This window comes from Ictalurus furcatus, chromosome 1 (assembly GCF_023375685.1).
Source record: "Ictalurus furcatus strain D&B chromosome 1, Billie_1.0, whole genome shotgun sequence".
Lineage (NCBI taxonomy): Eukaryota > Metazoa > Chordata > Actinopteri > Siluriformes > Ictaluridae > Ictalurus > Ictalurus furcatus.
This window is the reverse complement of record NC_071255.1, coordinates 20,574,099-20,646,187: the sequence shown is the minus strand read 5'-3', so window position 1 is coordinate 20,646,187 and position 72,089 is coordinate 20,574,099. Positions and strand designations below refer to the sequence as shown.

Here is a 72,089-nt window from a genome sequence, read left to right as displayed (position 1 = left end):
AATTTGGGATAACACTGCTTTTCCTTGCTCCCTTTTCAGCTCCAACCACTTTCACAAAATGTTTAAGGGTGTAGATTTTGCCTCATTAGTATCCACTGCCTATTATTTTCACAGTCCCTTTTAAAGGTATTCATCTTGAAAAGCTGCACAGATGATCACCTCAGATATGATCGTTTTAGAATCCACTGAGAGAAATATTAATAAATAAATCTCTAGAAGAATGTTGTAGCAATACCAAGATTAGTTAGTAGTTTTATATTTATATCAATGTCCTAAAGGTGAGCTCTTGCATAGGATGTAGTGTGCAGGACATTCATATTACAATAATTTCCAAATGAATGTGTTCAACACAGCACACTTTAAATGTAAACAAAAATGTTATATAATCCATACATAGCCTTGTCAAGAGTAGTTGGAGGGCATATTATAAGCATTTAGAGGTATGTTTAGATATCCGGTACAATGTAAAGTAATAAATTATAAAGTTTCTGTCTCTTAAATCACTAAACTGCCACTGTAGTACATTACTGAACAACAAGGATTTACCTCACAGAATGTGGCACCTTTTGTATTAGGAATTCTTTTTAAATGAATACCATGTGACACAGCACAGTCAGGAATCTTGAAATAATTGAGAGATTACAATTATTAGCAGAAAAGCAAACTGTTCATGAGCACGATGACCAAAATCTTAAATAATCCCTGACGTCTACAAAAATGTATGATATTGGAGTCATCATAATAGAGGATTAGGGGGTCGTTGATCACTCTTCTACAATACAAACAATCAAAACCTTGCTTGTTTTTTTTGAGTTCTTATGAGCATGTCACAATTTCTTTCTACTGTGCTGTTAAGAGTCAAAATTATGCTTTACAAGGCTTTCCCCAAACCCAAGGAGAAATAGCAGCAATTTAGCAGGGGGAAAAAGCACCTGCACACAAATGTGATATAACCATGGCAACGTGCACAGACTCACAGAGCAGCCTCTCTCGAAGAATGGAATCGAATGGAATATCCGTGATCACACCTCAAAATACAACACTGTAATGACAAGACCTTCTTCCAACACAACAGATATGAAAGATAGGCTATACCACTTATTTAAATATTTTAACTGACACAGGCTAGTCCTCATGATCCAATCCATATCAATCTATCTTTAGATAATTCCCTTCACCGTGGCTTCAGGAAGAATACTGTACTTTGCGGGAAGCGCTATGGAACACTGCTATTCACTCACTCACTCACCGGTCTCCCTTTGGCTTTCGTTTTTGCTGCATGCTTTTCCCTTTGGGTCTTTTTTCGCTGCCGACGCAGTACACTCCTCCAGGCCCAGTCACCTTCACACACTCCAGGCCCTTGGAGGACTTCTTGAAGGTGAACTCAACCTCCTCACCTTCCTTCAGACTCCGAAACCCCTCCATGTGCAGCTTACTCTGAGATAGCAGAAATGAACATCAAAACGTGTACACTTACAGAAAGACAACCAGAAAATTTCACACCATCTGATGAAATATAAATGTTTATAATGAATAAAATATTTTGTTGGTGGAAGATAATAAAAATAGTAAATAAAAACAAAATACTAAAATACATACATATATACATACAATTAGGCTCTCAAGAACATCATGCTGTGTATGGGTAGACATCCACGGATATATATACATAGCATATAGCCATGACAGCAAATACAGGAAACAGTACCAAATAATAAGAGACACATCTGGTATACCCTACTGAATATTTAATGTACTTATAATGTCAATTTACTGGCCTTCAGTAAAATTAGTTCTGAGAAGGAATAATTAATAAATGCAGCTAAACTGGAGCATAAACATTAACTTTATATTAACTAATTATATTAATGTTAAAAAAAACTACTTGTATGTTAAACATAATCACAGTATAACATTCATGGAGAGATTGTTTATGACATATGACTGATCAAGTGCGTGATTAAATTGATTAGGTTGATTTAAGTTAATTTCCATTATTTATATTACTTAAATCACCTTACTGCAATCAATTTAAACAGGTCTGTATTTTAACAATAAATTAAGAATTTAAAAAAATCTTAATGAAGATTTATAACTTAATTGGTTCTTCCTGACTGACAAATCTGTATTCATGAATTTATACAAAAATGTAAAATATAGTGATTCTATGTGGTTTAAGATGCAGAGTAATTTGTATTATGTGATGAATAATAATAATGTAATCACTATAACATACCCTATAATACACTTACTGAATAATAGTTCATGAACAAGTTACCAAATAATATATTTCTAAAATAATCTTCACATTTAGCTACATTAACAATTTATCTATACATTGTTTTAGTACTTTCAAATCCATTTCAAAGCAACTTTTGTTAGTGTCTATGTCTGAAGTTTATTTTATGGTATGTTTCCAGAAGAAAATACAGTCTGAATTTATTTTATTTAAATCATAATGAAACATGCAACATGCAATCTATATAGCATTATTATTTCAGCTTTAATACTATTATCAAATTAATATAAACATAATAATTGTGTAAATGTTTTATTATCAAATATTTTGCTAAAATGTTTTTTAAAAATCTAATTCTTATAATTACTTAATGTATTAATTATTACCTATGATAAACTAATAACTATAACATTTAATCATATTTTAGAATATATCATAATTATTTAAAAAATATTCTTTAGAAAATCATCATTTGTAATAAGATAAAAGTGTAAAGAAAAATATATTTGTATATTATTTTAGCTATTATTTGTATACTTTTATATTATATATTAATACAAAGAAAAATCATTAGTGCACAGCAAAAGAATTTCAAACAGAGTTAAAATTCTGCATGATAAAGAACATAAGAGAGCATAATCTATAAATACAGCCATCTTGGCTGTTTGAATTACAGGATGGTTAAGTAAAGAGAAGAGGGAGGTTTAAAAGAGGTACTAGCCATACCCAATATATGAATGAGATGAGTGCTAAAACCTTTAGAAGCGCATAACCACATTGCCTATTTAACTGAACAACTGAAAAAATTATGAAATACAACACTTAGCAATAAAATTCTAGGTGCCATATGAAAAAGGTGTCCCAAGTGTAAATATACATAAATAAGGAGAAATATGGCTTAAGAATAAATGCAAAAACATCCTGCTTGTTGTCTTTACAAACTGATTTTAAATGGAATTCTACAGCAATATTTCTGGAACAGAGGAAAATAATGACAACAAGAGATTACAAACTGTTTCTGGCAACCATGAGAGGCCACTCACTCAGAGGCATTTCTGCTCCTCCCAGTAAAGATCAAGCATGTATGGACGACTCACAAGAGGAAGTCACGTGAACAGAAGCTACCTTTTTTCATCCTTTCTTCTTTTTTTTTTTGAAGGAACAGAGAGAAAAAAAAAAAGCCCACGAGTAAGAGAAACAAAGCCTGGTATTAGCTGAGAAGGGTGGGGCCTACATGCCAAATGGGCTGTTGGTTAATCTTACCAGGGGCCCACACAGTCTTCTCAACACACTAATAAAATCTAACCATCTCTGTACAACACAAACATGTGAGCAATTTGTACCATCACCCAGCTAAATCCCTTACTGAACTGAAGAGAAAGTAATTCTGTTGAAACTGAAAATAATTTTTCAGGGTTTTTTTCTTACTTGTTTTCCCCTTCTGAGTTTCACCTCAGAGAAAACGCATTTAAAGAAACCCTTCCCCCACATTCATATACCAAGGTTGAGCACAATAAGCAGACATGTTTCAGTGGTGCCTAGTTATTGTTTTTCTGGTTAAAGACAATACAGTACAGTGAATGTTTCTACCATTAAACAACATGAAGATTAAATTTTCACCATCTTAAGTATGGGTGGAATTCCAAACACAGTAAAGAGATCAAGCAAAGCTACAGAACACACAAAACCCTCACAACAATATGGCTGCAAATGTGAAAACTGAAAAAACATTATTGATTTTCCTAAGCTGTTCGAATATCAGCTAATACCAAACTATCAGCTGAAATAAAGGTTACAGTCACATAAAGTAAGAGCAGAACAATGATGGAAGAATATGTCAAGATGTAAAATTAGATATTTGCAAATCAGGAGTCAAATGCTGTAGCTATCAAGGTGATAAGAGAAAAACCCTAGTGCTTAGTCACCACCACAGAACTAAAGTAGACAAGGATGTGTTTTTCATTTCAAAATTTGATTCTCCAGTGTTACCGGAAAAAAACAAACCAACCAATGCAACTAGGCCTTTCACAATATTTATTACAATACTATAGTATAACCTTTACACATTTAGTATGGAAGTGTAGCACAAGAATTAAAGATTTATTGTACTTTATTGTAAGGATGCCAATCTATACTAACCTAACAATCTATACTAATATAACTAATATTATAATATAATACTATACTAATATACTAACATAATAAATCTATAAAGATTATACTATAGTATCATACGCTATACTAGTACAGTAAGAATCTTTACAGATTTTACTATAGCATATTTGCACATTTATTATGCTATTATAACAATATTGACTGATTATGCTATATACTAGCCTAATAAAAACCTGTAATGTTTATACTATAGTATCTTATTGTATACTACTATAGCAATAACCTTTACAGATTTATTCTAGTATAGTATAACCTTCACTGATTTTATTATGCTAGTGTATCATAATCTTTATAAGCATATTATTATGTTGGTATAGTATAATCTTTACAGATTTTACTTGCCTAATATAGCATAATCTTCACAGATTTATGAATAGTGTAATCATTTCAGATTAATTATGCTATTATAGTATAGTCTTTACAGATTTACTATGGTACTATAGTATAATATTTACAAATTACTTTAAATGGTAGGATTGTTTGAATGTTTAACATGAAGGCTACAACTGTTCAACAGTGAAAAACTTTAAAGACAAAATCACCCCAGTACTGCCAGATAATACTCAATGCAGCAGTTTTTTTCTCCAACATGATGACCTGAAGAACAGCAAATGCCAAACATATCTAATGTAAAGCATAAATGGAAGACAAAAGACTCACTATCCAAATTCAAATGCAACTCAACATGCAGTAGTTAAATAGTTTTACTCCAATGTTTAACACAATTTAGTTTTTTTTTAGAGGTGTCTGTTGTGATTTGGAGTATAAATTAGAATGTCATACCTTGGCTGTATGTGTAAAGGCTGTAATCATGACCAAGTGTTGGGTGTGGAGGTAATATGGACATAAGTATGATACTTGTAAGATGGTGTTGGAACACTGTTCAAAGAAGCAGCTCAAACACTTAAGACAAAGCAATACGACAAATTGTTTCATCACATACTGTTTTAATAACAATCAGAAGGTAATAATTAAAAGTCTGTATTTAAGGACGGAGATGAGTAAATGTTATGATTATGAATTACGAGTGAAAGACAAATGTTTGCTATCTTTAATAATACGCCTATTGTTAAATGACTTTGAAAACCATTCAAATACGTTCAGCCTATACATCTCACCTATGGTGAATACTGTGAAATCTGAATGAAGTGAAAGTTGAATGAAAACCCATGAGGCATAACGCTGCCATTAAACGCCCTTTTCAGGTTAAGGTTCAGCTTTAGGTTGTCAGAAAGCATGGCGTTTTCTGGTTTAAACCGACGTGGTGTTTGGTACTTAAACGTTTGTAATCGTTGTGAAAAGATGGGCTAAATGGGCTTGTAAATACAAAAAAAACCAAAACATTAATCTGAAGTGTAAACAATGAGGCCTACGCTAACATGCGCCTGATCCTGTGACCCCGTAGTAATCTTTTGCTGGCAAAACGAAAGGCATGGAGGTGTGAGGCAATGTGAGTGTAAATGTGGCTTTCTCTGAAAGAAGGCCTTCTCCGTGGAGGAGTTAATAGGCCTAGGGCACAGAACCACGAGCATTATCTACTCCCTCAAGTTCACTTTTATATTATTCGGTGTAAGGTGGACTTACTTGGTGAACAAATACGTCCAATGGAGGATCAATAGGAGTTCCTCCGCGATTTGTCATCGATATGAATCCAAATCCCATTCGTACATTAAACCATTTACAGTGGCCTGTGCCGTACATGAGCGAGGAGCCAGTGCCTTCCAGCGACTCGGGACGAAGGCTCCCTCCACCATTCCCCACTCCTCCTGTCAGGGTAAACAAGACACAAGGTTAGCCTGGGCTACATCATCAGGAAGCCTAATATATCGTGATATATGAGGATTACGAGAATGTGTTTTGCTTGGTCGTTTTGTCACTATTTTGGCTGTTAATTTCAGTGTATGTACTTTGGTACTGGTTAGGATCGGTAAGCCCGAGGTGCATATGGAGTCTAAACCAACATTAGGCTTACTACTGTAATACACATTAATAAAACAGGTGTACTTCCGTTCTAAATGCCGATCTAAACTGCTGTACACAGACACACAGAGTCTGCATATTTATATCCCAAGGGAATAAACACAAGCTGTAAGTTTAAAAACGCATCACACTAGTGAACTAGCCACAGCACAAGTGAGTGAGTGAGAGAGAGAGAGAGAGAGAGCAGCGGCGCGGACGCGCTGTGCAGCACAGGCTACGTTGCTACAACCATAGGATACCTTCGGCCATGTTTCCTTTGGCTCCCTTGCTCCAAACTTCGGAGAGTGAAAATCCTTCTGCCAAAATATTTGGTCCTCGTCATAAATGTAACACAATGCTTTACACAAACCATAATGTAGCCTGCATGATCTAGCGTGCCCTACAACAGACAGACGTTTTTCTCTTTTGCCTTTGGTGCACTCCCACTTTTGCTCCTTCTCGTTAGCCCCGCCTACTTCAGTTCACAAGCTCCTGTACGCCAATTACAGACGCCTGATTCTCTTCGAATTCAGGTTTAGGGGCGGGGCCTAGCGAGACTCGGCAGCCAATCGTCGTTGAGTGCACACATTCCCGGAGAATCCATAGTGAAGAAAACATTTATGTTTCTGCGTTTTCGCTGCACGTGAAATGGTTTTCTCGGAACGAACTTGATTTCACAACAAAGCCTAGGTGATTGTTAGTGTTGTTAAAATATCTTGTAGGATTATTTACGGTTTAAAGAGCACAGAAAAGTAAGGACCATAACTTAGATTTATTTTTTTTATATCTAGGCTATATGCATTTCATTATTGTTCTAAAACCATACTTTACTGGAAACCTGCTTAGTTAAAAGGTGCATTATATTGGATTATAATTGTACATTGTCGCTGGTATTGGTTTGAATCTTAAGATATTTCCAAATCCTAACTGTGGACCGTTTCTTTAAATGTGTTGTTAAGACAGGCTATACCTAACTGACACTGAGTTAATGATAACAGACTAATGCACGTTACTTCAGTAGATAACAGTAACAGAGCGAACTAAACAAATACCTGCTACAATAGTCTCGGATCAGCAACACGTTTGCTGATCCCACATTAACACCACCACCAAAGTAACAAACACTCAACACACAGTCTAAGGAAGCATGAGCTACTGGTTATTTTATATGTCGTTAAATATAATATCAGTTTTCTAAGGGTGAATTATCATTTATGTTATGCTTGATTTATTACGCTTTAATTTACTGTATGGCTAAGGTGCAGTACAACAGTGTGTAAACATAGCCTATACTTACTTGAAGGATTGTTTAACTATATATATGCCTATGATATTTTTCGTATCAAAATGGAATCATTGCCAAATCTAAAATTTTATTTTTATTTAAAATAAATAAATATTCATATAAACAATTAGGTCTGTAGAATAAAGTGGCCCACATTATTCAGCACAAAGAAAGTGCCTAAATTAAGTACAGACAATGACCATCATTAGACTAATAAAAGAGGGGATGTCCTTTAACATATACAATGTTAAGCTTTCTGACTTAAGTAAAATGTATTGCATGGCTACTCCTTTAAGGCTAAAGCACGGTTTCCTTTGTTATCGGAAACGTACTGACTTGTAGTGTGTGTGTTCTCCGATGCGGATGCTAAAACACACGGTGGGGGTTGGAAAGCTCTGCATAGCGTAAATGTTTCTCTCTCTCTCTCTCTCTCTCTCTCTCTCTCTCTCTCGCTCCCTCTGTCTCTCTCTTTCTCTCTCGCTCTCTCTTTCAGTTTAAAAAATCTGAATTTTAACACATTTTGCCACAAAGTGTTTTCAAATACACTTTTATTAAGTGTCGTTTAAAAAAATAAAATAAAGCTTGTATATATTAATAGATAGATTACCCTCGTTTTATCTCGGGTAGCCAAAGTTTAATCTCGTTTAATCAAAGACTGATACATTCACACAGTTACATGTGAATAGGATTTACAGATCCAGTGGCTGTAATGGTATAATAATGGTATAATCTATTATATAAAATATGTATAAATGTATAAACCAATAGGCTTCAGATTTGTTGCCTTAAAAAGCAGAATCAGAGGCTTGTACTAAAAACGAGGACATATTTCGTTTTGCAAAATTTCTGCAATGCATTTTATCTTGAATAAAAGACCTGCATAAAGCACCTAAGGCAGATGGTCTAGGTTAATAGAAATAGGCTGTACAAGTACACACAAAAGATATGACCTATCTACACTGAAAATGTTAAATCTACAGCCCTTCAGTTTATGAAAACTCTTAAACCTTTAACCCTGAAACACTTTCCTTAATAAGACAAAGTTTCAAGTAGAACCGTTTTAGTAAGCTAAAGATCTCTTACATAACTCTTAAAGAGTTCTTTTCATAGGGTATACTCTCAGTACACAAAAAAATAGCTCAGGAAATGTATAGATCAGTTTTCATTCAAGAATTGCTTTTGACATGGCTGGCGATGTCATAGGTTTTTTTTTTATACGCCTTTGCAGATTTTTTACACCACTTTATTGTAATATGAATTAGGTTATTAATCATGTGGAGCGCCCCCTCCTTACTGGCTCTGGGAACTGCATACACTGGGGATTGGAAAGGGTTAAATTTCGCAAACAGCGAGCATTTTCAGACTTTTTTCTCAGTCATATTTTACAGGAAAACAGAGGCATTAAAATTAGTAAATGGGTCCGTGTGTGTCTCCATAAAGACACTATCTGCGGGGTTGGAATGTAAATGTAGTTTGAGTGTGAGCCGATGAATAAACCCGCAGTTTATTACGCTGGGTCACGGAAGAAGATGTGCCTATAGGCCTACACCTTGTCATTTATTTCCCAAATACCCATACTACTACTACTACTACTACTACTACTACTACTACTGCTGCTGCTGCTACTACTACTACTGCTACTACTACTACTACTACTGCTGCTACTACTACTACTACGGTGACTACTACTATTGCTACTGCTACGACTGCTGCTACTACTACGACTGCTACTACTACTACTACTACTGCTGCTACTACTACTACTACTACTACTGCTACTATTACTACTACTACTGCTGCTACTACTACTACTACTACGACTGCTACTACTACTACTGCTGCTACTACTACTACTACTACTACTGCTGCTACTACTACGACTACTACTACTACTAGTACTGCTGCTACTACTTCTGCTACTACTACTACTGCTACTGCTACTACTACTACTACTCCTGCTACTACTACTACTACTACTACTGCTACTACTACTACTACTACTGCTGCTATTACTACTACTACTACTACTGCTACTACTGCTGCTGCTACTACTACTACTACTACTGCTGCTGCTACTACTACTACTAATACTGCTGCTACTGCTACTACTACTGCTACTACTACTACTACTACTACATTTTACAGAAGCTGTAAGGAAATTGCAGGTTTGAAAATAAACACGCACATGCACAATTGTTTCAGTAATATCACAGGTTAGATATTGCGTGCAAGGTTCTTCTGGTGATTCTTGCCAGTAATTCAAGTAATCCCTGTATTTTATAGCACTGTAGTAGTGATGCTCACAAATTGACAAATTTGACAATTTTTCTGCCAGGTAAATGCTACTTTTGTGCATGACCAATGCTACTTAACTAATGTTACTTAACTCGTGCAGTGAAATTGCTCGATAGAAGTAACATAACTTAATATGGGGGTGTGGGCAGCATCGAACAGGAAGTTGACCCCAAAAATGTTGAGGTAGAAAAAATGACATAAGCGATGGCTTGCTTTTTAAAATGTATTTATTTATTTTTTATTGTTAATAAGGTTATAAAGTTGTCATGACTAATAGGCTATATGATACATATATTTATTATGCATATATGCAGACCTATCATAAAATAGGCATACAATTTTGTTCAAATAATGTACACATTGCTCATTTTCAGGATGTCCCAAATTGGGACTGCATGGTTCAGATTAATTGGGTCAGTCTTAAAATACAGTAAGTGGAGAGAGGAAAGTAAAGGGGTATAATGGATACAACAATAGATGCATGAAACACTCCACAGTTATGGCTAAATATTCATCATATGCATTTTATACACATTAAATTGTGTTTTTATGAAATATCTTAAGAAACAGGGGAATACTGGGAAATATTGAATGGTAGGTAGGCCTACTGCTTAGTACACAAAGATTCTTACTTAGTGTACTGTGTTCATATAATTTTAGTGATTGACATTGATCTTTATTTATTTTTTAAAAATATGTTATGTTGAAATAAATCAACATGCAACTTACCTTTTATGTATTATTATTATTGTGGTTTTCTACTGTGATATTTAGCTAATCTGTTCATAAGTATTTTAGAAAACACTTTTTTGGGAAAGGTCTTAAAAAATGTTAAATATTGAAGAATTTCTAAACCTTGTAACTGTTGTTATTACTATAAGAAATGAATTGCAGAATGCACTTAGTTCAACATTTTAATATGTATGTCATTTTACTTAGTGGTCTATGTTCATAAAATATTAAAATATGTTGATTGTGAATTTGGAGTTTTTCGATATATTTTTTTAAGTGGTGGAAGTTCAAAAACTGTCCCAATATGTCTGAATTCACCCTTTTTTTGTACCCATCTGGGTTATTTAGGTACTCACCCCAAAATGAAAGAAATAAGTAATTAAGATTGCAGTAAACAAATATAGCTGCTCTATCTAAAGATGGACATGTGAATGCAGTAAATATTTAATGTAGAAATGCTTGAAAAATATTTGATTATTTTCATTTCAAACTTAATTACTATGCTTATGAACACTTTTACTCTTACTTGATTACATTTGAAAGAACACCCCCCCCCCCCCCCATCTTTACATTTTTATTTAGATATTCAAAGTACTAAGTTCCAAATAGTCTCTTCTTCTCTCATCCAGCTAATGACTGTACACTGAATTTCACTTGAATTGACTTATGTGCATTTGATTCAATTTCAGTTTGGCATCCAGTCTAATTCACCAGTGTAAAGAGAATAATGTAAATAAATCATCTGCACGGTCCTTCTCATGCTACACAATGTAGTAAGCACTAGATCTATCTGTGTTAATCTAAAGATTGATAAGCCACCAGACTGCGGTTTTGACCTTGAGGAGGAGAAATCATTACCCTACATCATTAAAATGTTTAAATATGCTGGTATATGCATATAAGACTTGTATAAAATGAGGTATCTCCTTTGCCTCCCTTGAAGGCTTCTAATTTGAAAAAAAACATTGATTGCAGTAGCTAACATAATGACTGGGAAGCAAGTCAAATTCTGTTAATGGTAAATTTAGGTTATTTATAGGATTTTTACTTCTGATTAATAATTTAGTGTCACTCATGCATATTGTCCATGACCATTTCATAAATGACAGCAAGTTGAGTTAGTAACCAACAAACTTACAGAGATGGAATGTTTTCAGGCAAAATAGCACAATTGCTTTATAAAGTCATCTTCGACCAGTTTAAAGTTTGTTACAGTTGAAGTAATAAATTTTACTTTTCACATGATAACATGACTAACTAATTTTATTTGTTGAAGCATTTACTTTTAACTTTTCAATACATGAGTACACTTTAAACTAGCTTTTGAATTTTTTCAATTACAGTACATTTTTGCCTGGCTGCTTCCATGTTTAACTCAGTAATACTTTGACACATTATCTATACTTTTATTTCTAATTTCTCAGTACTTTTTCCACCCCTCATAGTGTTGCACGAGCACTTCAGCATCTCCATTGTGCTCAGGTGTTAATCAACATTACCTTTACTTTTCTTTTTCTTTCTTTCTTTCTTCCTTTCTTTATTTTATTTTAACCCAGTGACCTTCATACTATATCTGGAAGTCCAATACCACCCACACAAGATAAAAAAACAAACACCTGTTCTTGTGACTTAGGTCCCACAGGGTCCCAGACCTGATACACACCTCTAGACTAGCTGAAGGCATTTTCTGATAATAGGATGGACTATCAAAATATTAACATTTACCTTTATATTTCCAGCATTTTATCATTCACTTTGTTTTAAAATCACAAACATAGCCAGGGTCATAATAAAAAATCTGAAAGAGATGAATATTTGCCTGGAATTGGACACATAATCATCTGTTGATTGTCAAGTTTCAAAATCAGTTACTAAATACCTTCAACAAGATTGTTTACAAGGGATGTATGAAAGAAGCACTTCTCTGAGATCCTATGGAACACAGTGCCTCAACTTCTTGAAGCATCAATTGAACTACAGTTGTCAGTGTGTGCTGTGTTCAACCGAAATCAAAATCAGAATTTTTGTCCATGCACACCATGGACATAATGCCATGGTTTGATAGAACATGAGAACTGCATACAACTAAAAACACCTGATATTCACTATAAAATATGGTGGAGATCACTGATGCCTTGGTACTATTTTGAGACTAGTAGTCCACTGGTATGGATTTGAAAAATGTTTTTTCCCCAATATATTTTGAAAAGCTGTGGTCTGAATTGACGAGAGCAGTCCAAAAAGAGTTCAGAATGCATATGCAAGAATGCTGACACGTACTAGACTGAAGAATCATATCACCCCAGCACTTAAATCACTTCACTGGCTACCTGTGTCTTACAGAATTGATTTTAAAATCCTGTTATTAATTTTTAAATGTCTTCATAGTGGTGCTCCTACACACCTTTGTAATATGATCACTAAATACACTTCTGCTAGATCACTTAGGTCATCCAACTGCAACCCACTGGTTGTACCCAATACAAAAGCTGAAAAGCAGGGAGTGTGCCTTTAGTCACTATGGGCCTAAACTGTGGAACTCTCTCCCAGACAACCTACATGCAGTTTATTCAATTAGCATTAAAAAAAAAAAAAAAAATCTCAAAGCGCATTTGTTCACTGGGGCCTTTCCTCAAACCAATAAATTTCCATACTTGAATTTATTTGTATCCATTTATTTTATTATTTTATTTGCTGTCTTTAATTTAATTTATTTAATTTTATTTATTATTAATGATTTTATTTTCTTGTATATACTGTCACAGGCATGTATGTATATGTCTTCTGTAAAACACTTTGTAAACATTGTTTTAAAAGGTGCTATATAAATAAACCTTTACACTTACTTACTTACACATGTGCAAAATATTTATATATAATGAAAGGATAAGAGTACTAATGTACTAATAAAAAAATGAAAAAAAATTGTCCAGAAAAATGTAAGAAAAATAGTAAAAATGGAACATTTTAAAACTTCATCTTTACATTGTATCACTTTATAAAATATGGTGGGAAAATGGGAGATCATGTTTATACATGAGATTTGTTAAGCAAAATTTATTAAAATTGATTAATTAAAAAATTAAGCATATGATATTTCATTTTGAAAGGCCATGGTACTATTTATCTGATATTACATGTCTTTTTTTATTTTGCACCGCTGTGCCCCATGAGGACAACAGCTGTTCACAAACAGTTACAACTGGAACACCTAGCATCAACTATCATGCCAAACCATGCCAAGTCACTGAGGTCACTTTTTTGTCTATTCCAAAACTAAGTACTTAAAATGCATATCTGCCTGATTTACACCACAAGTAACATCTGACTCATTGTTTTGTACAGTTTATTTGAAGGTGGGAAGTGTCACCATTAAAGTGGCAACTTAAGTTTAATTGAATAACAGATAAGTAAAAAATGGAAAATATATATGGCAGAGATTTAAAACATTAAAAGAACATTAAAACACAAATCATGGAGAGTGAAAACTATTTTATGACCATTGTAAGTGAATTCGCTTTACTTTTGTGATTATGGTCTAGACGAAAACCACTTTATAGATCAAAACTCATGAAGGGCAAAAGTAACTGAATTTGATAAAACTGGATGTAAATGCATGTGAGATGGAGGTGAGAAGGGAGAAGGGTAGGAGTAAAAAAAGAATAATCATTTGATTAAAAATCAAGGTGATAAAACCCGAATTAAAAATAAATGATCCCTTAAAGGGTGTTGATTTTATAATGACTCACCATGTTATTGATTAGGTTAGTTGTTTTATTGTTTAAGCATTTGTCTACATTGTGGACAATTGTTATTACTGTTGACTTGTTTAACATTTGGCCTGGTGACAGTATAACTTTGTGAACAAAATGTACACACACTATGGCTACGAGTGACTGTTGTTCCATTCAGGGTGTGTATTCCTGCCTCACGCCCAGTGTTCCTGCATTAGGTTTTGGATTCAGTGTGACCCTCACCAAGATATAGTGTTTACTCAAGACAAATGGATGAGTGGATTATATAATGATACAATATGCTATTTACATTCCAAAAAATTGGCAGATTTTAAACTTTCTAAACCTAATACACAAGTGAGAAGAGAGAGAGAGAGAGAGAGAGAGAGAGAGAGAGAGAGAGTTTTACTTTCTCCAAATAATACTTACATTAAAAAGTATTGTCAAAAAAGATTGTCCATGTGTAAGAATACCATGAGTAAAAAAAAAAGAAAAAGAAATATTATACATTAAAGATAAAAAAAACCCCAAAACAAACAAATCGTCCAGTGTCCAAAACTGTTAACATTCAGTTTTTAAATATTTATATGCTGAAAACAAAAATTCGGGAAAAAATTACTTTAGGAAAATACAAAATGTACACAGTTTAGAACTGTTTCCTGACGCATCCCTCTACCAATAAATAAATAAATAAATAAAAATTATATATATATATATATATATATATATATATATATATATATATATATATATATATATATATATATTGGAAGAGGGATGCATCATGCAACAGAATATATATATATATATATATATATATATATATATATATATATATTATACACACACACACACACACACACACACATATATATATATATATATATATATATATATATATATATATATATAAACTAAAAAGGTGCTCAGTGGGGTCGGGAAAACAAAAATATTTACATTTAATTTTTATTTACATTTTTATTTGAGTTATTTGTAAGTTGAAAGTTAAAACAGAGAATGACAAATAGTCAAGTGAGTTACAGAATTTTATGTTAAATGACAATAATGCTCTTAAGTGATTTGGAGATGCTTCACATTTTATTTTATTTTCTGAAACATTTAAAGAACCTTATATGGAGTGTCCGCAAGTATGGACACTATGCATTAAAGGGTTAAAACAGGGGAAAAATCTACAACTACATTACCCAGTATTCATCGCGAGCAGGAGGTGAAAACAGGAAGCGAGCACTCACAAGGAAATAGTGTCAAATTTATCAGAGGCGTCATGTCTCTTAACATCGGATTGAACTGTCTATTGCAAAGCCAATGTAAAGAGCAGCGCAGAAGCTGAATTAAAATTGCTCCATCAAGGAATTCCTTGCTCGTATGATGGAAAGGGCGATGGAGCAATTAAACGTACAGCTGAACCGGCTGACGCGCTCTTTACGCCGCGCCAGGACAGTGGAGCTCCCTGAAGGTAAGGCTGGATCACTTCCTTTCACTTAGCACATTTATGATTAATGTTGTGATTTCAGCTTTCACAGGAGTGGAGTGAGTATGTTATGATGTCACGATTTGTAACACAGCCGAGAATATAGTTACTCTTCTTAGTAAGGCCTACACATGATACCTTAATGCTTTATTTAAGCACGTTAAGGATAATGTGGCCTAATTGTACAACCTTTTGCTGTAATTTCATCATGACAAGATGACACACACACACACACACACACACACACACACACACACACACACACACACACAAAACAAAACAAAACAAAACAAAACAAAACAAAACAAAACAAATGCAAAAAACCATCACCAACCAGGAAGTCCCAGCCCGATGTGTCTTTGAGAAACGCATGTTCCTGGCTGCTTCCCAAACTGCAACTGGATCATTTCTTTACCATATTTATTGTGGTAACATGCGGTTTGGGTATAACCTTTTAATGTCTAGTGGTTGCTTTATGATCCATTCAACCACTGTACAAAGTACACCTACCTTTCATCTGCATAGGTTTTGGACATTTTATCAGATACACTGGCCATGTAGATGCACTTTGTAGGTAAACAATTACTGATGGAAACTCATCTGTTACTGTGCAGTTTGTCAACAACTTCTAGGAACACTGGGCGCTAAGCAGGAATACACCCTGAATGGGATACCAGTCCATCGCAGGGTGCCATGCACACACATTCACGCCAAGGGTCAATTTATTGTAGCCAGTCCACTTACCGTTAGGGCTGCATGAGTAATCATATTTTCACAAGTCACAATAGCAAGTTATTTTTCACCTCAACCGACCTATTGCACTCATTCGTATTGACCAATCAGTGTTTTGTTTTCAAGCATGCTTTGAAATACCGTATTGCAGAAGTTCACGGCTTCACGTGCACAACACAGCTGTAGCAGATAACCGTATTAAAGCATACAGTCATTCAGCTTGACTGAACAACCAAAATGGCAGAACAAGAGGAAGGTGGGGGGCATACATTAGTTCCTAAAAAGGCATCATCTTTTGTTGTTTGGAAGTATTTCGGGTTTAGAGAAAGTGTTGTTGATCAGGTGCAAGTCCTATGCAAAGTCGTGTTTCCGTGCTGTATCAGCACTGCAAGGTAACAAAGCAAACCTCATGAACCACCTGAAAATCCAACATAAAGTACAATATCAAGAATGTCAACGGTTGTAGACACACAAAGAGGTGTAAAGCTGCTGCACCTGATAGACTTGTACACTGGAGTGGGGGATAAATTGTGCATTGAGACATAAGGGCTCCAGTCAGTAATTGTATACATAAGTGTGGCTATAAACCTAGGATGTAGGTAGGGATATCTAATAAAGTGGTCACTGAAGGCACCTCACTTTTGACTATATCCTGTCTACAGGGATTCCTTTAGTCCACACTCCATTCACAAGCAGCGTTTGACTTTTCATACTTCTTTAATGCTTTGTGCTGTGGAAGGTAATGAAACCCTGTCATTGTTCTGAGATAATCTGACTAACCTCCATTAAGTCATTGTTCTCACATTCTGTACAGACAATGAGACAGCTGTCTACACACTCATGCCTATGGTGATGGCTGATCAACACAGGTAGAGAAACAAAACAATAAAAGTAAATATAGTGTAATGTGATGAATATACTGGTACTTAATGTTTTTTTTCACACTTGTAGATCAGTCTCAGAATTGCTCTTGAACTCTAAGTTTGATGTAAACTACGCATTTGGACGAGTGAAGAGAAGCCTCCTTCATATAGCTGCCAAGTATGTTGACGTCTGAGTGTCTCATTGTCTGTGTTTTATTCTTTAGCACAAAATCTCATGTTCAAATAACATATCTTACTTCTAGTTTACTGCATCACTGCACCCTTTGTTTGGTCAGTACACTGACTATGTTAAAAACACATGAAGGCTGTTTGCTAAATTCACAAAGAAATAGCTGAACATTTGAACCAGTTCACTTTGATGTGATGCACAGAGTGCATCTGATTTCACAGCAGGTCTTTTCTCCCTGTATCTTTTCAGCTGTGGGTCAGTGGAATGTTTAGTCCTCTTATTGAAGCGAGGCGCAAACCCAAACTACCAGGACATCTCTGGATGTACCCCACTCCATCTGGCAGCAAGAAATGGGTAGGATATTTTTTAAATTTATACACTACTGCCATCTCCTGGCCATAATACATTCCTTATGCCAGCCCCACTGCATGGTTGGAGACATGATTATCTGCTAATGGGCTGGATTAGGTGTCTAGGAATCGGTGAAAAACTGAAAATCATAAAGAAAGTGGAGCTCCAGGATTATTTCTCTCAGTTTGGGATCCCTCACCTAATATAACAAATGCTGGAATTAGTACGTAATTAGAGGAGAAAAGCTTCTTAGGCTTCACCAAACATTTGCCTTCATTCCTGTATTATTTGTAGGAATAATATAAACTATATGCATACCTACTTTAACAGGCAGAAGAAGTGCATGGGTAGACTGTTGGAGTACAATGCAGATGTAAACATCTGCAACAATGAAGGCCTAACTGCTGTAAGTATATGTTGATCATGATGCTAATTATTTACACTGCTGTGATTAGCTGTTGAACATGTTAAGAGCAGATATTGTTGATTTATTGATGTACTCTAAAGCCTGTTGTGCTGATTTACGGATTCATCTTTTCTGTTTCATGCACTACCTCTCTGTGTCTACAGATTCACTGGCTGGCGGTTAACGGGAGGACAGAGCTGCTTCATGACTTGGTGCAGCATGTATCTAATGTGGATGTGGAGGATGCCATGGGTCAGACAGCCCTACATGTGGCCTGCCAGAATGGACACAAGACCGTAAGGCAATATTTAATTAATTAATTGTGTAAGATTGTAGTGAGCCTAGTCAGGATATGTATTTTATTTTTTTTTTGTCATCAGATAAATACTAATACATTAGTTATGGAATACATGATGACAATTCTTATTATACAACTTGTTTTACAAAACTAGAACAGAAACATTATCATTAAAGTCTGATGATTGTGTTGCAAGATCTATTACTGAGTATCAGTATTTTGGCCAATATTGTCATGAAATGCTATATCAAGCATTATATTATTCTGTATAAAATGTTCTTCTGGCTGTGTTGTATTGTATGCACCACAATTAGATATTACTCATAGGAGATTTTCTGTTGATTATGGCAATGAACTCTGCTGATATTGTTTGTTTATGCTGTGTTATGTAGACAGTGCTGTGCCTTCTGGACAGTGGAGCGGACATCAATAGGCCCAACGTCTCTGGAGCGACCCCTCTCTACTTCGCTTGCAGGTCACTAGGATAATTATCTCCCTTAACACATACTAGTAAAGCAGTTGCTGTGGTGCAAGCTTTGAAATGACATGCCTCCAGTTTACTGCTGCTTCTCCTAACTGCATGTTTAAAGTAGTGAATTAAGAATAATGAGGAAAACTATCAGTTTCTGTCTTGGGGTAGACTAATGAGACTGCTATTTGATAAGACTGCAGTGACTGAAGAGATTTCCAATTTTTTTTTCTCTCATGTATCATGCTTGGTACACTTGGATGAGTGGGTTGCCAAGCAACAATGTTCCTCTATTTTCCCATTTCAATTAGAAATGGTGTTCAGTGGCTGTCTACTTGGACCTACTTATACATGCATACAAGCGAGGCACCTTTTCTAACAAATAATTCAGACACATTATTAAGTAACCGTCTATTGATGAAGCTCTGAAAGTTTTATTTAGGGATGCACTGAAATGAAAATTCTTGGCCGAAGCCGAAACCGAATATAATGAAAAACTTGTCCGAAGGCCGAATACCGAACACGTTTTATCGCGTTTTTTCCATTTATTTTGCCATTTTTTTCACCATTGCATAAATTAAATAGTCAAAAGGTGCCTTTTACTATTTTGTCTTGCTTTTCAAAGAAAAAAATCAATTACAAAAACTACAATTTCAAAACATTTTTTTTTTCATTCCAGCAGGCATAGGCTACCAACAAGGCACAATATAACTTTAAATAAATAAATGAGTAAAATAAAAATATTTTGATGTGGTCATCTTTGAGCCCCTCTTGAATAGCCTATGTTAGGCCTATAACTGACTGCTCAAAGAATGTAACACTCTGTAGCCTACAACAAAAAAGTGCATTGACGAGTGCAAAAAATGGTTCTATTCGGTTCTATACGGCTAACTATATTTGGGATATATACCGTTCGCATCCCCGTACACCTTGCGGGGTATTATAGTAGATATAGTATAGTTAGATATGTTGTTAATGTTATGTTCCCTTAAATAAATACGTCTTTACCTGCTTCCGTACTCTACTCCCTTATGTCTCGCTACGTGACGGAATACTCCGGAACAGAAACAAAACAAACGCGCGTGTCCACAGTAAACAATGTCACGGTTGTCAACATCCAAAGAACATGCGCTCGTGCACGTAGCTCATGCATGCGCGTGCCCCCTCATCGCTCTAAGCATGCTGCCAGAAGTGGAGGTCGTGAAATTCGCGCATCTCACTCTGGTTGCTAGGCTTTTTGGCGCATCATCAAACGCGTCATTGTTCGGTCAAATTTATTCAGCCTTTTCACTTATTCGGCCGAAAACCGAAAGTGCCTTTTTATTTATTTATTTATTTTTTGCTATTTTTGGCCGAATAATTTCGGTTGCCGAACATTCGGTTCATCCCTAGTTTTATTGTCTGCTTTGCCTTTAATATCAGATACTGTCAATCAAGATATGTTTGTGTTGAACTTACCAGCTGTGTTGTAGTAGGTTGTGGTAACTGGGATACTAATACAAAAACAACAAAAATCCAGGTGCTACACTGTCAAGTACATTCTGTATCTTACTGCATAGTGCAAGATTTGAGACATGGTCTTTGTTAGTGTTGAACAAAGTGTGTGTCATGAAATATTGTGTCAATATTGGATAAATGTGAGAGGCATGATATTGTGTAATAAAATATAGGAGACTGCAGGGGCACTGTGGCTTAGTGGTTAGAATGTTTGCATTGCATCTCCGGGGTTTTTTGTGGGGGGGGGGTTCGAGCCCCATCTCCGCCCTGCGTGCACAGAGTTTGCATCTTCTCCCCGTGCTTCGGGGGTTTCCTCTGGTACTCCGATTTCCTCCTGCAGTCCAAAGACATGCTTTTTAGGCTGATTTGCATTTCTAAATTGTCTGTAGTGTCTGAATGGGCATGTGACTGTGTGTGAGATTGTGCCTCATGGCTCAAGGCTCCCCATGACCTTGTGTAGGATAAGCTGTACAGAAAATGGATGGATGGAATATAGGATACTGCATTGTGCCAATAAGCAAATGTAGTCAATATAACACCAAAAGGCTTTGTTGCATGTAGGGTCGGTGGTCTTCCCATTTTTTCCAGTTGCCATGTTTCCATCGCCTGATTGCAACTGACTAACTAGGTGATGCACCAGTAAAGCTGTACAAAGCTGATGAGCCCCTTGTGCTTTTAGTGCTAAGCTATACCATCTGTCACTTGTGGTGGAGGGGTCTACAGGCAAATGCATCTGGCTGCAATGGTGACACCCAGTGATTTACTAATTTGGTCAGGCATCTACACAGTTACATAGTAAGTCAAGTGATTATCATTTGAAGCATGTTGAGCCACCTGGAAACATTCTAATGAGTACTCTTAAAAATATGCAAAGGAAAATGCCATCTGTTTTATGAGCCTGACGGCATCAGAAGTACTGACCTATGTGGAGATTAAAGAAAAGGGAAACACAATCAGGTGTAATTAAACAACACAATCCTCCATTGTCCACTCTTTTCATTTGAAGTGAGTTTATTACTTTTACACCATGTTTTACTGTGGTGGTACCTTGGGGATGTCCAGATGATATAATAGTTTGTACATAGATGCTTGCATAAAATATGTGTTCAACTCTGTGACTCTCACAGCCATGGCCAGAGGGACACAGCCCAAATTCTGCTCCTCAGGGGTGCCAAGTACTTGCCGGACAAAAATGGAGTCACCCCACTTGACCTTTGTGTGCAGGTAAGTTGTGTACAGAGCACAGATGCCCAATTCTAGTAGTAAATGTGGATGTGTAGTCTACATTCAGGTACAGATATTCTTATTAATTCTCATACATTCTTCCTACATTGTTAAGGGTGGTTATGGTGAAACATGTGAGATTCTCATACAGCATCATGGGAGGCTGTTTCAGACACTCATTCAGATGACACAGAATGATGACTTAAAAGAGAATATGGTGAGAATATGTTCCCCTTGTCTCACAAACTTTTCCCTCATTAACATTTTTTTGTCAACATATATGCATGTGAATATATATTAGTGGCAAGAAAAAGTATGTGAACTTTTTGGAATTTCATGGTTTTCTGCATAAATTTGTCATAAAATGTGATCTGATCTTCATCTAAGTCAAGGGTATTGACAAATATAATGTGCCTAAAATAATAACAAGAAAAATTCTGATCCGTCATGTCTTTATTGAACACACTCATTCAACATTCAAATTGTCAGTGGAAAAAGTAAGTGAACCCTTAGAATTAATAACTGGTTGGCCCCCCTCCCCCCCGCAGCAATAACCTCAACCAGGTGCTTCCTGTCCTCTGGGTTGAGGTCTGGGCTCTGACTCTGGCCACTCCAAAAGGCGGATTTTGTTTTTCTGAAGCCATTCTGTTGTGGACTTGCTCCGGTGTTTTAAGTCATTGTCCTGTTGCATCACCCAACTTCTACACAGTTTCAACTGATGTACAGACATTCTCACATTATCCTGAAGAATTGTCTGCTATACTTGGGAATTCATCTTCCCCTCAATGATTGCAAGCTGGCCAGGCCCTGATGCAGCAAAGCAGGCCCAAATCATGATGTTTCCTCAACCATACTTTACGGTTGGGATGATGTTTTCATGATGATATGCTGTGCCCTTTCTATGCCAGATGTAGTGCTGTGTGGTTTTTCCAAATAGTTCAATCTTAGTTTCATCAGTCCACAAAACATTTTACCAAAACTGCTGTGGAATGTCAGTGTGCCCTTTTGCAAACTTCAGGCGTACAGCAATGCTCTTTTTAGTAAGCAGTGGCTTCCTTCAAGGTGTCCTGCCATAGATACCCTGCTTGTTCAATGTTTTATGTATTGTAGACTCATGAACAGAGATGCTAGCCAGTTCCAATGATGCCTTCAAATCTTTGGCTGTCATTTGGGGTTGTTTCTTTACCTCATTGATGAGTCTTCATTGTGCTCTTGGTGTCATTTTAACTGTGCGCCCACGTCTTGGTAGAGTAGCAACAGTCCCAACTGTCTCCATTTGTATAATGTTTGCCTAACTGTATACTGCTGAATTTCTAAAGTCTTTGAAGTCACTTTGTAACCCTTTCCAGCTTTATGTAAATCAACAATTCTTGATCATAGGTCCTCTGAAAGCTGTTTTTGGCGAGGCATGGCTCACATAAGCGTGTGCTTCTTGTGCAGAGTGCAAAATTATGAGGGGTTTTTATCAGTCAATGTAGCTGTAGTCCACACCTCCAAACTCATTTTATTAACGAGACTCCAGGTGTGCTATAACCTGACTCCAATTAGCTTTTTTGAGGTCATTAACCCAAGGGTTCACATACTTTTTCCATAAGCACTATGAGGTTTTTTTGGTTGTTCTCAATAAAGACATGAAAGATCAGAATTTTTTGTGTTATTATTTTAGACACGTTATGTTTGTCAATACCCTTGACTTAGATGAAGATCAGATCACATATTATGACAAATTTATGCAGAAAACCATGAAATTCCAAAATGTTCACATACTTTTTCTTGCCACTGTGTGTGTGTGTGTGTGTATGTGTGTGTGTGTGTATGTATATATATATATATATATATATATATATATATATATATATATATATATATATATATATATATATATATATATATATATAATTACACATACAGTGCCCTCCACTAATATTGGTAAATATGAGGAAAGAAGTCTGTGAGTTATTTGTCTTTATTGTTTAACCTTTTGATCTTTTGTTAAAAAAATTCACAAAAAAGACTCTGCACTCATGGATTCAATTGCAAACACAACACAGGTTTATAAAATAATATCTATATAGGTGTGCAACAATCACTGGCACCCCTACGAATTCATATGAGGAAAAATATATTTGAAATATATTTCAGTTAATATTTAAAAATTTTTAGTACACCTGCGTGACTTGTAACAGGAAATTGTTCAACCATGACTTCCTGTTTCACAGGGATATAAATATGAGGTAACCAATAGGCCAGATTCCCTTAGTCATTTATAACAATGGGTAAAACCAAGGAATATAGGTGTGATGTACGGCAAAAGGTTGTTGAGCTTCACAAAATGGGAGGTGGCTATAAGAATACAGCAAAAGCATTGAAAATGCCCATTTCCACCATCAGGGCAATAATTAAGAAGTTCCAGTCAACTGGAAATGTTATGAATCAACCTGGAATTGGACATTTGTCTACAGGTGGATCTCAAAAAATTAGAATATCGTGGAAAAGTAATTTTTTTTTTTCCTCTGTAATTTCATTAATAAGGTAGAACTTATATTCTTATATAACATATATTCTAGCTTCACTGCACATAAAGTGAAATATTTCAAGCCTTTTTTTGTTTAATATTGATGATTATGGCTTACAGCTCATGGAAATCAAAAATTCAGTATCTCAAAATATTAGAATAAAGATTTTATAATACAGAAATGTGGACCTGAGAAGAGCCCTATGTAGCTAATTAACTCAAAACACCTGAAAAGATTTCCTGAGCCTTTAATCTCTGTCTGATTCAGTACATACAACCACAATCAATTTTCAGATGAAAGTAAATTTTCATTTCATTTGGAAATCAAGGTTCCAGAGTCTGGATGAAGGGTGGAGAGGCACAGAATCCACGTTGCTTGAAGTCCAGTGTGAAGTTTCCACAGTAAGTGATGATTTGGGGTGCCATGTCATCTGCTAGTGTTGGTCCACTGTGTTTTCTCAAGTCGAGAGTCAAAGCAGCATCTACCAGGAGACTGTAGAGCACTTCATGCTTCCATCTGCTGACAAGCTTTATGGAGATGCTGATTTCCTTTTCCAGCAGGACTTGGCACCTGCCCACAGTGCCAAAACTACTAGTAACTGGTTTGCTGACCATGGTATTACTGTGCTTGATTGGCCAGCCAACTCGCCTGACCTGAACCCCATAGAGAATCTATGAGAGACACCAGACCCAACAATACAGACATGCTGAAGGCTGCTATCAAAGCAACCGGGGCTTCTATAACACCTTAGCAGTGCCACAGGCTCATTGCCTCCATACCACGCTGCATTGATGCAGTAATTTGTGCAAAAGGAACCCCGACCAAGTATTGAGTAACATATACATTTCAGAAGGTCGACATTTCTGTATTATAAATTCTTTATTCTAATATTTTGAGATACTGGATTTTTGATTTCCATGAGCTGTAAGCTGTAATCATCAAGATTAAAACAAAATATGAAAGTTCCACTTTTTAAATTAAATTACTGGAAAAAAATAACTTTTCCACAATATTCTAATTTTTTGAGATGTACCTGTATATTGTCTCACGCACTGTCAAGAGGATGGTTCGGGTGGCCACAAAATCTCCAAGGATCACAGTTGGAGGATTGCAGAAGTTAGTTGCGTCTTGGGGTCAGAAAGTCTCCTAAACTAAAATCCGAAGTCACCTAAATCACCACAAGATATTTGAAAGGGTTTCAAGAAAAAGCCTCTACTCTCATCCAAAAACAAACCCAAGTGTCTTCAGTTTGTCAGACACTACTGGAACCTCAAATGGGATAGGGTTCTATGGTCGGATGAAAACAAAATAAACCTTTTTGGCAATAAACACCAGAGGTGGTTTTGGCACACACAGAGAGGTAGCCATTATGGAAAAGTACCTCATGCCCACGGTTAAATATGGTGGTGGCTCTTTAATGTTTTGGGGCTGTTTTTCTGCCAGTGGACCTGGGCATTTTGTTAGGATACATGGCATAATGGACTATATCAAATATCAACAGGTATTAAATGAAAACCTGACTGCTACTGCCCGAAAGCTTAAAATGGGCCATGGTTGGATCTTCCAGCAGGACAATGATCCAAAACATACATCAAAATCAACACAAAAATGGTTTACTGACCACAAAATCAAGGTCCTGCCATGGCCATCCCAGTCCCCTGACTGGAAACCTATAGAAAACCTTTGGGGTGAACTGAAAAGGAGAGTCCTCCAGCATGGACCTCAAAATTTGTTGGATCTGGAGAGATTCTGTATTGAGGAATGGTCTTTGGTTCCTTGCCATGTATTCTCCAACCTCATTAGGCATTATCAGATAAGACTCTTAGTTGTTATCTTGGCAAAGGGAGGTAGCACAAAGTATTGACTAAAAGGGTGCCAGTAATTCTTGCACACTTATAGTTAACAAATATATTTATTTCTTTGATAAACCTGTGTTTTGTTTGCAGTTGTTATCCATGAAAGCAGAGTATTTTAATGATTTTTTTTTATTTATCAAAAGGTTAAACAGTAAAGACTAAAGACAATGTTTCACAGTCATATATATATATATATATATATATATATATATATATATATATATATATGTGTGTGTGTGTGTGTGTGTATATATATATATATATATATATATATATATATATATATATATATATGTATATGTATATATATATATATATGTGTATATATATATATATATATATATATATATATGTGTGTGTGTTTGCTTTAGCTCAGGCAGGTTCTTGAGCATGTATCTCAGCAGAATGACTCCAATTATCAGAGAATCCTTACCAGCTTGGCTGAGGTGGCCACCACAAATGGACACAAGCTGCTCAGGTAGGTGTCATCTCCATTGTGGAGGTCCTTTACTATGCTCTCAACCACAAAAGCTCTTCCAGTACAACATTCTGCTCCTGCATAATCAATTTCTTTTTCCCTTCTTAGTTTGTCTAGTAATTATGAGGCCCAAATGAAGAGTCTACTCAGAATAGTGCGGCTCTTCTGCCATGTATTCCGTCTGGGTCCATCCTCTCCTAACACTGGCATTGACCTGGGATACAATGGAAACAAAACCCCACGCAGTCAGGTCTTCAAGGTCAGTGTGTGCTGCGTTCAGCTGAGCCTTCATTATCTTTCTAAAGTAAAATTATTTCAATCCGTTGAAAAAGTTGTACTGGAGTGATTTATCCTGAAGAGGGTGCTCACTGTATGATTTTGTGTAGACAATTTCATGTTCCTAGTTAGATGTGTCTCATTTATCCACTATTATGTTTGCTATCTAAAATACAAAGTAGCTAATGTCATACTAAATATAAGCCACAGTTGGGGATATTTTGCACATAGGCTATTTGGAGGTCTTGCAGTGCTTTACAAATAGCTTAATACTATATTTTTGGCCACTTACACACATTGTTGAGCCTTGTGATGATTAATAGATCCCTGACCCATGCAGCACTTCATATATTTTCAGAGTTTACTTTTGGGTACTGTAGTCTGACTCATTGTTCAGATGAGTGAAAAACATGCTGATGTAAAACTGAAAAATGGTCAGTCATAAAACAAGAAAATTGCATACAGTCTAACTAATAACCTTATGGATGAATTGGAGCTGCCAAAGCTTTTTTTGTGTGCCTTTCTTAGCAGGACTGAATTTTTTTGTTTTTTCCTTCAAACACATATTTTTTATAGTAGTGATTTACATTTTTATCAGCTTCTCATTGTAGATGAAGTGCCATGTTTAATATGGCACATTCAGATTATTAAAATTACTGGTGTGTAGTTCATGCCTTTGAAGTTGCCAAATTTTTCTTGAGTAGAGGTGATATTCACATCTACATGTAAATATCAGGAAATGAATACTGAAATTCTGATCAAACTGAAATTCTGATCTCTCATATTTATCTTTTGATCTCAAACCCAAATGTCATCAGTGTATAGCAATAAAAAAAAAGAATAACTGGCCTTGCTGTTCCAATACTTTCAGAGGGGACTATTTATTAAGTTGGGCGTTTTCCATTCAGCAGCTGATTTTCAGGTACATAATTTATTTGTATGTAAAGCAATGCAACTCTGAACAGTGTAACTCAATCAGTTGAACATCTCTAACTCTTTAGATGTGTGAAAAAGTCTTTGCCATTTTTGTGATGTGTGGGTGCTTATTCTCAGCCTCTGGAGCTGCTGTGGCATTCTCTGGATGAATGGCTGGTGCTCATCTCCACAGAGTTGGATAGGAAATGTGGAGACACTGACTCTTCTCCAGGGAGTGACATTGCCTCGCTCATTCTGAAGCAGCGGGAGGCTGATCCTTCCATTGTCGCTGACACCCCTGACCTTCTGCCCTCCTCACTGGATCCTGAGACACCCGAGGCTTATGTAGATGGTCAGGATGTGATCTCCATGACTGCCAACCGGCTGAGTGCAGTAATCCAGGCCTTCTATATGTGCTGCTCCTGCCAGATGCCACAGGGGTAAGAATAGACTCTCACCCTTACAAATGAATTCCTGACATTTACCTGAATAAAACTTAGTGAATTTTAACATAATGTGACTTTTCTGAGAGAGGAGAATGTTTAGAACCAAGAAGACAATGCCTATGACACATTTTTATTTGTTGCTAAATATGTCACTCGAAATATGTATATAATTTCCCTCCCCTTAATACCTTGTTATTGTTTAAGTTATTTTTTAGTTTAATTATTCACAATGTTTTGAAGCAACTGTGGCATAATTAATTGTGCATTAGTGGATGTCACGGTGTTGCCTTCTACCATATGCTAATCAGGAAGGGAAGCAATTAATACATTGTATTTGCAGGATAAATAGCTTATCTGCATATTAAGGTTATTGTTTACCCAGCCTCATTTTTATGACCTGGTGTTTTTGTATTATCAGAGTAAGCGGTTTAGATATTGTGCAAACATTACAGCACAGAAGATTCCAAAAAGTATCAAAATGTCTTTCAAACAACAAATGATATTTATATGCAGATGATAATGATAATGATGATAAATAATCAAATATCAACTGAAGTGCCTTGTATGCCATCAAGTTGCATATTGTGTGAGAGTCAGGGTTCTGCTGTAGGTGGGTCTGACCTTGGACTAATAGCTTTTATTTTTGTTTAAGCAATGTTAATGGACATTTTGAACCCCATTTAGAAACTTTTTTCATTCATTCTCTTAAATAATGTTTATAATAATTGCAGATATATAGTCATACATGGAAAAACTTTCTTTTTAATTGAAGAAGACAATTCCTATGCCCAAACCTGAGAATATAAAGGTGTTTGAAATGTTGAACTGTGCGTGGAGTGTTTTGTTGGAATAAAACTTTACAGCATCACCATATGTTGAAAATCTAAATATTGCTTGATTGTTATTTATTTGTTATACTAATATTTGCTAATTTTCATGGGTGCAAATAATTCTGAAGAGTACTTATCCCAGCAATTATGGTAAAACATACTCTAGTAGCTTTTAAATTTATAATTGACATAAAGTGAATGATCGTATTAGTTATATATGGTCTACTACAATAAATATTACATTTTAAATTAAAACTTTAAATAGTTTTACAATGGCAGCGGTCCAGTAATCATAATCCTAACCATTTAATATGATCACAATTACTGTTTGTACTGCAGTTTTACTCTAGTCTAAATGCTAGACACACTGCAAGGTGGAAAGCCATGATAGAGCAATGCAGAATATTAAAACACAATTACGGAGTGGTTTAGAAGAAAGATGCAAATAGTAATATTAAATCTTCCTCAGCTGATTTTTCTCTTCAGCAATATAATTATTTCAATCAGAGCTTAGCTTTGCATAACAGTCACTGAAATAAACAAGAAAATAATGCTGCTTCACACTTCTGTTACCCCTGAAGCTTTCTAACTGCATGTAATTAGGAAATTAAATAGGTTTTTAATTACCACTGAATTGATGATCTCTTGGCAGGTTCTAGTGAGATGTCTCTTGTCTTTTTGTATATTTTGGACTGCCCTTGTCATTAGAGACTGGAGTGATGATTTTGGAAATCACCCTTTAAATAATTCAGCTATATTGTGTTTGCTAATCGATCAATGGGTATAATGAGTTTGCAATTGGTGTAATTAAAGTCCTAATACAGGTTGCTTTTCTTAGCACTTTGTTTCTGAGGCTTTTTTCTCTCAGATGATCTGTTAACCATCCATCTCTCTTTTCTTGCCTAGCATGACATCTCCTCGTTTCATTGAGTTTGTTTGTAAGCAAGATGAAGTACTTAAGTGTTTTGTAACCAGGTAAGTGAACATTGACTTTCTGTAACTGTCTCTCCTTGTCCATGACAGTAGCATTTCAAAGTGAAAATTTTAACCTTCCATATAATATTTGCCCATTTTTTTCCCACAGGAACCCAAAGATCATCTTTAATCACTTCCATTTCCTGCTGGAATGTCCAGAGCTCATGTCTCGCTTCATGCACATAATCAAAGGCCAGGTATGTGGTCTGATGCACATGTTAAAGCAGCACTTCCAGCGTAGCCCCTCGTTTGATTTCAAAGAAGTGACCTTTTGTGCTGCAGAACTCTTGGGACTTGTGCTGATAGACTTTCAAACACCTGTCTAAATCAGCTAGGATCATTTAACTGTGTTATTATGCTGCAGTTAATGCCTGTCTTAAGGTCTGTTATATGGTTTCATAAATTTTAACTGCTGCTTTACTATGTCGTGTTCACAAAGTTTTTGGTATTCATATTTGAGCTACTGCATGCTCAGCCTCGTTACCTCCAGATTATGGTCCACTGGGGAATGCAGTGCCATTTTAATTACAGACTTTAACTTGCCGAATCCGATTTCATCTCTTGATTTTCCTCTTCGCATGCTCCAGGTGCCCCTGGAGGAAAGAGTTCCTTTCAATCTTATTAATTTGTACGTCTTGCAGACTTCCCCCTCCTTGCATCATGAATAAAGTCATTTAAATATTATGCAAATGAATTGTAGTCTCTCCTCTCTGTGTAGCTGAAGTGTTCCTTTTCCCCATTATCTCCATTTTACTGAGGCAAGGTCTGTAGTTTATAGTGTAACGAATGGATGATTAATAGGCCAGTTGACTGCTCTTTGGGCAAAGTATAAGACATGAGTGTCTAATCAATATGACAAAGTTTAAATTATCCTTTTGCTCCACAGCCGTTTAAGGACAGGTGTGAGTGGTTTTATGAGCATCTCCTGGCTGGACAGCCCGACTCGGATATGGTCCATCGGCCCGTCAGTGAGAATGATATTTTACTGATTCACAGAGGTACTAGAATTCCCGTTCTGAATGTTAGAAGGATCCTACCTTTATTTACACACTCACTGTCTAGATTTAGATCATGATCATGGCACTTTGTCTTCCTTTCTTAGAGTCTATATTTCGCAGCAGCTGTGAGGTTGTGTCCAAGTTCACCAATGAGAAGCTCAAGCAGGGCATTGCCGTACGCTTTCATGGTGAAGAGGGAATGGTCAGTTTGAAAACATCTCTTCTGTGTACACAATACAATACTCTCTAATCTGGACTTGCTGTGTAAGATGTGCTGCTGTCTTGGGAAACAGATCTTATGCTGTTGATGTCGGCAGATGGTACTCACATTGTCTCTCTCTGTCTCAGGGTCAGGGGGTGGTGAGAGAGTGGTTTGACATTCTCTCTAATGAGATCATCAATCCAGACTACGCACTGTTCACACAATCGGCAGATGGTAAGCAATATTCTAACTGTAACTCTGCAATGTGCTGACTATTAATATGCGCCTTTGTTGAGAATTTCTTCAGGCTCTTCAGTTTCGTATGTGTGTGTCTTCCCTTGCCTGTGTGTTTTGTAACTCTCTTATATATCATAATACATTTGTGTATTTTGGTGTATGTGGTTGTGTCAGTGACTTTGACTTACTTTATCTCTGTACCTCTATGCACAGTAGCTAATTATTGGATATTGATTGCGCAACAAGTGTTACAGATCAGAGGCTTAGTCTATAATCATTGGAAAAACACTGCTGTGTAAATACAATCCTTTATTTACTTGAATGGTGTGTGTCTTTTACAGGTACTACATTTCAACCCAACAGTAACTCCTCTGTCAACCCAGACCATCTGAACTACTTCCGGTTTGCAGGTCAAATCCTGGGCCTGGCCCTGTACCACCGCCAGCTAGTGAATATATACTTCACCCGCTCCTTCTATAAGCACATACTGGGTAATGCACAGACAGGCACATTGACACATTAATGTGCACAAAATATGTATGTAAATTACAAGGTTGTTTACATATGCACAGAATGATATAATTGTGTGTTTATCTGTCCAGGTATCCCAGTGAATTATCAGGATGTGTCTTCTATTGATCCAGAATATGCCAAGAACCTGCAGTGGATTCTGGACAATGACATCAGTGACTTGGGCCTGGAGCTCACGTTTTCTGTGGAGACGGATGTGTTTGGAGCCATGGAAGAAGTTCCACTCAAACCAGGCGGAAGTGGCATTCAGGTCACCCAAGATAACAAGGTGAGGACATAAATGCAGGTACAATCAAGGAAAACTGTTCACATATTGTAATCCCACAGTTTGAGTTTCTATTATTTAATAATGTGATTTTTATCATGGTATAAGTCTTTGTATCTCTCTCTCTCTCTCTCTCTCTCTCTCTCTCTCTCTCTCTCTCTCTCTCTCTCTCGCTCTCTCACTCGCTCTCTCTCTCAGGATGAATATGTGCAGCTTGTAACAGAGTTGAGGATGACTCGAGCCATTCAGCCTCAAATCAATGCTTTCCTTCAGGGCTTCCACACCTTCATTCCTCCATCACTCATTCAGCTCTTTGATGAGTATGAACTGGCAAGTAGCTTTCCAATTCTAATGATGATCATTTTGCTTCTTCTCGCTCATCTTCGGATTATATATTTCTACATAAGTGAAAAGATCTTCGTTCTCTCTTTTCCTTTCTTTCTTACTTCTCCACCCAACCCCCGCACCCACAACACACACACACACACACACACACACACACACACACACACACACACACATATAATTCTCAATAGATCAGTTCAGTTTAACTTTATTTAATTTTAACAAAATTTTACAGAGGAATAGGCATGAAATCCCCCATGGGCAGAAGACAGCAGTTACAGAGAAAATCTCTCACATGACTGTGGAAGGGGAATCAGCCCTTAGAAGTAGGAATCAATTTTTCTCTGGCTGAGCCTACACTGAGAATCAAATATTGTGATATTAGGAAACTCATGCTGGAAGCAACTGTTTATATTATAGTCAGTCAGTATAGATGAAATTGGAGTGAATGAAAAGTAGAGTCTGGAAGAATACAGTTTGACTGTTATGAGATGTATACTGGAGAGTACTAGTTTTAATCTGTTTTTAGACACAGTAGGTTTTTAGAGAAATAATATTGATGCGACCCTTGTCACTGTTGCATCTATAAATCTCATTGGCCTGTCCCCCAGGGCGGACAGAGGGAAATTAAAGATGTGCAATAGTTATGAATGTGCAAAAATAGGAAATGACAGAGACAAAAATGACAGCATGATGAGAACTAATGAAGAATGAGGTATATGAACAATAGAGCAGGCAAACAAAAAAACAGGACAGACCCAGGGCTTGGAGAATTGGAGACTGATGAGTAAATGGCTAAACAAGCAGGACTGGATAATATGACAGTAAGGATAGCTGGCTAATGACATGGATGAGGCAGTTTAAAGCACACTAGAAAACTTTGACCAGTGAGCAGAGTTGATATTATATATTTTGAGGTGTTGAGAGTTATGGGATATTACTTATAAGACTTTCAGTCTTCCACATTCACGTATCCTTTAAAATTGGGGCGGCTGTGGCTCAGGTGGTAGAGCGGGTTGTCCACTAATTGTAGGGTTGGCGGTTCTATTCCCGGCCCGAATGACTCCACATGCTGAAGTGTCCTTGGGCAAGACACTGAACCCCAAGTTGCTCCCGATGGCAAGTTAGTGCCTTGCATGGCAGCTCTGCTACCATTGGTGTGAGTGTGTGTGTGTGTGTGTGAATGGGTGAATGAGACACAGTGTAAAGCGCTTTGGATGAACGTGCTATATAAGTGCACCATTTGCCATTTACCAAAATTGAGCTACCAAGCTTGGAAGAAAGTGTTTTTTTTTGTTGTTGTGTTTTTTTTTGTTTTGTTTTTTAAATATTATATAAAGCATTGACCAGGTATTATACTGGGTGTCCTGCATGACCTGCAATTGTTCAACCACTCAGTCAGGTTCACTATGGTCATATTAACAAAAAGTTAAATACAGTTTTGCACACTTCCCTAGAAATCTGTACACCTCTCAATCTTGATGTCAGTGCATGTAAAATGTTGTGGGTGACAGCATTATTTCAGCAGGACTCTCTAAGCCCAAGGTCAACCATCCACCATACAGCTTTAATATCGAGATGGAAACCAGGTGGAGAGAGAGAGGTGGATTTAACAATTGAGATTCTTGTATGTATATGCATATGAGAGTGGCATATATTAACTAGAAAAGCTCTTCCATAATGGACAGTGAAAAAGCTCTTTATCTGCCCTGTTTTATCTCTGTGCTAGTCACTTCTAAAAAGCTTACACCTTTTGATTAAATCTTGAGTGCAGGATTAAGATAATAGTCTGATTAAGAATGATCAGTTAGCCAGTAAAATATAAATGACTAAATGGGATTATTTTGTGAACACTTTCCTGAAGTAACTAAGAGGTTTCTAGTCTTATTAATAATAATAATAATAATAACAACAACAACAATAACAATAATAATTTATAGATAGCTTATGAACACTGTGATGTGCAATATTGCATTACAATGGATCTTACTAGTTTTTTCATTTCAGGTTTTGTTTCAATTTTTCTGAGCTCAATTCCCATTTAGAACTCAGCTCTGCCCTTTTTCCTTAAAAATTAACTTATGAGTCCTACAAATTTTCATCAGAGAGGATGGGGTCTGTTGGGGGAGGGGAGCTCTTTGCCACACCTCACTGCAATTGCAGTTCTCCTCACAGGAAGCAGAGAGGCCTAAAATTTGAAAACGGCCCCTTTAAGTTTAGATGAGGCTAAACTTCCAGCCTGTGGTGCCTTAAAGTTGAAGTAATGCAGCCTTAAAGATAGAAGGAGTGCAACTGGAGTAATGTTAGTCTCTAAAGTTTAACACAAATGATTTATCAGAAAAAATAAGAGTAGCTGTCACTCTTATGTTTTCTTTCATTTTGTCCCTGCCTTGGGGCCTCAGGCGCCACATTGACAGTCCTTCCTCTTATTCCATGTCCTTCCTCTGTTTCTATCTCATATGCCCCCACCCCCGACACCCCATTCTCCCATAGATTGATGCTCTCTCGGGGAAATTACTGTGCTGAGGGCCTCCAGCATGCATATATTTGTAAGCCCATGTGTCGGTCCCACAGCCATGACTAACCCACTGACAGTTCTCAGAGGGACTATTTAATGAGGGCCCATGTTTCAAAGTGCTTTTTTGTCTCTCACTCTGTCCTTATTATCTGCCTCTCACTCGTCTAATCGGAACATTGGGCAAACCCGCAATATTCTTCTCGTGGAGTGTGTGTTCAGTGATTAAAGGCACTTTTCACAGCTCATCTCCGTGCCGTACTTCGCACACGCGTCCTTTTATAAAGGGGTTCATGGGAAATGTCAAACGCTGTGGGAGCACTACGTTAGCCGTGTTATGAGTCAGCCTGAGCTGGATGAGTTATTGATTAGATCTGTTGTTATGGGGCTCATACACACGTAGCACTGTGCTGTATTTCTAGTCTTAAATGTGTGTGTGCATGTGTGTGTGCAGGAGCTGCTGCTGTCTGGCATGCCAGAGATTGATGTGTTGGACTGGAAGAGAAACACAGAGTATACAAGTGGCTATGACCTCGAGGAGCCAGTCATCCAGGTTTGCAGCTGCCACCATATGAACAAAATGATCACTCTCTTGAATGACAAGACCATCTCTAATGGCTTAGCACAGTGTATATGTATATATATGTATATATATATGTATATATATGTATATATATATATATATATATATATATATATATATATATACACACACACACACACACACACAGTGAGGGGAAAAAAGTATTTGATCCCCTGCTGATTTTGTACGTTTGCCCACTGACAAAGAAATGATCATTCTATAATTTTAATGGTAGATTTATTTGAACAGTGAGAGACAGAATAACAACAAAAAAAATCCAGAAAAACGCATGTCAAAAATGTTATAAATTGATTTGCATTTTAATGAGGGAAATATGTATTTGACCCCTCTGCAAAACATGACTTAGTACTTGGTGGCAAAACCCTTGTTGGCAATCACAGAGGTCAGACGTTTCTTGTAGTTGGCCACCAGGTTTGCACACATCTCAGGAGGGATTTTGTCCCACTCCTCTTTGCAGATCTTCTCCAAGTCATTAAGGTTTCGAGGCTGACGTTTGGCAACTCGAACCTTCAGCTCTCTCCACAGGTTTCCTATGGGATTAAGGTCTGGAGACTGGCTAGGCCACTCCAGGACCTTAATGTGCTTCTTCTTGAGCCACTCCTTTGTTGCCTTGGCTGTGTGTTTTGGGTCATTGTCATGCTGGAATACCCATCCACGACCCATTTTCAATGCCCTGGCTGAGGGAAGGAGGTTCTCACCCAAGATTTGACGGTACATGGCCCCGTCCATCGTCCCTTTGATGCAGTGAAGTTGTCCTGTCCCCTTAGCAGAAAAACACCCCCAAAGCATAATGTTTCCACCTCCATGTTTGATGGTGGGGATGGTGTTCTTGGGGTCATAGGCAGCATTCCTCCTCCTCCAAACACGGTGAGTTGAGTTGATGCCAAAGAGCTCCATTTTGGTCTCATCTGACCACAACACTTTCACCCAGTTGTCCTCTGAATCATTCAGATGTTCATTGGCAAACTTCAGACGGGCATGTATATGTGCTTTCTTGAGCAGAGGGATCTTGCGGGCGCTGCAGGATTTCAGTCCTTCACGGTGTAGTGTTACCAATTGTTTTCTTGGTGACTATGGTCCCAGCTGCCTTGAGATCATTGACAAGATCCTCCCGTGTAGTTCTGGGCTGATTCCTCACTGTTCTCATGATCATTGCAACTCCACGAGGTGAGATCTTGCATGGAGCCCCAGGCCGAGGGAGATTGACAGTTCTTTTGTGTTTCTTCCATTTGCGAATAATCGCACCAACTGTTGTCACCTTCTCACCAAGCTGCTTGGCAATGGTCAACACCTGAAGAGCATGCGCTCGCTGAGCACTCATGCACGTGCGCGCCCTCTCATCTCGCGGAGCGCGCTGCCGGAAGTGGAGATCGTGACATTCGCGCGTCTCACTCTGGTTGCTAGGCTATTTCGTCACGCCATCAAACAAGTCATTGTTCGGTCAAATTATTCGGCCTTTTTCACTTATGCGGCCGAACACCGAAAGGGCTTTTTTAGCTATTTTCGGCCGGATAATTTCGGCTGCTGAACATCCGGTGCATCCCTAACGTGTGTGTGTGTGTGTGTGTGTGTGTGTGTGTGTGTGTGTGTGTGTGTGTGTATATATATATAATATATATATATTTGTGTGTGTGTATAAAATGTATGTTTTTTTTTTTTTCTGAAAACACTTTTGGGGACTCTCTGTGCTTCTGTTTTGTAAGATTAGGTTTTAAACCTATCTTATGTTGTTGAAATGTAGTAGGGATAAGCTTTTAGGGTCTGTTTTTATAACTTGTCCCAAACCTAGCTTGTTTAATCTCTATCAGCTTCCTAACCTACTACCTCAAGGTTTATATCTTTTGTACCTCTAGGTAGAGGACCTATAGAAATTTTGTCATTTAAGCTACATGATTGATCACTGTTGTACCTTTTGTGGGTGTATCTGTGTACTTTTTATTATTTATTTATTTATTTATTTTTTCTACACAAATGTCCCTCAACAGGGCACTAGAACATCACTAGACAGAAGTTAAAATTTTGTGTGCTTTCTTGTTTTGCAGTGGTTTTGGGAAGTAGTGGATCGTCTCACTCAGGAGGAGAGGGTTCTCCTGCTGCAGTTCGTCACTGGGAGGTAAGACTTCTTTTCAAGCCTGTTATTTATTTTATTGCATAGTTAATTGATGACTAATACACAGCACTCATTTCTCTTTCATGTTCATCTCATTTTTTTACCTCTTGCTTCTTCTCTTTCCAGTTCCCGTGTACCACATGGTGGTTTTGCTTTTCTTATGGGTGGCAGTGGCTTACAGAAGTTCACAATCGCTGCTGTGCCCTACACATCCAACTTATTGCCTACCTCTAGTACCTGGTGAGTATTATTGTGCTTTTGCAGTTGGTTTCCTTTCTTGCCCAGATTCCCTGTGCGTAGATGGGAGAAGCTAGGAAATGTCAAATATAATTGTCATAGAATTGTCCTGGCTAGAATGGTTTTTCTGACAGACCTGAAAAACAGCACAACAATCTTTTTTTAGTAGTGTAATAAATGTCTAACAAAGTTGTTTCAATTGTGTTTATTTATTTACCCACAGTAATACTGTCTACTGATATTAAGCTTGAATTTACATTCTTTTACATGATCCATATAAAATCCATCTTCAAGATTCCCAATGACTGTCTATTCACTGTTTTCTCACAACATAGGGTATAACATAAAGACACTGTACAAACAACTATAGCAAATGCACAATCATCTTTGTTTGTTGTATTTTAATGTGAATTGATTGATAGCTTTAGACACATTTTAATGTGGAATGGGATTAATCTGTTTAAAAGAAAATTCTTTTGTGAATTATTTATTTATTTATTTATTTATTTATTTATTTATTTATTTGTTTATTTTTTAAACACACCTATTATTAATCCCTAACCCATAACGTCCACAGACCTCTTCCTACTTACATGGGTAGTGTTCTAGGATGAGGAACTGACACATACTTGACCAGGTTACAGTTGGTCCTGGGTTCCGATTCTTCACAGTACCATGCCTTGGCTGCCTTTCATTAAATTGAGGCACCAGAGGGCAGTGTGGCTCTTTTGAAAGATTCATAGTGGTGCCACGTAAATGGCAGTGATTGAAGCAGAACCTCCACAGCATGATAAAAAACGTCAGAGGCATAATCACATGTACTGGCAGAAAAGGCAGAAAGACATAGAACAAAAAAAAAAAGAAGCATGACACCTAGAACTTAAAAAGGCATGTTCTGTGTAAAGGTGCAGATGCAGCTGTATGACTTGCTCTGTTGCAATCCATGAGGGAATAATTCTGACCCGTCTGTCTATCTCTCTCCTCCAGTATCAACATGCTGAAACTCCCAGAATACCCCAGCAAGGACGTCCTGCGTGACCGGCTGCTGGTTGCACTGCATTGTGGAAGCTATGGTTACACTATGGCATGACGCTTACCTTGCTGTTTTTGGTTGAGACACTTGCTTTAATATAGACACACGCATTTACGCAAAGGGTTTCAGGGATATCCTCTGCATTCATTCCTTTGGTACTCGGCAGCCTTTGATTTCATGGTGTTATTTTAAATACTCAAATCTATAGACAAGGGAAACATGAGCGAGGGATGTATAACAGTATGTAATGCTGAAAATGTGGTATGTCTGTTTGCCAGGTTGTGCTGCCAGTGTTGTGTGTCAAAGGTTATTGTATTTGAAATTGTGTATACCAGAGGGTGTGTGTATATGGGTGACATATTAAAGGAAAAATAACAAAGTGTCATAGTAAGATGTTGAGCCACCATGAGTTGCCAGAACAGCTTCAGTGTTTTTTGGCATAGATTCCGCAAGTCTCTGAAACTATACTGGAGGGATGGGAACCATTCTGCCAATGGTGTTTTGATGATGATGCAGAATGTTGTCCAACACTGTTTAGAATTTCCCATATAAGTGACTGTGAAGGCCATAGCATATGATTTTTATATTCATCAAACCATTCAGTGTGTCCTTGTGCCCTGTGGATGAGGGCAAATGGAACATTTCTATCCTGCTCTCCTCCAATATGACATCATTGTGATCAGTCAGAATAACTTTGTATACACTTGCAGTCACCGTTTCCAGTCACCAGAAGACAAGTGGACCCAAACCATGCCAGCAAAATGCCCCCACAGCATAATAGCCATGATTTTGTTCATTCAATTTGTCACTCCTATGTAAATGCTAAACATGCAAGCCATGTCTGTATACATCTGTGTGCTCATGTATTAGAATACAGAAGGAAAGGGGAACTGCAAAAATATTGCTGGAAACAAAGAGAGATTTTCTGAGGGTATTACTTTACTGAGCAAGGACCTTCATACTTCTGTAATATCTGCTCCATTGTAGCTTTGTAATGCTGGTTTGTTTTTCATAGTCATAGTTAAAAGTTCTTTAATATGTAAATTTTTTCAATGATTGTGGGATTTTGAGAATGCAAATTGGAATCAAAAATTGTGCCAAAATTTGTTAGAATATGTAAATTAAAGATATAGACAAAAATATAAAAGATAGAATGTTTGTGTATGCTAGCTACAAGCATTTCAAGAAAGATGTAATTTTATTTTATGAATGCAACAATTATGTCCAGAGAAGGAATAGATAGAATAGTGTGAACATATGTTTGTATTTCTTATAAATTATCACTGATTTGGTTGTATTCTTTTTCCATTTGTAAATTGACTGCTTATTGTATACACAAACCTGAGGACCTTTTGCAAAAATCATTGAAATATTGAAGTATGTATTTTATTATATTCAGAGTTTAATTTAATTGCTTCTGTGTGTGTGTGTGTGTGTGTGTGTGTGTGTGTGTGTGTGTGTGTGTGTGTTTTCTCAAGAAAAAATGGGTGTAATGGGACCTACAATACTTTTTATAAGGCCATCTACAGAAAATTGCTCTTGCACTGCTGTCAGCTGCACCTGGAGGCAGTGCTGCTAGCTGGTGTCCTTAAACATATTTATATTCTGTAGGAATCAGTCATCACTGAGCCACATTATTGCTGCCGTTATCTGTGTCCTATTTTCTGTTGTTCTTTTTGAGGTCAGAATCATGATATTGAGTGTTTTAGGGAATTCTCTTCCCAAAGTAAGCATAAGAATGGCATGACTGATTTAAGGAATAACTACATCTTATGATTAGTTAAAGAATAAAAAAAAAAAAAAAAAAAATGAAAAGACAACCAATTTATCAACAATTTATACTTAGTTTCTTGTTAGAAACAAATTGGTGCTAGTAAAAATAACAAACTCTTCTGCTGTACCTCTTCAGAAACTCCCTTTCCATTCTATGGTTTTCCACAAATATCTACAAGGTTAAGATCATCCGCTACCAATTTATATCTCCCAGGCATTTCTCTCTAGTTTACACAAGAGCAAAATTAATAAATAGATCCAATAGAATGCAGGAAAACAGATTTACTTCCATGTGCAAAAAAGTTGCATTTTTTAAATTAGGTTTTGTATACCACTGCAAATATCATGTTCTACCTGCTCTCTATTAAGACACCACTTTCTAGATATTACCTGCTCACTATGGCAACGCTACTGAAATTATTGCTGGCTCTCCATGGCAACACAGGATCCAAAAGTCACTGAGCATGACTCTGGACCTGGACTGGTGGGGCAGGTGAGCTCAGCATATGTTATAATGACAGCTGAGAAATGGAAAGGGGGTCGGGGAAAGATGGAGTCATTGTGTGTGTGTGTGTGTGTGTGTGTGTGTGTGTGTGAGAGAGAGAGAGAGCGAGAGAGAGAGAGAGTCTGTGCTTCACTGGATACAAAGAGCAGATCTGAAACACATTGTGTGTCATTGTGGTTTGGTCGCCACCCACTTACACACTTGTGAATTTAACTCTCGCATCCAATTCCAGCTCTATCCGTTCCAGTTCAACTGAAGTTCCAGCCCATGAAATCAGAAAGATTGGGGGGTATCTTCCAAAGCCAGGCCACACTCCTTCATCTGGCTCAGCAATGATTAGATGTCTTGTTGCCCTCTGCTTACATTTGTATGATAATCGAGCATATCTGTGATAGTCCCTCAAGGTCAGAATGGGTGGGTGGTTTATTTACAGCAAGCAGATCTAATACTGGTATGTGTATAATCCAGTGACTGAAACCTGACCTTTGAGCCTGTAATTCTGCATCAGCTAGACCTTTGACCTGTAATTGTCCATTAGCCATGCAATGCTAATCCAACATTGAAAAATACAGATTACTATTAAGCCATGTGTAGTTATCACCTCTAAATCAGGATACAGTGATTACATTGGAGAGAAAGAGATACATATATTTTACATAATAAAGTATACAAAATGTGGCTGAGTAACATGTTCAGTCATTTCAAGGTAGCACATTATTAATATATTATTAACATGTTGATTCTCTTTGCATTTCAATCTGGTTTGAAGACATTGATTGCTTTAAACTAGCCATGCTGAAATGTTTAATCTGGGGTCTGAATAAATGACTTGAGGCCATTGCAGGATTGTTTTCTTCCCACCTCAGACATGGGGATGGGGCAGCATCTGATTAGAAACCTAGATGTTTTTCCATTTCGTTCTATCAGTAAATGAACCTCCTGTTCACATTTGTCATAAAGCAGTAGCTTCTTCCATATGTTATGTAGCAAACAAAAAATGGCTATATTACATGCTCTATATTACAGTAGTAATAATACAGTACGATAATAAAGCATAATGACCCACAGAATCACTTCAAATGTATATAAAAATGGTATTTAATGACATTATAGAAAGCTGTCACTATCGTACCTCTTCTCCCTCACCTAATTATTGCTGTGGCCAGCAAAATGTTCACTTGGAGAATAAATTGCTATTGAGTTTCACCTTGTCCCTGTAGTCCATTTGATCAAATTATGGGTGGAAGGTGGAAGGGCCTATGCAAATAACTCAGAGCTGAGTAAGCATTTATAGTTTGGGCAAAATTTATCATGCATGTTAACATGACTAATAAGAAATGAAACCTAATAGCCTTAAAGTAGGATTATGCTTCTTATTTCTAGTTTCCATAATTCATTTGAAACATCTAACATGGTTACTCAGTCAGCATTCCTCTGTGCTGATTACTGGATCGTACAAAAGCCCTAAGCGGTCATGCATTATTATTTTTTTCTGTTGTTTTCTCGTGATCACGACAATTTTTTCGTCATCTTGACATAACAAAAGTTGTTTTCTCATGATCTCGACTTAATTTTCTCGTGATCTCGACTTAATTTTTCCTGTGTACTGGACACCCATCATCCCGAAGTCAGTGGGTTTTTTTTTTTAATGGTTTTTTGGTTAAATTCCTGAAATAAAGTCTGTGGTTAACACAAGCTCAAGACATGTTCATGCCATAAAATACGTCAGTAACACCCCACTTAGGATTTTTTAAAAAGCTTTTACGTGTCTTGAAAAAGACGGTTGCTAACAGGTGGCTAAATGGGACTACAGAGGTTGTTGGGGACATTAAGCATAATCACGCCGAACAGGAAATCTCATCTACTACATCCTCATTGTGTTTATACTCGTGCTCATGCAACTCAAACTTTCCAACTTGTAGATTTATCAATTTATATTATTTTCCAATTTTATTGTTTTTTTAAATGAAGATTGAAGGAATTGTCGGAAGCTTAGCGATGATGACGTTGAAGTCATGCGACCTTGGTGTAGTTCGTTTATAGCCTAACATTAGCTTTTTACTTCTGGCGAGTGTATAGGCTTCAAAATCTTATAAATCTTATCTTAATGAACGAAACATGTAAGAATCATAAACTTTTCTTGGCCACAGAGCTTATTTTCTGCAATAATCTAAAAGCCAATGGAAAAATCCTATTGTTTTTTTGTCGAGGGAACAGGGGTGATGCTAACTTTTGGGGTTGCCTACAAAAATATGTCATCCCTGACGACTTCCACATTAGTGTCCAACACTTGAGAAGGGGACACACACCCCTCTCTCTTAATGAGGCGATAAAGTCCATCTCTACAGCGGGCAATTATTACATTTATGATGGCGAACATGCCAACGTGCATGTAATAACAATCCCATTTACAAAGTGCCAGATTTCCTCAGGATAAAATTACATCGTGAGAAAACAGCTTTTGGTTATGTCAAGATGACGAGAAAATTAAGTTGCGATCATGAGAAAACAACAGAAAAAAATGTATAATTCATGGATGCTTAGATCGCAACCACTGATCTCTCTCTCTCTCTCTATAATATATATATATATATATATATATATATATATATATATATATATATATATATATATATATATATATATAAAACTGGATAGCTCATGACATGACCAACTGTGAAGCTATTGTGCCACCATCTTTGTTTTCCCTAACATTCTGAACTCACTATGGGTCGTAATGGGAAATCATCTGTTTCTGGTGAGTAATTTTTTCCATCCAGTCACTTAAAAAAAAAGAAGTCTTCATATACAGCATCACAATGCAATCTTTCTATACATGTAATTAGTCATTTGTTTAGACTCATTTTCCCCCCTGCTTATTGAAAGAGCGAGCATGTTATATTACTCTTTATTGAAGCATTACCTTCAGCGGTGCACGTGTTCTCTCAAGGAAAACAAGTTTAAGAAACAGTTAAGAAATTTTCAAACATATGTTTTGCAGGCTTTCACGGAGCCCCTGGGACATGGTGGTGGAAAAAATTTGGGAGTGGAGAAATTTTTATTTATTTATTTATTTTTTAAAGCTTTTGCATTCTCTCACAAAAGTTTTGCGTTCCCTCGCAAAACCTGTTATGAGTTCGGTCAAATACGTCCTGTTTATTTTCCTGCTGGTAGTGGTTCAGACAGCTCTGTAGGTTCACAATGGAGCGGTTCATAGTTTTATTTTGAATTTGGACTCAAATATAAAGAAATGCGGTCTGTGCTTATAGTTCGAGGCACGGTTTTGACATAAGTGAAAGACACCTGAAAAGGGTATTATGCGAAAGAGCATTGTTTCGACGGAAAAATTACTCAAGTGATGCTATGAAGATAAAAGCGCAAACAACCGTGCAGAAGTCTCTCGCGAGAACACAGGTTTCACGAGAGAACACAACAGGCAGGCTATCTTTGCAAGGGAACGCAAAACTTTCTCAGGGGAATGCAAAAGTTTTGCGAGAAAACGCAAAACTTTCTCGGGGGAACGCAAAAGTTTTGCGAGAGAGCGCAAAAGCTTTGAAAATTTTTTTTCTTCCATCCCAATTTTTTTCGACCACCATGTCCCTTTAGGGGCTCCATAGGCTTTAAAGTGTTTATTCTGAATATACAATTATGTGGTGTAACTTTTGTTTACATTGAACATTCATTGTGGTTATTTTCTTAAATGAATATTAGCTATGTAGCTAATGTTAGCTTAGGAAAATAACCACAATGATTAACAGTATATCTCACCAAGTTAGCTTTTGGTCAAATTGGATATCTACTTAAAGATCAACACCATTGTTTACAGCATGTAGGAAACTGGAATCTGTTCGTTTTCACAGAATTAATTCTTCCATTCCTGAATATGAAAACACATTGGTGAAAGATTGTGTAGGAGAGGATGAGGTGCGATGGATGTTTTGCTCGCTTTTTTTCTTTTTCTTTCTGTTTTTCTTTTTAATTTGACCCGAGCTACTTCAGCATTCAGACGGCTCTGAGCGCGGGCCAGAAAAAGAAATAAGCGAGCATAGGGATTTGCAGTTAAAAGCAGCACATCGGGTCATCTTAACAGTTTTCGTCCATTGGCGGTTGGCGCCCTCTGTCGGTAAGAATCGTAAAATGGCCGCCAGAGCACTTCCAGTGGCTTCACCTACCGCTGGCAGTTTAGAATTCTATGAGCTATCCAGTTATATATATATATATATATTGATCAGCATAGATCAGAGCCATGCTATCCTGCACCTGATCATTCACTGTCCTTAACCTTGGTCTCAGGGTCAGTTCAATAGCATCAACATCACCTGAGGAAAATAACAAATACATAGACCAGTAAGCCAGATAATAAGATGCCAGATTTTTTTTTTTGGCTAGACACAGTGCTTACAGTGGTTAACAACATGCAATGTGTAAGCCATTTGTTTTGTGTACTGGCCTTTATAGTAATTTGGCATCTAGCTTACAGCAGAGTGCCAGGGATGACACAATTCAAATAATGTGGGTGGTCCAAATTAAGCAAAGAGAGAATTTACTAACCAGGAGACCAAGGGAACTCCTTCAAAACAAGTTTCTATGATATAAATTGCTTCATTCTTACATTGTTTTCACTGTGTTAATGAGAATTATTATTTGAGAAATATGTGAGGGGCCGCAGATGGGGGAGCTCCTCTCACCTTCGCTCGCTGCAACGTCCTGTGGAGGCAGACTGCAGTGCTCAAAGAGGCTTAGCATGATTGGACGGCAGCCCTAACGTGCTCTGGCATCCTCATTACAGGAGCTGCTCTTTCTCGTTAATTCACTCGGCCGCTCCTGCTCGCAGGCTGCCTGGGTGCTGTGGGCCAGACGGAGGGAGCAGGGGAAAGAGCCATGCCAGATTGTATCGTTTGCAGTGCCATTGAATATGCACCGGCCGTCCTCTTGTATGAATTGCTTTTGACATGCTTTGTGAATGTTTGCCCAGACCATCTTCTGCTGCCATCCAGGAATTCACAGTGTCATGCTGTTATTTAAACAAGGGTAACTTCTCTCTCTCTCTCTCTCTCTCTCTCTCTCTCTCTCTCTCACACACACACACCTTTTGTACAATGATGAACAATTCATTTAGTCATTTTTACGGAATTTGCAGACAGAGAAAACTTCATTCCATAGTTGAGGAGAAATTCACAGTTCATTATCAAAAAACTTTGACCAATTTCAGAAGAGAGCAGCCTACAAATTCAGTCTTTCATCTTCCCCTTCACTTTTCAAAACTAAACATTGTGGAGTGTGCAGAGGAGTCTGTGGGACAGATGAAACTCAGGGTGAAGGTTCTCTGTGTTTGCTGCCAGTATGAGCTCTCGCTTGCTGTGGGCAGTTTCTACATCTATGAAGAACCTATATTCTTCAGGTCTTGGTTAAGGTCCACTGTCATTTTTAACATTATAGCTTCAGATACTGAACATGGCATTGCAAATACACAGTATATTCTAAATAAACTACAGCATCTGGTCAGCTTTGGGCAGATCAGGTCTAATTAGAGCATTAACAAATGAATGTAACTACAGTGCTGGTATCACAGATCTTGCATCCCATAAATGCAAACTGATTTTTATACTCACTGAATTTTTAATCTAGAGCCATTAAAATTGGTTACTGATGACTTCCTATTAAAAAAAGAAACCTTACATTGTATGCATAATTTATAATTTAGTTTCCATGCTCTTATTTGAGGGATTTTGAGGCCACTTAATTATTTTTCCACAAACCTTATAGTTTCTCATTTATTCTCTGTGAACTCTGCTAATCTTGTATAAGACATTTGTTTGTAACAATTCAATTTTTTTTTCAATTCAATTCAATTTTATTTGTATAGCGCTTTTTACAATAGACATTGTCTCAAAGCAGCTTTACAGAAATATCAACATGGTATACAGATATTAAAGGTGCGAATTTATCCCAACTGAGCAAGCCACTGAGTGGCGACGGTGGCAAGGAAAAACTCCCTAAGATGTTTTAAGAGGAAGAAACCTTGAGAGGAACCCGACTCAGAAGGGAACCCATCCTCATCTGGGTAACAACAGATAGTGTGAAAAAGTTCATTATGGATTTATATGAAGTCTGTATGGCCTTAGGAGCAGCCGTAGTCCCAGCAGTCTGGAATTAGAGAAGATTTGAGCTCCATCCAGAGGCAGAAAGGATCTGGATCTCTAGTAACAGAGCTTGTTGACATATACTGTATACATTTCTAAATTACAATGTAACAAATTAATACTCAAGAATTTTATTTCAAATTTTCTAAATACAATATACCCTGTGCCTCATTGTGTATTGCATATAGTGTTAACTAATTGCTTTAACTAACTGTGTTGTGAAGTTGATCTGTAAGTTTATTCTGTTGGTTTACTCTACTTGCCTGCCTACATTTCATAATAAATTATTCATAGTGAATTCATAATTCATTTTTCAGTAGCTGCTTTATGCTGGTCAGGGTCACTGTGGATCCAGAGACTATACCAGGGACCATTGCATGTGAAGCAAGATCCCACCCTCTGTGGGGTGCTAGTCCACTGCGGGGTACCATACACATAAATACATTAATTCTTTGGGGCAATTTAGCATAGCCAGTGCACCTACAGGTATGTTTTTGGAAATAGCAAGGAAACCAGAGAATGTGGAGGAAACATGCACAGACAGTGGGAGAACATGTGAAACTCACAGTAACCAAAGCACTGGATTGAACCAGGAACCCTGCAACCCTGTGAGGTGGCAGCACTACATGCTGATCCACCATGCTACTTCAGGCATAATAACAAGTAAAGCTAAAATGTTGTCTCATTATATTGAGAGGGAGAGAGAGTATAAGCATGTGTGGGTATAAGTGAATGAGTGTCTATCACTTGTGAACGTAAATCAATTTAGTGCTAGTTCAGGGGGTCAATGCACTAAATGTGTTTGTTTTCCTTGCATTACTGTTTGACACAGGCTCTGATGTTTGAGGTTACGAGTGAAAACCATTGTTAGTGACTTGCTCTACATGCTCTTCATACACTTGTGTTTGGAGATTTGCTCAAAATGGCTTTGTTGCCTGCCTGACATACTGTACCAGTCAGGTCTCTCTGTTTCTCTAACGCAATGTTAGAGTGTTTTATATTAGATACAAATTATGGATTTAATAGGCAACAGTTTACAAAAGTCCAATGAAATGATAATTTATGGAAATGTTATCTTCAGCTGCTTTTTAAATATGTTAACAGCTGCTGCCTGAAAAATAAGTAGAAGAAATGAATTTCAAATAACAAAGTTGGTTTTCCCTGTAACTTACACTTGAGAGCTTATAAGGTGTAACAATTTTTTTCTAGTTTATCTTTGGCTACTAATAAAAGGGATAGTAGCAACAGAAGGGGTGAATATAGGTTAGATACCTTAATAATAACTGTGAGAAAGAGAGTAGGTGCATATGTTAAACACAATAAAATCCAAGGAGGTTATACGTTGTACAGTGTCAATGTTAGGCACATTTATCTGCTAAGATGTAGATATAGTTTAGCAGGACATTTTATGACTTGCATTTGCTAAATTGCTCTGCGTTTGACAAGTAAACAAGGTTCTCTTCATTCCATAGATTAAAAAAAAACAAAATTAAAAATTACAAGGTACAGAGGTCTTTTTCATGTATAATGTAAGACTTTATTTGTTAGTTTTGTAAATGTGTTGTTTAGCAAATTAGGCATTCCAAAGAATCTCTGTTGGTGTGTATGCGGCATTGAAGAGAATGGCAAATGGGACTAAACCTGTGGAAACCTCAGAATGTGAGTAACATATTAAAACATGAGTCTACTTATTGAAGAACTTTTAAAAGGACTTTCTTCTGTACAGTCATCTTGAAATTCCAAACCTACTCACAGAGAAATGTCCTCTTTACAGGTTTTATCTGCAATCTGCTGCTTCTGATAAAGTATGTAGCAATTGTGTGTATAGAAAAACACACAAAGCTTCTAATGCAGACATTAGAAAATAATGTTGGACAATAGTAAAAACCCATAAGCTCAAACAGTTTGTAATTATTTGCTTTTTCAGGCTTAATCCATGTATGGCACTATTATTAATTGAAGAGAAAGAATCACTGAACTGAACAATCAACATTTCAAAGAGCTTTTGTGCAGTTATAGATTTCTTTTTCACAGAGAAATACTTATGCTTCTGAAAGAAAAGGAGACATTGTTCTTTGCAAGATGTATGGCTGCTGATAGATGTTTCTTTTCACCTGTTGATCTTGGCAACACTAAGTCACTGCATTAGAACTGCAGCCAGTCAGTGAGGTGAAAAAATGGAAGTTGCAGAGAACTGCAAAGGGATGTGTTACAAATGTAGCCATTTTCAAAACCAGTGAAATGGAATGTCCCTTTGCATTTTATGATAGGCAATACATGTTGGTCCTCTCATAAACAGTAGCACAAAATGCTCAATAATATTTGACATAAGGCACTGGAAAGAAAAGGTTTGTCTGTCTGGGATTTTGAACTTTTGAACTTCATTCCATTATTTGCTAGTGTGTCAGGGGGAAAATTGCTGATGAAAGTGCTGTGATGTGTGGAGTTTTTGCCAGTCGCTCACTATGTGAGGTGATTATATAGTAAATGGGCCTTTTGTTATCTTGGGGAGGCAGTTAGTTGTAAATAGCTCTGAAGTTATCGGGCCAGCACAGTCAGTTGGAGAGGAGTAATTGGATAATTAATTCAGCCTCGGACAGGTCAAACGGATTTCCCTCATCTGCATCTCAGCAGCTTGGCAAGGTCTCTGGGACTCATGATTGATGTGTGCCACAGCTGGATAATTACAATGCCTTCATCATTCCCTCCCATGTCAGATAAGGGTGGGGATGATTTTAGTTTTGGATTGAGATGATTGGTGAAAAGAGAGAGAACAGATAACTAAATCAGTATAATTCTCAAGTTCAAGAAGTTTTCTTTTAAAAGTGCATTTTTTTTTTTCAGAAATGATTGGCTTAGTACATTAGTTGCAATTACCATTGTCTCAAGTACACAAACATGTCTGGTGTTGAATTTATTGGACTGTAAGCATGATTTGTTAATAGTTATTGGCAAACTCTCAGGGAAATCTTCAAATTAAATATATATATATATATATATATATATATATATATATATATATATATATATATATATATATATATATATATATATTGTAGGGAGTTAGCTCGGGGGAAGGGCAGAGCACAGACCCACAAGAGACAGATTGCAGTCACAATGGGTGGTTTTTATTCATCTTAGTGTGAGCTGTCCGTCGTGAGGGGGCGAGGGTGTGTGAGTGCGTGGGGTTTCGTGGGGGTGTGGCTGTCGTGTGACCTTCTCGGGGGCGTGTCGGGGTTCCTGAGACGAGGGTGTGGGTCTCCCGTGCCGTCATCCACCGGTGCGTGCGTTCTCACCAGCCGGCGGTCTCGTCCGCGCTCGCACCTTCGGAGAGAGAAGGGGAGAGAGAGAGAGAGAGAGAGAGAGAGAGAGATTAGCGGTCGGAGTGAGTCAATCTTGCCGTCGTGCTCAATGTTAGCGCGCCTGTATGCCACTGAAGAGCTCGCATGGAGTCTGTCTCTTCGCCGTCGTTTCCTCCTCTCTCGTACGGCCAGAAGCGCGTCCTTTTATCCTCCTCCTTCGTCGCCTGAGTGGTGGAATCTTCCTGACGAATTCCCCAATCGCCGGCCGGTGTAGCGTCAACGGTCCCGCCCCACCGTGACGGTCCTTCCGGCTGATGGCGTGTTTGGCCCAAGGCTGTCCGCTTCTAGCTGGTGCGGCAGTTGGGGAAGGAGCGACTTTCTTCTCCTGCGCGCCGGCTGTCGGTCCGTCGCGACAGTACCCCCCCCTCAGCTCCGAGCCTATTGCCGCTTGGTGGTGGGCCCAGAGTGCGTCTCGTCGAGAGAGCCCATCTGCGTTGCCATGCTGGGCCCCCGCCCGGTGCTTAACCTGGAACGAGAAATCTTGCAAGGCGAGAAACCAGCGTGTTACCCGGGCGTTTGTGTCCTTGGCTTTGGCCATCCCCTGCAGGGGGGTGTGGTCAGTTACGAGGATGAAGTGCCGGCCAGCCAGGTAGTACCGCAGCTCCTTGATGGCCCACTTTATCGCCAGGGCCTCTTGCTCGACGGCTGCGTATTTCTTCTCTGCGGGGGATAACTTCCGGCTAATGTAGAGGACCGGATGTTCTTCCCCGTCGAAGATTTGCGAGAGGACGGCGCCAAGCCCGGTCTCGGACGCATCAGTGTGTACGGTGAATGGGAGGTCGAAGTCCGGATTACGCAGTACCGGCGCGCTGGTGAGGGCCCCTTTCAGGGCCTGGAAGGCCCTCTCTGCGTCGGCTGACCACCTGACCCGGTCTGGCTGGCCCTTCTTGGTGAGATCTGAGAGGGGGGAAGCTACAGCAGAGAAGTTAGGCACAAACCTCCGGTAGTACCTCGCCAACCCCAAGAAGGCCCGTACCTGTTTCTTTGAAGTGGGACGAGGGTAGTCCTTTACGGCCTCGATTTTCTTCGCCTGTGGTTTCAGCATTCCCCGGCCGATGCGTTACCCCAGGTACTGGGCCTCAGTCAGCCCTAGGTGGCATTTCTTGGGGTTGGCCGTCAGGCCGGCCTCCCGGAGCGCCTTCAGGACCTCCCTAAGATGGAACAGGTGGTCGGCCCATGTGGAGGAGTGGATGACTACGTCGTCCAGGTAGGCAGCGGCCGCAGGAGGATGTCCATCAACCGCTGGAACGTGGCGGGTGCCCCGTGTAGCCCAAAGGGGAGAACCCGGTACTGCCAGTGGCCGGTGGCCGTGCTGAAGGCCGTCTTGGGTCTGGCCTCTGGCGCCAGCGCAACTTGCCAGTAGCCCTTGGTCAGGTCCAAGGTGGAAATGAACCGGGCCCTCCCCAGCATTTCGACGAGGTCGTCCACTCTGGGGAGGGGGTAGCTGTCGAACTCGGACACCTGGTTCAGTCTCCGGAAATCATTGCACAGCCGCATGCTCCCGTCTGGCTTTGGCACGACGATGATGGGGCTGGACCAGGGGCTGCTGGACTCCTCTATGACGTGGTCCCGTAGCATCCGACTGATTTCCTCCTCAATGGCTTTGCGTCGGGCCTCTGGGACACGGTAGGGCCGTTGTCTCACCACTACGCCGGGGGGAGTTTTGATCTCGTGCTGGACCAGCTGGGTCATCCCTGGGGAGGCCGAGAACACATCTGAGAACTGGTCAATGAGCTCAGTGAGCTCCTGTCTCGGGGCGGGGGTGAGGTCCTCCCCTAACCCGACCAAGGTACGCTTGCCGTGGTCCGAGTCCTGGGTTGCGTACGCCAATACTACTGGGGCCGGTTCTATCCACTTCTTCAGGAGGTTCACGTGGTAGAGCTTCTCCTCTGCACGCTTACCGGGCTGTTGCAGGTGGTAGTTGACCGGGCCTCGGCGCTCGAGGACTGTATAGGGGCCTTGCCACCAGGCCAGGAACTTACAGGAGCTGCTGGGCACTAACAGTAGGACCCGGTCCCCCGGCTGGAATTCTCGGGGCTGTGCTGGGCGGTTGTACACTTTTCTTTGCTCCTCCTGCGCAGCGTGCATGTGCTCCCGGACAATGGGAGCTACCCGGTCGATCCTCGCTTGCATCTCCTGCACGTATTCGACGACCGAGCGGAAGGGGGACGGTTGCTCCTCCCAAGCTTCGCGTGCCACGTCCAACAGTCCCCGCGGGCGCCGGCCGAACAGGAGCTCAAAGGGGGTGAAGCCCGTGGACGCCTGGGGGCACTCTCGGACGGCGAAAAGCACGTAGGGGAGGAGGAGGTCCCAGTTCCTCCCCTCCTCGTCCACCACCCGGCGCAGCATCCGTTTGAGAGTCTGGTTAAACCTTTCGACTAGCCCGTCGGTTTGGGGGTGGTAGACTGACGTCTTGAGGTGCTTCACCTGCAACAATCGACACAAGTCGGCCATTAATTTAGATACAAAAGGCGTACCTTGGTCGGTCAACACGTCCTTTGTAATCCCCACCCGACTGAACAGGAGTACCAGCTCCCTGGCAATGTTCTGGGAGGTGGCCTTGCGCAGTGGCACCGCCTCGGGGTACCGAGTGGCGTAGTCCACAATGACCAGGATGTACTCGTGGCCCCGGGCAGACTTGGGTAGGGGGCCCACGAGGTCCATGCCCACACGCTCGAAGGGGACTCTGATGATGGGTAGAGGGATAAGGGGAGCCGGGGGGGCGGCCGTGGGGCCGTGTGCTGGCACTGCGGGCATTGCTGGCAGAAGGCCCGGACATCCGCGTCCATCCCGGGCCACACAAAGCGATCCCTAAGCTCCTCCAGGGTGTTTCGTGGCCCCAGGTGGCCGCCGAGTGGATGTGTATGGGCCAGATGCATGACGGTGGGTGTCCTGGGTTTGGGGACCACCAGTAGGTCCACCTGCTCCCCGCGTCGGCAGGTCCGTTGGTAGAGGAGCCCGTTCCGGACGAGGAAGTACGAAGCGGGGAGTCTCAGGTCGGGGCTGTGGTCGACCCCCTCTATCAGTCGCACCTGGGCCCAGCAGTGCTTCAGACGGTCGTCCTCCTTCTGCTCCCATCCGAACTTCCCCTCCCGGTTCACCTGGGAAAAGACAGACCACAGAGGGTTAGTGGGTTGGGGGGTCTTACCTTCTGTGGAGGTCTCTCCGCCGTCCTGGGCCAGGTAGGCCTGCCGGGCCCGGCTCCTCTTCGTGCGTTGCCGCGGCCTCTGGGGCTCGGCTGTCGGTCCCATTGGGAATCCTGGCCAGTCCCGTCCAAGGAGCAGGGGCACCGGGAGCTCGGGGATCAGGCCCACCTGGAGGGGCCAGACCCCGGCTTCGCCCTGGATCTAGACCTCGGCTGCGGGAACTTCCCGGGTGTCCCCATGGACGCAGTTAACGGTGAGAACCCCCCCGGGCGATGCCCCTTGGGTAGAATGGAGGGCCGGGCGAGGGTCACCGTGCTCCCGGTGTCCAGCAGGGCGGTTACCGGGTTCCCCTCGACCCACACCGTCAGGGAGGGGGCCTCCGGCGGCTGTTGTAGATGGAGAGCGCAGCCCTCTAACCATGGCTTCGAAGGCGGCCGGGCAGGTTCCCTCTCCGGCTCCGTAGGCATGGGCTCGTCCAGGGGGGTTCCACCAACGGGCGACCTCTGGCGAGTCCTCCAGGTGCGGGGGCGGGACTGGCAGTCGGCCCGGGGGCCAGGGGCCCCAAGGGGCCGGTCGCGGGGCTGCTGCTCATCTCGGCTGAGCTCCAGGTGGCCATGGTTCGCTCCAGGGCTGTTAGGAGCTCCTGGGGCATAGTCGGTGCGTGCGCCCCCACGGCCTGACGTTCTGTCCGGGGTAATGCCCTCAGAAAACGGTCGACAGCCACTTTTTCTGCCACCTCCGCGGCGGTATGCTGATCCGGCCGGAGCCACCTTTTGGTTATCCGGATGAGGGTGTTTAGTTGGCCGCGTGGTCGGGCCCCCAGTCGATAAGCCCAGCGATGGAACTCTGTCGCCGCCTGGTAGGGGGTTCGCCCACACCATGCCAGGACTCCCTCCTTCATTGCCGTGTAGTCGGCAGCTTCCTCTGGCTCAAGGGCATAGTAGGCCGTCCGTGCCTCTCCCGTGAGCAGTGGGCCGAGGGCGCGAGGCCAGTCGTCATGATCTCATCCCTCCCGGCGGGCAATATCCTCAAAGGCCTCGAAGTACGCCTCAAGATCTTCTTCGGGGCCGAGGGGGAGCAGCAGGTGGCAGATCTCACGGGCCGGGTCGGGGAGGGGCACGGAGGCTGCGGGGGTCTCAGTCCTCAGGCCAATCAGCGCCTGGGTTGCGACCTGAAGGCTCTCGGCGAGCTGTTGCGTCACGGCTTGCTGCTGGATGCTGGTCTCCAGCAGGTGTTGCAGTGTGAGATCCATGGGTTGCTTTTCCCCTTTTAACCCTTTTTTTCCGGGATTTTTTTTTTTTTCTCTCTCTCAGGGTTTTTTTTTTTTTTCTTCTTTTTTTTTTGTGCTTATTTGTAGGTGAGTCTGTACTCTAGTGCCTGCATCCTCCACCAGTGTAGGGAGTTAGCTCGGGGGAAGGGCAGAGCACAGACCCACAAGAGACAGATTGCAGTCACAATGGGTGGTTTTTTTTATCTTAGTGTGAGCTGTCCATCGTGAGGGGGCGAGGGTGTGTGAGTGCGTGGGGTTTCGTGGGGGTGTGGCTGTCGTGTGACCTTCTCGGGGGCGTGTCGGGGTTCCTGAGACGAGGGTGTGGGTCTCCCGTGCCGTCATCCACCGGTGCGTGCGTTCTCACCAGCCGGCGGTCTCGTCCACGCTCGCACCTTCGGAGAGAGAAGGGGAGAGAGAGAGAGAGAGAGAGAGAAAGAGAGAGAGAGAGAGATTAGCGGTCAGAGTGAGTCAATCTTGCCGTCGTGCTCAATGTTAGCGCGCCTGTATGCCGCTGAAGAGCTCGCATGGAGTCTGTCTCTTCGTCGTCGTTTCCTCCTGTCTCGTACGGCCGGAAGCGCGTCCTTTTATCCTCCTCCTTCGTCGCCTGAGTGGTGGAATCTTCCCGACGAATTCTCCAATCGCCGGCCGGTGTAGCGTCAACGGTCCCGCCCCACCGTGACGGTCCTTCCGGCTGATGGCGTGTTTGGCCCGAGGCTGTCCGCTTCGTGCCGGTGCGGCAGTTGGGGAAGGAGTGACTTTCTTCTCCTGCGCGCCGGCTGTCGGTCCGTCGCGACAATATATATATATATATATATATATATATATATATATATATATATATATATATATAGAGAGAGAGAGAGAGAGAGAGAGAGAGAGTTTCACTTTGTACATGAAAATATTTCTCCTAATGTCCTGAGAGATGACATGAGGAAGAAACCTTGACAGAACCCATCCATTTTTGGGTGAAACCAGATGGTAGTATTATATTGATTACAATATACAGTCATACAGAGAAAACAATACTAAATGCTTTGAATAAGACGATATATATGGTAATATTGTTAATAGGATGCTTGGGATGAGCATAACATTTCTCTGTGTTTGTTTGTATAATCAGTGGTGGTGAGAGAGATGTTTTAGCCAGATTTTAAATAAGATTTTGCTTTCCAAGTGAAGCACAAGATGAGCATGACCTTCAGAGTTTTCTTCAAAAGTTAAATTGAATGGGAATATAATGTCAGGCCAATTTATTTGTGTGTGTTGTGATGTGTGACTGCCAAACTCTTCTAACTGTCCTTGCTTCACACAATCACATTTTACATAGTTATTTGATATCTATGAGGTCATGAGCTGTGACATTCTGAAAACAGGTCAGAGGACTAACAGTAACTAGCCACATTATCATGTGTCCAGCCAAAAAATCTGCCAAAGAGCTGCAGTGGAACATGGAGGACATAAACAGATGTTCTTTTGGGTTTGCTGTTGGTTACATTTCTGAAGACGGAAATATGTGTGTAAAAACGTCAGTTAGTAATAGCTATAAACATCATCATTAAAATCAAGGCAAATGTTTTTGTGTGTCATTTTTAGGTTAACAACTCTGAGTGGTACATATGACAAACAGGAATTGTGCAAAACAGCAGTTAGTGACGGGTAGAGTTTAAATAGTTTTCTTAGTGACAGAAAGCATGCTCCACCTGAAATGCACAGCCTGCTGCTGCTTAAATAATACTTAGCATCTGTAGGACAGCATTAAAATATACTACAGGCATGTCCCTTAATTATTTTTCATCTAGCATAAGTGTTATTAGCAAAACTCTTTAACTAGGGCTTTATTTGGACAAATTGGAAAATGCAGTTTCACAGATTTGTCACATCTTTTTACACTCACAGTGAAAGCAATTTGCTTATTCATTCATACTTGAATATGGCTGTGTACTGTTACATTTGCCTTATTTGACTGACACTTTTATCCAAACCAATTGAGACAGGATGCAACTGAGCCTTTACCACTGAACCACCACTTTCCCCTAAGGTAAAAGGGCATATGCTCACATGAAAATCAAGGATTCCTTGGGACAAGCGCACTTGCCATTTTTTTCCCATGGAATGACTGTACCTCTTGTATTTGCGTAATTTGTGTATTGTATTAGCTACTCTGTTTAACTGTATGTTGTAAAAGTAAATTGGTCTAATCCATTCCTTGACACTGTTGTCTGGGGTTGAATTCTCTCATCACATGATGGAAGGGTCGATAAGCACCTGTCTTTACTTGCATCAACTCTGTATGAACATTAAAACAATGTTTCTGAATATTCTCCAGTTTTACTCTGTATAAAGAATTAGAAGTTTTTATTGGGATACCATCATCTACATAATCAGATTTATCAAAATAACATATAACTTGTGTGAATATATACCCAAATGGCTTATTGCAGTGGATGACCACATTAAACAGGGAGCTATTTAATATTTTGATTGTCGAAAATATGTATTAATTTCTGTGTATAATCATTTGACAACTTTTTAGTCTCACGATTGCATTTCTTTGATTAGCTATACCCAGCATGCCAATATATTCTATATATATATATCTGCATCTATATATATTTCTGAAACTCAATTTTCAATAGCTGCAAAAAGAAAAGTGAAGGTACATTATATGGCCAAAGGTATGTGGACTCCTGACCATCACACTCGTATGGACGCCTTCCCTTTGTATGCTGTAGCATTAAGAATTCCACTTTATAGGAACTAAGGGGCCCAAACATGTGCCAGCTTGACAATTACTCAAATCAAAGTCCACAAAGTGCACAAATCAAAGTCCATAAAGGCATAGTTTGCCAAGGTTGGTGTGGAAGAACTCAAATGGCCTGCACAGAGCCCTTACCTCATCCCCACTGAACACCTTTGAGACTGAACTAGAATGGTGACTGCAGGTCTGGTGTCTTCTTACTTTTGGCCATATAGTGATAGACATTTCACATTGCATTGCCACATCTCTGTTAAGTTGCTGGAGACTGCAGTATAACAAAGGGATTATGTTTTCACTGGATTTACAGCTGACTGTATAAAACAGACTGATGGCAGTCTGAAATCAAACAGAAGATCAGAAAAGAGCACAAACAAAGTCAAGAGGGCAAGGAAAGGCAGCTGCTTATCCTTGGGTGTGTGAAGAAAAAGTCATCCTTTCTGGTAAACAGATACTTTGAATAATAAAAAAAAAGTGTTCAGGAAAGGAATACTGAGTGTGGGTCTGATATGCTTATCAGGGAAAGAGGTAGGAGAGAATAACTAAGTCTCATGCCAAACAGTCAGTACTAATTGACAATAGTCAAGTTGGAATCTCATACATACCTTTCACTACATTTATAGTGACACAGTTAGAAGCACATGCTACAGTCCCCTCAGAAAGTACTGAAATAGCATTAAACACTGAAGACATTTTGGTTTGAGATCAAACGTACTATGAAAAGTAAAGATTTCAGTACGTTCTTATATTAGACTATAGATAAGAATTTCAGCTTTGATTTCTAGATGTGTTGTTGATCTAGATGTGTTAAACGACTTAGAACATTGCACTATTGGCGGTAGACCACTCAGTTCTGAGGTGAGCAGAAGTATTGGAACAGAGTCAAAATAAATAACAATAGCATATCCTTTGCTTGCAGTAGCAGTAGTGTTGCATTCTACTTTTGTGGTGCTTTTCCAGACTGTTTTGGGGTCTTCTCCTTCAGTCTCCTCTTCAGGAGGTGAAATGCATGCTCGATTGGGTTAAGGTCTGGTGATTGACTTGACCAGTCTAAAACCTTCCACTTTTTCCTCCTCAACCTTCCACTTTTTCCTCCTCCTTTGTTGTGTTGCAGTGTATTTTGGGTCAGTGTCTTACTGCATGATGTTCCTCTCAAATAGGTTGGATGCATTTCTTTGTAAATTGTCAGACAGAATGTTTCTGTAGACGTCTGAATTCATTCTGCTGCTACCATCATGAATTACATCATCAATAAAGATTATAGTGCATATTCCAAGCCATGACACTACCTCCACCTGGTATTCATTGCTGGTTTATCCTTTTTAACAACAAATGGAGTCTTCACAGGTGAAACCCAGGGCTCAAACCAAGAGTAGACATTTAGAGCTATTAATTCTTTAAACAATTAATCTAACAGGACACACCTGGACAACAAGAAATGTCTGAATTACGCATGTAATCCTGTTCCCTGAGAAGGGAACAAGACATTGCGTGAGCTTCACGCTGTGGGAAGCACCCTTGCGTGCGACCGGTATCTGAAGTCTGTGTAAAATCATGCTTATTTATAGGCCTGCTGTGGTCAGGTGACATGGCATATCGTGCATTGTGTGACTATAAAATGGTGCCTGTAAACCACATCATCAGCTTCTCTTTGTCTGAAGTGCAGACGCAATTTACAGGCATACCCCAGTATGACAAAGCTATGCAATGTCTTGTTCCCTTCACAAGGAACTGGGTTACCCAGACATTCCCTTTAAATGGGAACTCAACGTTGTTTGAGCTTCACACTTGGGAATGAGTATACCCACTCTGTCATACTAAGGGTATGGCCTGTCACAGAGGCTCCATCAATAGGGGTGTGGCTGGCCAAAATGGCCATGTAGACCCTAATTGTTGAAGGAGCCAACACTGCCAACAAATGTTCCTGTAAGAACTACAGGACTATAGCTATTGCACAGTTAACTGGGTCTCACTGGTGTTCCTCACACCACGATAAAAGAGTTGCCACTTTTGCATACAATTTTCTCATGGATGGTGCTCTAGCATTTAACATGGTCTCTACAACCTCAGTTGAGAGGCCAGAATCTATGAGCTGGTGCTCCTCAGGGGCCAGACACAGTTTCCATAGTTCCAACCAAGGATGGTAAATCAACCCTCTGGCTTGATACAATAGATCCCTGCAAATGAGAATCGCCCAGGGAGTGCCATAGAGTAGAGATATTATCTCAGAGAGCCAAATTTGAGTAGGCCAATTTGGTGCTACTAGTAGCAGACATAGCACGATCTTGGCAAACTCTTGCTAGAGCATATGGGAGCAGATCGATAAGGGGAAAGGTGTACAGACATGACCTTAGCCACGTGTGTACCATGGCATCCAGCCCTGATCTTTTTTTTGGTGTGGGAAGAGTGAGGGGAAACCACAGTGGACAGTGTGTTATCTCCTCAGAGGCAAACACGTCCACTTCTGCCTGGCCAAACCTTCACCATATGGACTCACCCACTTGTGGATGGAGCCTCCAATCCCTGGCCTCAGCCCCTGCCTCGACAGGATGTCTACCACCACATTCCAGTTGCCCAGAATGTACATTGCACTCTCTAACAAAACTTCCCCTTTGCCGGAGAAGAATTAGTTGAACCTGCCTGAAGTGGGGGCATGAACGTAATCCTCCCTGGTGGTTGATATGAGACCACATTGTCTAATACATGGTGACCACTGAACTGAGGAGAAGAATTACAGTGCTAGGATTATGGCCCACACTTCTAGGCGATTTATACACTAGATGAGGCCCACTTCAGAGACAGTGAGGGAGGCATCTGACATTACCGTCTTGCCGTAAGAGATGCCCCTAGAGTGTTACCTGAGGCTAGAAACCAGGGACACCTCCAACTTATCGCCGTGTGACATTGATTACTCTCAGGGGTATCGTCCTCAGATGTGGTAGGATGTTGGTGGCTGCTGCTGCCATAAGCCCCAACAGTCTCCTTAGGAACTGGAGCGGATGCCTAGACCCAGCTTTGTCTTGCTCAATGTTGAGAGGATTGCCCTACGCACATTGGGGATCAACATGACCTTATCGTATTCGAATCCCATATACCTCATATAACTCTCGACTGGAGAAGCAACTTTCCCCGAGATTCAACCTGAGCCTCAAACTCCTCATGTGGGCGCCAACAACGTCTCGATGTTGAATTGCCAACTTCTTGGACCATGCTATAATTAACCAGTCATCCAAGTAGTTTAGTATACAGATGCCCTGGAGCTGCAAAGGAGCCAGCACGGCACCCAAGCACTTCGTGAAGGTGTGACGGGATAAAGCTAGAGAAATGAAGAACCGATATTGATACACAAACACAAACCCCAGGAACTTCCTTTCATTGGGCAATGGAACATGGACCTTTTTTTTAGATCTATCGTCACAAACCAATCCTCAAATTGAGTCTGTGGAAAGATAACTTTGAGCTTCAACATCCTTAACCTGTTTGTCCGAAGAGCATGATTCAGATGACTCAGATCTAAAATACTCTGACACATACTCTGTCTTTTCTGTGGACCAGGAAATAACGGCTGTAAAACCTCTCTCCCTCAGAGAAAGAGGTACATGTTCTACGGCCCCTTTGTCCAAGAGAGATTTACTTCCTGGGCTAACATCAGGCTCTGCATTGTGCTGACTACTGTGGTGAGCATACCTCTGAAACGGGGGGGTCAAGGTATGAACTGGACCCGGAACCCTTTTCAATGCAGGACAGAATCCATGGAGATACATTTGGCAATAGTTTCCATGCTGCCAGATGGTCTTTAGTGACATTAACGTTATACATTTTGTTGGTGGGAAAGCATCAGATTTTCGTTGCCCTGTGACAGCTCGCTGACCAGAGAAACTGAAAACCTGGGACAACATTGACTAGAAGAGCCCTACAATAAGACTGGGGGCTAACTGCCCTAACAACCTCTCGTCCTCTGATACCTCCCTCTGCGGCCCCTCGGGACTGCTTCTTTTTGCCTTTTCAGCATTGATTATCATTTTTTAAATATGACTGTGGCCGCCCAGTCCCCCTGTCTTCCTGTGGGGGGAGGCGGGCTGCCATACTCACCTTCTATGCTTCCCTCACAATTCAGCAGGTCTGCCTGGTAGGCCTGCAACACTGCTTTGGCTGAGAACGAGAGAGCCAAGAGTCGTGCCTCAGCACACTCCCCCAAAAAATGTGTCCCTCTCCCTCTGTAATAACACAAGAGCAGGGAGTAACACACTTTCTGAACTCTCTAAAGCTCATTCTGTTTGCACAGGATAGCGATATATATAAATTCTTTGTGGGAATTTTGGATGGATAAAATACATTTGTGATGAATAAAATAGCTAAAATATTGTGAAATATTAAACCTAAGCAATAGCTAAATAAGACCAAGATAAACGTTATAATGTGTGTGTAGGAGAAGAGCAAAAGGGTGCACCCCCTTGATGGTGCACTGATAAGAAAATAAGGGACTGAGGGGCTCAGAGGAGCTGGACTGATGAGACAAGAATATACATACACATACAAATAACACACAGAAGTCAGTTTAGAATGGACTTGTGTACTGACAGAAGATACAGAAAAAGTTTTCATGTCGATGTCTTGTTAACCCTCCAGGGGATCTGGGTAGCTTGTGTGCATTTGTTTACATACGAGTAGATAGCAGTCTGTGTCCCATGAGATTTATAAAAGAAAGTTTGTCTAGATGCGTCTTTCATCTTGGGAGACCCAGTTTTGGAAAGCCCAGGGTTACTCTTGGAAGGACCAGGATTGGTGATAGTTGACCTCATGTCTAACCATCAAGACATAAGACATAGATCTGTAAAGAGCACGAGTCTGACCCAGAAAAACAAGGAGCAAAATAGAGTGTACAAAATAAAACGTTAGAATGTTTACTCACCCATAAAGGGAGATAAGTCTGTTACTCGTCCGAGATAGAAGTAATTCAAAAATAGATAAGGGAGTAAATGCTAGAAAAAATATGGTCCTTCAGTGTAAATGACGCAAATAATAACGCAAATAACGGCATACAAAACAGACCCAGGCGAAACATAATGAAAAATGTAGGGCAGCATTAAAATGGAAAACACAAGACTTCTTGGAAATAATGGGAATTTATATAACAAGGATATATGTGGAGACTTGTGATTGGAGGTGCAAAAGGGGAAATGTGTGATTGGTTAAAATTGGATAAGATGAACATGCATGAAATGTATATAAGAACATTGTAGCCAGCAGGAACTTTGATGCAAGCTTCATGTTCATGACTCTTGTGTCCCTGGTACCGACTGGTTTGTTTGCTGTCTTGCTTGACTGCTAAATAAACCGACCTCATCTGAATCCAGTCTTCATGAGTTTGGCTGTTTATTCTTTTCAAGGGTCAGATAGATCTTTTAATTAATTCTATAGTTTGAATTTGTGAGCTAGCAGGGACAGTATAGGTTGATGAAGCAAAATATCCTGCACAGTGAAGAGTTTTAGGCATGTTCACACAGACAATTGACATACAGCTGTGCTGAAGACAAAAGGGCTACAGGCGCCATTTTACAGTCATGCGATGTGCGATATGCCACATCACCTGACCACGGCAGGCCTATTAATAGGCATGATTTTACACAGACTTCAGATACCGGTCACATGCAAGGGCACTTCCCACAGCGTGAAGATCACGCAACATTGAGTTCCCTTTGAAAGGGAACACTTGTCAGTCACATGTTCCAATAATTTTGATCACTTCAAAAAATGGGTGGGTTCAAACAAAACGAACCATGTTCTAAATTGTTTGACAAGTCTAGATTTAAATATCAGGAACTAAAAGCTGAAATTATGATCTATCTTCTCATATTCATATTTTGATCTCTTTTGATGTCTTCAGTGCGAGGCAAAAACAATTAGCCTTGCCATTCCAACACCTTTGGAGGGGACTGTATGTAAAATTGAAATATTAATATTCTAACAGAGCTAATTGTTAGGTTAATCAATTTCACCTGACTCCTTGTAGACCCAGTGTACATAAATGCCAGAGCTTTCAGTGTTCATAGTAAAGTCTTGCCAATTTATTCATTGGTCTAAGCTATTGTTTGTGTTGCCTGTTCTGAGTTTCAACCTTGGTCCAATTACCCACTTTTGACTTTAATTACCCTTGGGGCCTGTTTGCCCACTTTCCTCTGTTTGGTACTTGTTAAGAATTTCATAGACTGTAATCCCTGGATGGTATTTTTTAGCTATTGTGTGCTGTGTTCCCCATTTTACTCCTGTGTGTATTAAATTTACACACATGTATCCGCTAACTCCTAGTCTCGAGTCCTTTTGAGTCCAACAAGACTCAACTCTGTAATTGGCACTTCTACAAAATACTGAATAAAGGGTCTGAATACTCAGTTTCAGTTTTCATTTTATTTCAGGTTTTGATTTTTATAAATTTGCAAAAAATTCTAAAAACACATTTCCACTTTGTCATTATGAATTATTGTGTGTAGATTTTAGATATATAGTATATATAATCCATTTTAAATAAATAAATAAATAAATATTTGTGTGTGGAGTTTGCATGTTCTCCCCGTGCTTCAGGGGTTTCCTCCGGGTAGTCCGATTTCCTCCCCAGTACAAAGACATGCATTGTAGGCTGATTGGCATGTCCAAAAGTGTCCAAAGTGTATGAATGTGAATGTATGTGTGATTGTGCATTGCGATGGATAGGCACCCTGCTCAGGGTGTCCCCTGCCTTGTGCCCCATGCCCCCGGGATACGCTCCAGGTTCCCAGTCACCCAGTAAGGATAAGCGGTACAGAAAATGGATGGATTCATTAAGGCTCTTAACAAACACATGCTGATAAAGAGTTGCTCATTGCTTCACTAAGTCTATTATTCTTCCCCTCCAAACACAGTCTGTTTATGGCTTATATCTCTTTTGTAACTTCCACCAATATCACTGTCCCTGATCGTTTCTTCTCCTGTTAAGTTGATTTGCACCCTAAGGGCTCTATTTTGTTAGCCTTAGCTTGAACCCGGTGTGTTAGTGAAAACTGTGTGCAGCCAAGCTGCTAAACGACCCTTTGATGAATCACCCTTACTCCAACTGCCTATGTAACCCCAGTCGCCTTTCCCCTATCTACCTCAATCACCATTACCTTCATGACTGTGCACACCCAGAGGTCATACTCAGCAGGGAGAACCAAAATTACTCTCTATTTTCTATCTGCAATTTGCTCCCCCCACCTCTCCTCTCTGTTTTTCTCTCAAACTGACTCACCTTAATTTCCTTCAATTCGTGTTGTACATAATGTCTCAAAATAGTGAATTCACATTGATTTGAACCTGAATAGACATAGCCATCATAGGGCACCAACTGATGTTGGTCTGAAATTGTATGGGATTGTGGAGGTGCTCATAAGAGGCCTGCATTTATGTGCAAATGCAGTGTGTTAGCTACTGTATAGTCCCATGGTGATTTTATTCATAGAAAATCAAGTCCTGTGGGGTTTCTGATGGCTGTCGCTAGCAGCTACCATCAGAGTTATTCATGGATTTTTCAGCCACAGAGCACCATCAAAAAGCAGTTTGTTCATAATACTCACCAATATCACCCTCCGCCCTCCTCAGCAAGCAGGGTGGACAAGCTCAGCAAGTTGTCAATATGCAATCCTGCAGTTCAATTAATGTGAATAGTTTAACCTTTAATTTCAGCTTCCCAGAGAAATCATTGCAACTTCATAACCCAGGTCATCAATAACCCCTCAACACACAGGCCATTTTCAGAAAGGTTAATAAGAGTAACCTGCTTCCCCCTGTGCTGTCTTAATCTATGAGCCCTCCCAACCATGTTTATTCTGCTCAGCAGTTTTTTCTTTTCCCATTTGTTTATGTTTTCATTAAGAACACGCCTTTGTAAGCCTCAGGGTACACTTGAAAAGCCATCGATTCTGCAAATTTCCTTACTTAACCCAACTGAGGAAATCTGATTTGTTAATATCTCCTCTTATAATTAGGCCTTGTTGTGGTGCTGCATGGACAGTGACTGAATTGGCCTGTGTGGCTTGGTGCCATCTGGTATTTAATAATTTTAATCAAAATTGAGTCCTGCTTAGGAGAGGATTTATTTATCAAGAGGTTTATATGCACGTATAACTACTACTACTACACTCACTGAGCACTTTATTAGGATTACCTGTACATCTACACATTCATGCAATTACCTAACTAGCCAATCATGCGCCAGCAATGCATCAAATCATGCAGATATGGCCCACCAGCTTCGGGTAATATTCACATCAACCATCAGAATGAGGAAGAAATGTGATCTCAGTGATTGTGACTGTAGCATGAATGAATATATATATATATATATATATATATATATATATATATATATATATATATATATATATTGTTTCATATTGCTGATTTGTTACCCCTTTTGACTTAACAGACGAGACGTACCTTTTGAATTTGACACATTAGAATAAGCTCATTCATCTCTGTACAGTCTCTTGACTCTTTTTAAGCAAGCCATAATTGTATGGTATTTCACTAATCAGACCACAGAGGGTAAATAAAATGAAAAATCTATGAATTTCTGTCAAAACTCACCCTTTCTTGAGCTTATGTCTCTAGCCCTGTAGCTATTATCTATTAAGATGCCTTCAGTTAAATAATTTACATAAATGTATGTGAGAGGATCTACTACAGAGGGATAGCTGGTTCATGTTTAGAAAACTACAACCAGTTTTTTTTTTTAAATACGGTGCATCCCGAAAGTATTCACAGCGCTTCACTTTTTCCACATTTTGTTATGTTACAGCCTTATTCCAAAATGGATTCAATTCATTATTTTCCTAAAAATTCTACAAACAATACCACATAATGACAATGTGAAAGAAGTTTGTTTGAAATCTTTGCAAATTTATTAAAAATAAAAAACAAAAAAAAGCACATGTACATATGTATTCACAGCCACATCCTTGAGTGGCCCAGCCAGAGCCCAGACTTGAACCCGATTGAACATCTCTGGAGAGATCTGAAAATGGCTGTGCACCGACGCTCCCCATCCAACCTGATGGAGCTTGAGAGGTCCTGCAAAAAAGGATGGGAGAAACTGCCCAAAAATAGGTGTGCCAAGCTTGTAGCATCATACTCAAAAAGACTTGAGGCTGTAATTGGTGCCAAAGGTGCTTCAACAAAGTATTGAGCAAAGTCTGTGAATACTTATGTACATATGCTTTTTTTTTTTTTTTTTTTTTTAATAAATTTGCAAAGATTTCAAACGACCTTCTTTCATGTTGTCATTATGGGGTATTGTTTGTAGAATTTTGAGGAAAATAATGAATTGAATCCATTTTGGAATAAGGCTGTAACATAACAAAATGTGGAAAAAGTGAAGCGCTGTGAATACTTTCTGGATGCACTGTAGGATCTCTGCTACAGTATGCTATTGAGGTACTCCATTTGGTCTGATGAAATACTTTACTGGGTCTGCATCCAGAACACTATCTGGTTGTGAGGTGGCAGAGATGGTTGCAAGTGCAGGTTGTGATCTTATTCAAAAAAGGCCGACAAATCCAAAACCTTAGGCTAATTATAGAGTCATAATTACAAAACAAGTGAGGGATAGGTGATCAGCAAACAGATTATCAACGAGCAAAACCAGAATCAAAAACTATTTACCAGGATGAGAACAAACAGAACCTAGAAACACAAGCACACAGAAAAGAAAGGTTTATGAATCCGGGTTATTTGTGCGTGCGTGTGTGTGTGTGTGCTTGATTGAGTTAAGGGGTGTGTAATCAGTAATCAGGTGATCTTGAACATGAGAGTGACTGTGTGTGATGGGAAATGCAGTCCAGGTCAGCCATGTTGTGATGCCATGGAAGAATCTGGGAAACAGAGTCCATGGCTAAATACTCTACTCACATGACAATGATGACCCTTGTTCTAGATATTTGTCAGGAAGCACAAAAACTTACATTTATTACACAAGTTATATTATATTATATTAACCATACATTTATGATTTGTCATGGCTGTAGATTAATATTGCTTAATAATATTAATTAATTTCTATCTCTTAACATATATGTACTTGTATATGACCTAAAACATGCATGTATTTTGACTTTCCAGTTAATTTAGGAACATGGACACATTTGTGGCAGAACTGTTCTTCTGTTAATAATAATGTTTATTACAAGCTCTCAGGGAGCTTTTTGCTAGGCAATTCATTCATTATGCAGAGTAAACGGTATCATAAACCATGGCAAAAAAGCAACTGATCATTATTCATCTTAGTGTGAGTTCTCAAACGTGGCTTGACAGATTGCAGATACAGACACAGTCCGCTTCATTTTTGCTGATCTTTCAACTTAAGTGGAGCAAAGCAAAGAGATTAATCTTGTGAAAACAAAGAATTTTTGGAAATTAAATGACAAGACCCCACCCCACATAATTTTCCACCCCACTGGCTTGCTGCACAGGTGCTGGAGGCAGACGGGTCAGAAGATGGGTGGGAGTGGGGAATGGGATGTCTGACTTCAGGCTTAGCAGTAATCCAATTATTTACATGGTGTGTGTGTGTCTGTGTCTGTGTGTGTGTGTGTGTGTGTGTGTGTGTGTGTGAGAGAGAGAGAGAGATTTTGTGTTACAGGAAAAAAGGAAAATCTGCTTCAATAATGAACAGTTACATGATAAACTAAATTAATTACAAATATAGCTTTTGATTTCTTCCATTTCCTTTTAGTATAATCTGGTTATTTTGCATATAGTATCTGCAATGCCATTTGGTGGTTGGTGTCTGACATTTGACAGGGGCTGTAATGGTACATTTTCTTTAATCTCCTTTGCTATGGATACTCTTTCTAAAAGCCCCTCAACCACTCCATGTCACTCAGAATGTGATGACTCAGATGCTTTTAGAAATTCACAGTCATAATGCTGTTGACTGACTACATTATAAATACCAGGGTTTATGATAAATTCATGCAAATTCTGGAATGTTCATGCACTTAAGTTCCCTTGAAATATTAAGCATTTTTTTCCTGTGCATTTTAAGGAATTTCTTATGTACTGAATATTTGTGATTTTCCTAATTTTAACATACACTATAGAAATGTTGGCCTAAACATTTTTCAAAACACAACCTTATATCAAGAAAAATTTCATTTAACTCAAGTGTTAAGACTTCAGACTTCACAAAAGCAGTCTTTACCTTTCAGCTGAACCATGATGTAGTAAGCCGTAAAGTATTAACGTTTGTGTCAGTTGCCATGGAAAGTAATGTTTCCTTTTGTATATTCAAGTGAATTTTTGCCCAAAAAACAAAACAACCCCCCCCCCCAAAAAAACATATTGTCAGCAGCTCAGTAACGTGAAACAATTTAATTAATTAATTAATTAATTAATTATTTTTTTGCTTTTTATGTATTCCTCCACATCATTGTAAATGGGAGGTAAAATTTATTTCCTTATTTATCCATTTTTGGTCTGGTATTTGGATGATTTTCAGTGATACTGTATATATTCTGATCATATAACAAAAACAGTCATGTGAATAAATAAGTACACCCTATGATTTTCAATTTTATTTATTGAATTATTGAATTATTGAATTATTTATTTATTTATTTATTTATTATTATTATTATTATTATTACATATTTGGACAAGCAAACATTTGATCCTCTTTGAAGCAGTGCCTATTAATGAAGTTTATACACTATCAAATGACACAATTGACATTTTATTAGGGATGCACCGAAATGAAAATTCTTGGCCGAAGCCGAAACCGAATATAATGACAAACTTGGCTGAAGGCCGAATACCGAACACGTTTTTTCGTGTTTTTTGCATTAATTTGCCATTTTTTTCACCATTGCATAAATTAAATAGTCAAAATGTGCTTTTTACTATTTTGTCTTGCTTTTCAAAGAAAAAAAAATCAATTACAAAAACTACAATTTCAAAATATTTATTTAACACTAAACATTTTTTTTCATTCCAGCAGGCATAGGCTACCAACAAGGCACAATATAACTTTAAATAAATAAATGAGTAAAATAAAAATATTTTATGTGGTCATCTTTGAGCCCCCGTTGAATAGCCTATGTTAGGCCTATAACTGACTGCTGAAAGAATGCAACACTCTGAAGCCTACAACAAAAAAGTACATTAAAAAGTGCACTGACGAGTGCAAAAAAATGGTTCTATTCGGTTATATACGGCTGATTATATTGGGGATATATACCGCTCGCGTTCCTGTACACCTCGTGGAGTATTATAGTAGATATAGTATAGTTAGATATGTTGTTAATGTTATGTTCCTTGATAGATTTAGTTAGTTTAAACTATAGATTAGTTCATTTAGTCCCCGCTGGTTTTTCCGCTCCCAGTCCATAGTACTAGTTCATGTTTCTTGTTTTGTGTTTTGACCCTGTTTTCTGTGACCGCGACTTTGATTCCCTTTGCCTGTCTTGACTAAGATTTTTGGATTACGATTTGGATTTGTCTGCCTGCCACTAAATATATATGTCTTTACCTGCTTCCGTACTCTACTCCCTTACGTCTTGCGACGTGACAGAATACTCCGGAACAGAAACAAAACAAACCCACGTGTCAACAGTAAACATCCGAAGAGCACGTGGCTCGTGCACATATCTCGTGCCCCCTCATCGAGGTTGTGACATTAGCGCGTCTCACTCTGGTTGCTAGGCTATTTGGTCGCGTCATCAAATACGTCATTGTTCGGTTGAATTTATTCAGCCTTTTCACTTATAATTTCGGTTGCCAAACATTCGGTGCACCCCTACATTTTATAATCATTTTCACAATTTAACAAAAAAGATAAGTTACATGGAAAAATTAAGTACACCCCTACAATTTTTACACCTTCAAATCCATAAATTAGAATCAGGTGTTCAAGATTGGATGCCAGTGATTAGAAGCTGCTTAGTGAGTGCAGGTGGAACCTGTCTTATTTATATCCCTCTCATATCTAGTGTCTGGTTTTCCCTTTGCTATTGAGGTGTGTGGTGTCATCATGCCAAGATATGAAGTTCTATAAGGCCTTCAGAAAAAAGGCTGTGGATGCCTATGTGTCTGGCAGGGGATTTAAAAAAATTATCTCCAAATTATTTGAAATACATAATTTCACTGTAAGGAAAATCATCTACAAATGGCACAGATTTCAAACGACCACCAATTTTTTCAGGACTGGCCAACCCAGCAAATTCATCCCAAGAACAGCCTATCTGATGCAAAGAGAAGTGTCCAAGAACCCCGAAATTTCATCACAAGATCTGACAGTAAGTCTTGCAGCTGTTGTCAAAGGGCATGCTGCTACAATCAGAAAGAGATTGCACAAATATGACCTGCATGAGAGGTGTGCCAGGAAAAAGCCTTTGCTGTCTAAAAAGGACATTAGAGCAAAACTACAGATTGCCAATGAACATATAGGCAAAGACCAAGCCTTTTTGTGCTCTGGACAGATGAATCAAAGATAGAGTTGTTTAACCACAGTAACCGCCGACATGTATATTGCTGACCAAAGATAGCTTTTCAGGAGAAGCACCTCATACCAACTGTGAAGCATGGTGGTGGAAATGTTATGGTTTGGGGTTACTTCTCTGCCTCAGGGACTGGACGGCTTGCCTTCATTGATTGAACCATGAATTCTGCATCATATCAAAGAGTCCTTGAAGAGAATGTGAGGCCATCTGTCCAAAAGTTGAGTTGAACTGAACGTGGACCTTTCAACATGATAATGATCATAAGCACAGTAACAAATACCCCAAGGAATGGCTCAAAAAGAAGAAATGGAGGGTTA

The 72,089-nt window shown here is 39.3% G+C and overlaps 3 protein-coding genes across 5 annotated transcripts in view; 1 reads left to right on the top strand and 2 right to left on the bottom strand.

Moving 5' to 3' along the window:
• Positions 1-6,826, bottom strand: part of LOC128611908 (protein lin-28 homolog B-like) — a 10,603-nt gene extending 3,777 nt beyond the window's left edge. For both annotated transcript variants that reach the window (XM_053631777.1, XM_053631784.1), the window contains exons 1-3: positions 6,634-6,826; positions 5,999-6,180; positions 1,250-1,437 (exon numbers count right to left, since the gene is read on the bottom strand). In XM_053631777.1, coding sequence (XP_053487752.1) covers positions 1,250-1,437; positions 5,999-6,180; positions 6,634-6,643 — 380 coding nt within the window. In that variant the 5' untranslated portion in view covers positions 6,644-6,826. The remainder of the gene's footprint in view (positions 1-1,249; positions 1,438-5,998; positions 6,181-6,633) is intronic.
• An 8,807-nt stretch (positions 6,827-15,633) lies between these two features.
• On the top strand, positions 15,634-40,702 carry hace1 (HECT domain and ankyrin repeat containing E3 ubiquitin protein ligase 1). 2 transcript variants are annotated; one of them, XM_053631706.1, is made up of 25 exons: positions 15,634-15,896; positions 17,458-17,512; positions 17,595-17,684; positions 17,946-18,050; positions 18,378-18,453; positions 18,618-18,749; positions 19,144-19,226; positions 21,845-21,941; positions 22,057-22,158; positions 26,685-26,791; positions 26,900-27,050; positions 27,939-27,989; positions 28,121-28,422; positions 30,165-30,233; positions 30,343-30,430; positions 31,120-31,231; positions 31,336-31,433; positions 31,580-31,667; positions 32,012-32,161; positions 32,273-32,469; positions 32,665-32,796; positions 35,781-35,879; positions 37,973-38,043; positions 38,167-38,280; positions 39,265-40,702. In XM_053631706.1, the coding sequence occupies exons 1-25, from the start codon at positions 15,806-15,808 to the stop codon at positions 39,365-39,367; spliced, it is 2,763 nt and encodes a 920-aa protein (XP_053487681.1). In that variant the 5' UTR covers positions 15,634-15,805; the 3' UTR covers positions 39,368-40,702. The 2 variants fall into 2 exon arrangements, with proteins under 2 accessions (XP_053487681.1, XP_053487689.1); XM_053631714.1 differs by lacking the exon at positions 27,939-27,989.
• Positions 40,703-50,843: 10,141 nt separating this feature from the next.
• Positions 50,844-54,018, bottom strand: LOC128603132 (uncharacterized). The gene is made up of 3 exons (XM_053617760.1): positions 52,336-54,018; positions 51,412-52,153; positions 50,844-50,971 (listed from the first exon to the last, which is right to left on the bottom strand). The coding sequence occupies exons 1-3, from the start codon at positions 53,848-53,850 to the stop codon at positions 50,844-50,846; spliced, it is 2,385 nt and encodes a 794-aa protein (XP_053473735.1). The 5' UTR covers positions 53,851-54,018.
• Positions 54,019-72,089: the final 18,071 nt, after the last annotated feature.

Bases quoted from the DNA above. Each gene is read 5' to 3' on its own strand.
- hace1 (XM_053631706.1), top strand. From the start codon at position 15,806: ATGATGGAAAGGGCGATGGAGCAATTAAACGTACAGCTGAACCGGCTG. The intron at 21,942-22,056 runs GTAAGTTGTGTA...TACATTGTTAAG, and splicing joins CACTTGACCTTTGTGTGCAG to GGTGGTTATGGTGAAACATG. The intron at 38,044-38,166 runs GTAAGACTTCTT...TTCTCTTTCCAG, and splicing joins CTGCAGTTCGTCACTGGGAG to TTCCCGTGTACCACATGGTG.
- LOC128603132 (XM_053617760.1), bottom strand. From the start codon at position 53,850: ATGCCCGCAGTGCCAGCACACGGCCCCACGGCCGCCCCCCCGGCTCCC. The intron at 52,154-52,335 runs CGGTTGATGGAC...TACCTGGGGTAA, and splicing joins GGGCACCCGCCACGTTCCAG to CGCATCGGCCGGGGAATGCT. The intron at 50,972-51,411 runs AAGTCGCTCCTT...CCCTCGTCTCAG, and splicing joins AGCCGGCGCGCAGGAGAAGA to GAACCCCGACACGCCCCCGA.